This window comes from Phocoena sinus, chromosome 15 (genome assembly GCF_008692025.1).
Source record: "Phocoena sinus isolate mPhoSin1 chromosome 15, mPhoSin1.pri, whole genome shotgun sequence".
Taxonomy (NCBI): Eukaryota; Metazoa; Chordata; class Mammalia; order Artiodactyla; family Phocoenidae; genus Phocoena; species Phocoena sinus.
The window spans coordinates 38,544,845-38,616,933 of NC_045777.1; the positions used below are offsets into that span (position 1 = coordinate 38,544,845).

The following is a 72,089-nucleotide window of genomic DNA, read 5'->3' on the forward strand; positions in this document are numbered from 1 at the left end:
TCTGAGGGAAATGGTAGGAGGTATGGGAATAGCATAGGAAATGGGGCACTTCAATTCTAATAGAAACGTTCTGTTCCATCTATCAAATTGCATTACTGGTACTAGGGTGTTCATTGCATGATTATTCTTTATCTGCTCATATGCTTTATACCAGATTTATTGTATCTACTCAATTTTTGATAAAACAATAGCAATCCATGCTAAAGTTATCACTAGTAGTGGAGAATTATGATGTAACTTTCAAGTGACCACAGAAGGAAAAAAGGAACAAACAGATTTTGATCATGTAGCAAAGGGCAGGAGAAAGAAAATAAAGAAATCCCCCAAAACCTGGGAGTTCTAAAGTCAAAACAGAAGGTGGCACAAATAAAATTGGCCAAAACAGTTATAACAACTAATGTTCATTAAACTTGCTTATCATAAGGCAATGGTTCTCAGATTGTTTCAAAAAACAAAATTCAGCTATATGAAGAAGTGTATTCCAGGAAAATACAAATGAACAGAACAAAACAAAGAACAGCAATATAAGCACTAGCCAAAATAAAGCTTTTGAGACAGAAAGTTTTAATTTGGGCAAAGGGGTTCATTTAATTTTCCCAAATTATAAAAACTTCATTGAAAAGAGTATAGTTATGAATCAGCCAATTAACAATCTCACAATATACAGCCGTTCCTTATTATTCACAGAGCCCATATTTGTGAATTTGCCTACTTGCAAAACTTTATTTATAACCCCCAAATCAATACTTGTGGCACTTTTTCAGTCATTCACAGACGTGTGCAGAGTGGCATAAAAACTGGGTCTCCCGATGTGCAGTTAACCGCTGAGGTCAAACAGGGTTTCACCTGTTTCAGCTCTCAGGCTGTAAACCAATGTCCTTTTCATGGTCTATTTAGTGCCATGTTTTTCACATTTTTTTTATGCTTTTGTTGGTGATCTCCCTGTTTAAAATTACTCTAAACAAAGAGCTGAAGTGTGAGTAACATCCCTAAGTGCAAGAAGGCTGAATGTGCCTTATGGAGGAAACAGGGGTTAGACATGCTTCATTCAGATGTAAGTTATGATACTGTGGGCCATGGGCTCAATGCTAATGAATCAAAAATGCATATTCAATAAGGTGTCTTTAAACAGAAACACACATAAAACAAGCTTATATATTGACTGATGGACAAAAATGTTGTGATCAGAGGCTTGCGGGAACCTAACTTAACATTTCCCCTCGGAGCAATGACTTAGTATTTGCTAATTCAGTCTCCCGGGTACTTTTAGAATGTAACTACTGCAAATAATGAGAATCAACCATATAAAGCAAAAAATCATAATCCCAGCAGGAGGATTTAACATGAATCTGAGACGTCAACAAATCAATTAGATTAAATTTATTTAAAATATAGAGAACCTAACAATAAAGTACAATAAACTGATTTTGGCCTCTAGCTTTCTTCTCTGCCCAAAGTCATACAACAACGTCCATAGAGATGAACTTTCCAACGCTCCAGACCCTTGGATCCTTACCCCTTCAACAACTATGTCCAACTCAGTCACCCCCTCCCCTGGTTACATTTTAGATAGTCATAACCAAAAACTGCACTGTCTCTAAAATCTTGAGTTTAAACACCCCACTCTCTGTCTGCCACCCTTGTTCTACCTACATCACTAAATCACAAACCCCCACGGCCCCCAATTCTTCAGCTCTTTGGAGGCTGCCAAAATACTGGCCCTGTAACTTTCTGATTGCTTATTTCTTCCTCCCTTCCCTGTCTAGCCCAAAGTCCATGACCTCTCATTGTAATCATTCCCTTGCAAGTACCGCCAGCTCCCTGGTTCTCTCCCATTCTCTCTCCAGGGAAAGATCTCCTTCCAAGGCTTTATTTGGCCAGTAGCTTATGATCCTCTAGGACTTTGCCTGAGTGTAAGTTCTTCTGGTGGCCTTTCCTGACCACCCCATGCAGAGTGCAGTCTGCTATCTCTAGCTCAATTCCTTTTCCTTGCTTCTTTCATAGCACTCATAGCAACTTACATTCTATTTGAGGTATACTCTTTCCTCCTTGTCTCTTGCACTTAAACATAAGTTCTATCAGGACAGGGACCCTGACTATCTTGTTCTCCCTACATTCCCAGTACCTACCGTGATTCCTTGCACATATTAGAAACTCAATAAGGAACGGTTGTGCAAAGGAATGATTAGCAAATTTTCTAAGCCTATTAACAATGTACATTATTTCCAAGTGTCTGTCTGTGGAATGATTACAAAATTTGATAACATATAAGGACATAAATATACCTTAATTCAGTAATAGTATAAATTATACCACCCAATTCTTTCACCACAATGTAATAAAATCAAATATATAATAATTGACTCTAACCCACTGGAAATCTAAAAAACTCTATTTTCAGTAACTCTTGGGGAAGAAAAAGAGAAAATGAAAGATTACAACTAAATGACAAACATTTTAGAAATTAAAGAACACTATATATCAAAATCAACTGCATGGATCCAAAACTATCTTCAGAAAAATGTATAGTCTTACATGCTCTTGTTATTAAGCAAGAAAAATAATAAATTAACTATGTATTCATGGGAAAAAAGCTGAGAAAAAAAGCATTGAAATGAACAAAGATAAATGAGAGTTAAATTAATCAAGGTAAAAACAATATATTGGAGATAAAAGGGGAAAAAAGAAAATTATTTGAACATGTTAATAAAATAGATTAACTTTTGTCAAGTGCACTCAAGGTAAAGGAGATAAAGCATAAACAAGGAGAGATAAAATTGGGCACAAATGCACAGGGAGAAAATTAATTTAAGAGTCTTCTTTTAGCTAAACCTTCTTTTTTTTGCTTTCTCTAGATCTTTGCCTAGGAGCCAAGCTCGACTGGAGAGAGCTGCGCAACAGTCCACACAATGTTTTTTCATAAAGGCAAAGGTTCAGCTTCAAAAGGATCTCCCCAGTGTCCCCCCAAATGGAGTAAGTTTCTCTGTCCAGCCCTCAATGACAAGGTTTTTACACTTTCCGTTTGGGCTTCCCCAACTCCCTGCCAGCTTCCTTACAGCAATAGCCTGACCTTTACCTTCTCAGAAAAGTTACAGCCATATTACCCTTTAACATGAAATAAAACCAAAAAGTATAATAAGGAAAAAGTAACCAAAATTGACTCTAACTCCACAAGCTCTCTGTCTGTGTCATTCACTCACGCATCTCAAGCACCTAAGACGGTGCTTGGCTCAAAGCTATTGCTCAAAATTCATTTGAGGGGCAAGTGGATACCAGGTATGCACGTCCCCACCCATTCAAACTCATTCTCTCACCACCCTCTTCTGATTCAGTGAAAGCAGTGGCCCTCTTCACAACCAAGACCAAGCCTTCTCCCCATGCTTGAACTCCTGCCCCTCCCAGCTTCTCAGGGGTCTTACATTATCAGTTATCCTGTTTCTCTTATTCATAGTCTAAACCACACTCTTTCCAACAGCTTTTAAACATGCTTGAGAGTCTGTTCCACTGAAAACATAACTCTCCTTCAACCAACATCTCCCCTCCAGCTTGCATCTCTCTCCCTCCTGTGTGCTTCCTAGAATTCTTAAAGAACAGTTTCCATTTGCCACCATATGCTCTGGACTGTCTCCTTCTATTTGTTGTTCACATCAAAGCCTAATTGGGTTTTATAAGAGTGAAAAATAAGCACTACTTTTTTTCATAATAATGTTTATTTTTGTATTATACAAATAATATGTATTAATTGTAGAAAAATTTAGAATACACATAAGGATGTATTTTTTTGAATAATATAAAACCATATACAAATGCAATAACCAGAGACAGCCACTCCTCCTTAATATCTTGCTGCAAGCTCTTACTGGCTCTTTCTTTGTTTACGGTCCTTGATCTGCATGGCATTGACATGCAAAACTTCCAGCTACCGTGGTTTAGTTATAACCAACAACATGGTTCAAATTTCAGTTTTCTTGTTGTATTAACTGTAATTGCATAAAGGGCAAACTTTGCTTCTCGCTCTTGGGCCCAGCAACCACTTCACAAATAATAGATATGCATCATGATCAGTGGCCAAAGATATTATTTGCTTCAAAGTCTGTCAGTGATGGGTCTCTGTGCATTTGTTATTCCATTCACACAGACAGCAAACTGTGTACCTGTGTTGCCTATCTCCCAGGGATAAAACCTCTGTTACATTTTTCAAAAACGAATAACTGAAAGAGGAAATTGGCCAAAAACATGAAACTTCAGCAAAAAAAAAAAAAAAAAAAAAAACTTTTTGAGGGATGATGTTGGAAGTGAAATAAGGATAGAATGAATGTAACTGGATTATGGAAGAAATAGCGGACCGCTGGAATGTTGACACTGCTGCCATTGAAGAGGAACTAAGTGAAGGTACATTTATAGACACAAATGTGGAATGCAGTTCTAATGAAAGGATGAAGGTGTCCCAAAGGACGTGATGCCACCAAGTCTCTCCATTAAGGAAACTCTCAGACACATGTCATGACTTTGACAGTGCAAAGAATAAAATGCTGGAAGATGACCCAGACTTTAAAAGGAGGATAACAATTCACCAAGACATAGAAAAGATGCTTGTTCCATATCATACGTTATATGACAAGAAGGCAAGTGATATTCAAACTACTACTGATATTTTTTTAAAGAAATGAAACACTTTCATTCCCAGTGCTTCTAATGTTTTAAATTAGAGTATACTAAATAGAGATTAATTTTACTATTTTTTCATTTCTTTATACAATTAAAACGGGTTGTAGGGAACAGCTTGCATAATCCATTTTACAGGCTGCACTACCATGCAAAGCAAGGGCTGCCTGTTCTCTCATCCATTCTCTCTCTTCTCTTCTCTCTGTTTCTCTCTCATATCAGTACATGCATTGTAATAAAAATGGTACCATAATAGAAATGTTGTGAATCCTACTTTTTTGCTTCACATATATTATTTCCATGTCAACACCATTTGGCATTCAGTGAATGCAAAACGTACCACTGGCTCTGGCATCGTTCATACAGTGATTTATTAAGACAACGTTTGAATTATTGCTTTTGCTTTATGATTATGAAAAGTGCTACAACACGCTGCCTAAAAGTAGAATTGCTAAATCAAAGGGTAGGTGTGTGTATTTTTTAATTAGATAACACAATACTGAACTGAGTTTCTGAGAGTTACACCAATGTACACTTCCTCCTGGAGTGAAAGAGAACCACGTCAAAAGTTGGTATTTGTAATCTTTCTAGTATTTGCTGACCCAATCAGCGAAATATTTCTTTTCATTTTTTCAAATTGTTGGACTAAATTAAATTTGTGTTGGAGCAAAACACGACACCATGGCAAATTTCTACTTCACATTAGAAAGTATAAATGTTTAGGTCAGATAGTTTAGAGATACTTATACTCGAAGAGGCCTTTTTGTAGTTCTCCAAAGACCTTAACTGTTATATAGCAATCAGTGATACCTCTGTCTTCATGGACTAGAAAATAGAGGTTACACGGGAACAGAATACCAGTTTTGGATTCTGTTTATTGTTCTTTTCACTGGCCTGTTGGCTACAGATGTTTAGAAGTTCACAGTGGTCCATATGGGTATCTATGTATACTAAAGATGCTTCTAACATTGGAATCCTCAGAAAAGAGAGTAGGGATAAATAGATATTGGTTAAGGGACTGGTTTTACATTAAGACTCTAAACATAACACTGAGAACAAAGGGGTGAGAACAAAAGTAGGTGTAAGTTAAAACTAAGCAATAAATCAAATTTATTTCAATATCAAAAGGTTAATTATAAACTTTAAAATATAATAATAACTTCAAAGGTAAGCAATAACTTCATAGTTTATTCTCTTGTGAAATAATGTCCTTGCAATTTATGACATTTGGCTAGCAGAGTCATTTTTTAATAATTGAAAAAATTTTAATATTAGAAGTGTTTAAATTTCCAATTATTCTTGAATCCTCAGAAGGTCTGATAACATGAGACCTCTCATTCCCACATGGCAACTATAGACAGGGGCTGGAAATGTAGGTGCTTCCTTTACAAAGGGACAAGGTCCATAGTTTTTAGCTCACTTTCTTTATCCATTTATATTCCCTGCCTACCTTTTGCTCAAGAGAGTAAACCAATCTTGAATTTCCTTATGATTTATAATACTAGGGGAAAGAAATGAAAACTTATGATGAACTCTGATTAGTGTAGCCATTATACTTGAAAGGGGCAGCAAATAAGTTTATCACTCTCTTTAGACATTTTATTTCATGGAAATGATTTTTTTTCTTTAATATTTTTCCATTGAGTTCTTTCTGACTAGCTGCCCAATCAGATGACCTAACGCTTAAACACTGTGAGTTAACACAATATCTAGGGGTTACATAGATTTCTACCAAATCTTCCATGGTCCTGATGCAAGCACTTATCAGACTTGATGCCAGTGTGATCTGCACCGTGGCTGAGAAACCTAGTCCTTTCATGTAGTATCCCCACTAATACTAGTCCACTTTTCCCTAAGAAAAGTGTATAATCTGCTTGAAGTCACTCTCAATACTTTGTGAGTGAAGGGTTAGGCTCTTCTACTCTAACTGTAAATGATTTGCTTCCAAATTGACTGGGCTATGACAAAATTCTCAAAATACATGTTTCAGATAAGTAAGTCAATTTACTTAGTTACTTACTGTATGTTCTTCAAAACAACCATCACCAAGCAAGACGGGCACTGTGCTGGCTCTGCCATTTCTATAAAAAGATTCTAGAAGAACTTTACATTCGAGTCTTATTCATTTTTCACACGTTAGAAAGAGAGAAAAGCGTTTAGCTGGTTTTCCACGTGAGGAATAGAATCCATTAGGACAATTAATAGAGATAAGAACAATGCAAGCTCAGAATGAGACTTCCCAGCCCCCTAAAATAAAAGCTAATTAATCAAGGTCATTCACCCCTTTCTTGATGATCTCATGGCACAAGGACTGTTCCTCAGTAAAAGCTCTTTTTCTATTCTGTGACTTACTACAGCCACTCGTGTACTAATTGTCAGAGGCCTGTATCTTCAGCATCTTTATTTATTTATTTTTTTTAAATTATGCTTTATTATTTGACCTACATGCTATTTATGATTGTATTGATTAATTTTAAATTCTTTTCCTTTTTTTTTTTTTTTTTTTTTTTTTGCGGTACGCGGGCCCCCCACTGCTGTGGCCTCTCCCGTTGCGGCTCCGGACGCGCAGGCTCAGCAGCCACGGCCCACAGGCCCAGCCGCTCCGCAGCACGTGGGATCCCCCCCGGACTGGGGCACGAACCCGCGTCCCCTGCATCGGCAGGCGGACCCCCAACCACTGCGCCACCAGGGAAGCCCCCTTTTTTTTTTTTAAACCCCACATTTATTTTTTTATTTTTTGCCTGTGTTGGGTCTTCGTTTCTGTGCGAGGGCTTTCTCTAGTTGTGGCAAGCGGGGGCCACTCTTCATCGCGGTGCGCAGGCCTCTCACTACCGCGGCCTCTCTTGTTGCGGAGCACAGGCTCCAGACGCACAGGCTCAGGAGTTGTGGCTCACGGGCCTAGTTGCTTCACGGCACGTGGGATCTTCCCAGACCAGGGCTCGAACCCATGTCCCCTGCATTAGCAGGCAGAGTCTCAACCACTGCGCCACCAGGGAAGCCCTCTTCAGCATCTTTAGATGCACCACAGTAACTAGCTCCTTGGTCTGCCCAAAGCAAGCCTTCAGTAAATGCCAGCAATCCGCTGACTGACTCACACAGTGCCTAACTGAATACTCTTTATGCTCCTGCTCTGGGCAGGTACATCTCTTTCCTCCATCAAGTTGATTCCTGTGTCCCATAAGCTCTAGTGACTTTCTGTCCGATCTACCCTTCTCTCTTCATCCCTCCCTCCTTGGCCCAGGATCAGGGATGGGCCACCTCTCACTTGGACTCTTGCAATCTCATTCCTATTGTCCTCCCTGACACTGTCATCCTTCTAATACTAAATTCTGAACATGACACTCCCTTTCAAACTCTTCAGTGCCCTCCCCTCCCTGCAAAATGAAAATTCTCGGGATAATATAAAAGGCCAGCCCACCTGTCCATCTAACTTACATTTCCCGTTAAACCCAGGATCCTATTGTAAATTCCGGTATAACCAAACAATGTTCCAACATGCCACCTCTCTGAGATCCTTTCTTTAGGTAGGCTGTTTCCTTGGCCTGGAATGTGCACCCCTACCTGTGGGCCTGGGCAACTGCCACTCATTCCTCTCTGCTCCAAACAGCCTCCTCTGAAACCTTCCCCTTACTTCCCTAACAAGACACAGTTGATCTCACTTCACCTGGCGCACACCTCCAATAGAGTACTCCTCACATTGTAATTGAATTTGTTTGGAAGTGTTTCTCACTCATAGACTGTGAATTCCTCCAGGGAAGCAGCTGTCTCTCTTCTTATTTGAATCCTTGGTACTTGTTACTAACAGGTTGAGGGAGCTCTAACCAGAGAAGGCACTCAATTCCAATTCATCTTGATTGAATGCAAGAAAGGACAAGGGCTGACTAGTCATTTCCTTGAAAACTTCATTCATCTATTCATTCATCTATTCATATTCTGTATCCATCCATTTATTGACTGCTTCCTAAAAATGGGTAGATTATTGTAATGGACACCCCTGAGAGGCTTAGTAAAAATGAGGCCACTTCACTTGTCAGGCCAGAGGCACTGAAAGCCAAGCTAACACACTTCAGAGTTTTGCTCAGGGACAATGTAGGCCAATTATTAGGGACAACACGTAAATATAATAAAGAGAATAGTGCACATCACCATCATCATCATCATAATGGTATCTCACGTGTGTACATCACTTCACAGTTTATAAAGAACTTAGATGTTTGCAACCTAGTTATCACAATTTAAATCACTAGAAATACTTGGGAGGGGGGTTCTGGGTTACGATCATCTCTAATTTATTAACATAAATGAGGCTTAGAAAGATTACATGGCTTGTCTAAGTTTACTTCGCGTGATAGCCCAGTTCTTTACCCTTTCCTGTACACATACCTTTAGCCATCAAACTTTGCAGTTCTTCCACTTAGACTCTGGCTCTACCTACATAACTTACTTTGACTAATGGGATGTCAGCAAGCATAATACCAGCAGAGGTTTGAAAAGCTAATGCACACCTGGGCTTCCTTGCTCTTGCCCTCTGCCATCACCACGGGAAGCATCTGCCCAGGCTAGTCTGTTGCTCCCACAGGAAGGAGGGAAAATACCCAGAGCAGAGACTAGTCACCTCAGCCATCCAAACCATGACTATATAGACAGCTAAGAATCTAGACACGTGAGTGAACTGGGTCAAGGCTAGAAGAACTGCTCAGTTTGGCCCAGACTAAGTCATTACCCTCAGATTCATGAACTAACTATATGCTTATTATTTTAAGCCACTTAATTTGAAGGTGGTTATATATAAGGGATTATTATGACAATCTACCCAGTTAATAAAATTAAAACCAGGACTAGAGAAGATTCTTATTGCAGTCATTCTTTACAGATATTGGCAAATCTGTAGACATTAGGTGCCTGGGTATTGAAGGTTGAACATATCCAATTTCAAGAGTCCAGGTGCCACTCCATTTCCTGGGGACTATCGACCTTGTGTAGTCCTGTGACTCAGTGAGAGAATGCAGATATACTTCTTTATATCATGGACAGCTCATAATTTTCTAACTTCCAAAGTATCCCTCCTCTCAGAAAAACAATGTTTTTATAGCGTAATATCCCAGGCTATGCTAAATTGTGATTTGGAGACCAGTTGGAGTTAGATGAAGGCACCCACTCATGGGAGGCAGTTCCTGGGTCAGAAATGGGAGGAAGGAAGTGACGGATGAAGAGGTCAGTAGGAGATGTTTTTTCCAAGCCCCTCTAGCAATCAAGTATAATTAACCCAGGGAGAGAGGAAGGTCATGACACAGGATCCGGAACATGGGATTTGGCCAGCTGGGTCAGGACAAGAGGATGCACGTGGAGGCAGAGATAATGCTTTGGGGCCCAGGTAACAAAGAATCTCTTATAGTGGAACTCAGAATATGACTCTCGTGAAGGGAGAACAGAACGCTCTTCAGTAGCCCTGGACCTTGGCAGCATTTGTTGTGCTGGGCAGAACCGCTCTTGGTGGAGACATGGTACACTTAGGGGCTCGGCATCCGTGGTTCTGAGTGAACCACGCCTCATGCCTCACCACATGTCTCGTGGGTACCAAACACTACCGAGTGGTCAGGGACAAAATCCAGAAGCAGTGTCCTCTGGGCTAAATGGAAAATCAGAAATAACCAGGTGGCTCTGAAGCAGGCGTTAAGGCCCTGTGTTTATGTAGGTGGGAACTAGGGACAACAAAGCCAATTTTAGTGTGAAAATCAGCGTTTAATCTAGAGGCTAGTGATGCCAAGAGGCTCAGCTTCCAACTACTAAAATTAAAATTGAGAGTGCTGAGAGGTAGCACACAGAGTCAGAAGGCGCTGGCGGCGGGGTCAGCTTCCAGACCGTAGCAAGTATTTACGGAGCACCTGCCTAGTGCTTGGCAGTGAGGTTGATGCTGTGAGAAAGACAGGACGAACTGATCCTGAGCTTAGTCCTCAAGGAGTTGGACTGGCCCAGAGGAGAGAGAAATTCAACGGAAGTAACTCTACACCAGACTTGACCTTGCCAATGGACCTGGTTGGTTTTCGTTATGCAGCCCTGGTGGCATCCGTAAGCATTTGGGGATATAAGCAGAGAGGTGGTGTTCCATCTTTGATTGCTGGTCTTTTTGTTGGATTTTCGGCTGGTTATGGAGCTTACTGTGTCTCCAATGACAAGCGAGGTGTAAAACGATCACTGTTTACAGCTTTCTTCCTGGACACCACAATGGGGGTGAGGTTTAAGAGATCCAAGAAAATCATGCCAGCTGGGCTGGCTGCAGGTTTAAGCCTCAAGATGCTTCTGAGACTTGTCTTATCGCTGCTCTTGTCTCACTCTGAGAATTCGGAGGAACTGAAACCTAAATTCGTGTCATTCTGATGTAACGGGCAGAGCCTATTCTTTGTATTGAAAAGATAAATTTCAATATGGAAAGTTCAACATGGTCTTATTTTATGTTACAAACTATAAAAGACATACCATCACCTCTAATATGGACAATAGTTTAAGGGTTTTTTTTAAACAAATGGTTTAACTGTTTTCTAATTATCACATACTGGTTTCATTAAAGATATTTAATAAATTGTGATACACTCTTTGATTTGCTGTCATGTTTTATAGATGTGGTATTTTTTTTGATAGTTCCAAATACTCATGTCTGAAATAAGTTTAAATTAAACTACAACTTAGCAGATGATGGAATGCCCCTTAAGTGGGCTTCACAGAATGCTAATGTTATCTATTTGTCATTTGTGTTATATTTGAAATCATTTTTTTTCCATTTTAATTGTATTACTGCCTTTTTTTTTCCTTAAAAAACTTCAGCCTCAGCACACTGTACCAACAGAACGTATTCAGTATTCAAATAAAACACATTCTGTTTTAAAAAATTAAGTTAAATTAAAATCGAAATGTAGTATCTCCATGATGTAATACCACATCTAACGGAAGGAATCAGATGAAAAAAGACATAATATGAAGTGTTGGCAAGGATAAGAAACATGCACTGTCGCACAACGCTGGTGGGAGTGTAAATCTGTACAACCACTACTGTTGAGCAATGTCTACCAAGGCTGACTTATTCAAATCCTCTGACTCAGCAATCCACCTTCTAGGTATAAGTCCAACAGAAATATGTCCCTCTGTCCACCAAAGACATGTATAAGAAAGTTCACAGCACCACTGTCTGAACAGGGAAAAACTGGAAAACAGCCACAATGCCCATCGATAATCACACTGCATGACTAAATTTTGAAACAGTCACACATGGGATACTATACAGCAATCAGAATGACCTACAACCACCCCCAATAATCTGAATGGAGCTCACAAACTTAATACTGAGCAAAGGATGACACAAAAGAGACATAGTGTATGATTCCATTTATAGAAAATTTGAAAACAGGCAAAATGAGTCAACGCTGTCAGAAATGAGGATGCTGTTATCCTGGGGAATTGGGTAAGGGGCATGAGGTGGGCTTTTGGATGATGGTCATGTCCTGTTTCTTGGTGAGAGTGCTGGTTACATGGATGCTTTTAGGTTGTGAAAATTAATTGAGTTGCACACTTATGCATAGTTTTCCATGTGTATGTTATACTTCGATAAAAATTTTAAAACTTCGAATTAAACATCAAGTCGAAGTAATATGATGTGATAAAAATTTGGTTGTCTTACAAACAGCTGACACTGTGTAGTGTTGATAGTGTCGGCTATTTGTAAGACAACCAAATTTTCTTTTTTTGGCCACGCCTCATGGCTTGCAGGGTGCAGGATTGAAACTGTACACTCAGCAGTGAAAGTGTGGAGTCCTAACCACTGGACCACCAGGGAATTCCGACAACCACATTTTTATTTCAGCAAATAATGCTCTCTGAATTTTAGCTTTCTCATTTTAAAAGTGGGGGAAATGATATCTGTTCTATTCATATGGTTGATTTGAAAATCAAGTGAGTTAATGGGTATAAAAAAACTTCATAAACTGTGAAAATGTATACACATGGAAGATATTCCTGTTGGAAAAAGATAGAGGAGGTTTTGATTTTAATTTTTAAATGACTTTTCACTGTTAAGGAATAGCTCCCTTTGGCAAATGATAGTAATTGTAAATGTTTTGGATCAAATTTTAAAAAGCAGGTTTGTCGATTATATAATGGTCTTTAATGTATCCAGATTGCTGCTTTTGTTTCAGAAAACAGAAAATTACATGATAGCTTGTAAATGGCACATTCAATTTCACACACTGAGAATGCTTGAAAAGTAAAAGGTCCACATATAATGCAGGAACTCAAATTTAATGGCATCAAATGATACATAATTTGATTCGTTCAGTCACATTTCCAGAAATTAATCACTGAGTGTTAGTGTCTTTCTGTCCTTTGTGACTTGGTTTGTCAAGAGAAAACTGCCCTTTTGCCATATCACCACTAATCAGCATTAGACGGTTCTTTGGATTTAGCATTTCAATCCAGAGCTCAGCATCTGGAAACATTTTAAAAGGTCAGACTGCTACTCCCTTATTCAATTTACTAAAGTTTCACAAATATAATGAGCTTCCCAAGATGCTTAGAAACACCTTTAGAAATCAATGGAAACTTTGTTAGAGCAAATATTGGGAGAAAAGATTAGGAGAGGAAATTGGAATGAATGGTATGTAGCTTCTTCCTTTCCCACTGATGTTTTTTCTCTAGATCAGAGTGCCTGAACAGTACCACAATTGACCTTTTAGGATGGCTAATTCTTTGTGGGGTGGGAGCTGCTATCCTGTACATTATGTTTAGCAACAGCCCTGACCTCTAACCACCTGATGCCAATAGTCCCCTCCCCCCCACATTGTGACAACCAAAAAGGTCTCCAGCCATTGCCAAATATCTCCAGGAAGTGAGAGGGGGTTAAAATTTCCTCCAGGTGAGAACAACTGCTCTGGATGGAAATCTGCTAATGTCTTTGTCTTCAGATCTTCTCCAAGACGTTGACACCTTTGTACAATTTTCCCAAACTTTCTGGAAACAGTCTGGATGTAAGGTGCCCTGCTAAGGTGTGCAAGTAACCGGGTGGTTTGGCAAACCCATGTTGTTCTCTGGCACAGTGGGTCACTGCCTGCCGTGAACATCTTTAGAGCATACCTCCATTGACAGCATCACATTTTGAGAAGATCAGAGAGGACTAGAAATCAGAGGACAAGAGGCAATCACTGAGGGGAATGAAGATGATACTCAGGTCTGCCTGGGAAGCGACTTGATGACGCCTCTCCGTGTCTGTGTTTACCTGGTGCGTGTGGAGCTGCCCTGCTCACATCCCCTCACACTTACTGGTGCAAAACGCCTGTCTTCCAGATGCCAGCAATTGAGATTCTTTGCCTTTTTTCTGGCCACTGAACCACCTTCAGCTCATAAGCAAAGGTTGAATGGAAGTGCAGGGAAATCAGTTTCCCTGGGAGCAGAACCTCAGTCTTTGGTGGACTGGATGAGAATTGATGGATAACAATCCCAGCTCCCTCCAGCCTCGACTGGGACATCCCTGGTGTGTGTTCCCCACTCGGTCCCCCCAGTCCCCTACAGGACTGAGCTCCAGCTGGTAACCTGGCTGCGTCCCACTCATTGTTTCACTTCCCCGCTTCACCCTCAGTGTTTCCTTGGATCACCTCCAAACGTACTACTTGCACTTGAATCCTGTTTGGAGGTTTGGTTCTGAGGAAAATCAAAGCTAAATGGTCTGGTGGGATATGACTTTTTGCTGTCACATTCTGGAATATTCCAAACCCACAAAGCTAACCTTGGGAGAATTAGACTCCACAGGGCTTCTCGGGGTCCAACTTATTTGATCAGAAAGAATACCTTCTCCAGCTTTATGGGGAGTTGCACAGTAATAACCCTTTCTAGAAGGGCAAACAGCACAATACAAGTAGGTGGTGTTTTATTCGTCTGTTTTTTGTCATTCACTCATGTAGGCACAGAATGTTGCATGGTAACTCACAGCTCTGTGAACTGTAATTTACTCTTATAAGGTTATAATCTAGTAACAAACAATTTACAATGCCTGTTTAAAGGGAAAAAGAAAAAAGGTTTCTATAGGACTCTGAACCTCCACAGATGCCAAGTAAGCAAACCCAGAGAAGAAAATGTACTTGCTTATTTCTTGAAAACATAGCTCAGTCATATAATCAAGTGATAAAACACAACGCCTCTTACTTTAATGTCTGGGTTTAAGAAAATCTCTCCATATAACTCTTTAGGATGTTTTCCTCAAAATTCAACCGGGAATGGTTTTACATGATGAATTGAGCCATCAATTACGAGTTGTAAAACACACGTGTGAACTACAAACCTTAAATGGATAACAGACAAGTAGGAAGTGTTTATCAACAACTGTATGCATATGAGAACTTGTTACTTAATCTTTTTGAAATCAGGTTTAGAATTCTGATGAAATACACAGCATTTAAAACCTTTTTAGAATTCAAGACTGCATAGTGTTTTAAACATATCTGTTTACTGATTGTTGGGTTAATCAAAGACTGTATTCATTTTTGTTATTTACCCATATAATCAATTTAAAAAAGGTTTTAAAAGTGTAAAAATGACTAAACCTCAAAGAAAAGTTCTACAAGACAGAAGGATACTAACAAAACTTGAGAGAGATCCCATTTACAATAGGGAGAGATAGTCAACACTGCAATTACTGAAGAGATTAAAAAAAAACCTTGCAGAGTAAGAACAACTGGAAATGTATGGAATCAAATGTGATAGGACTAACCAAATAAGACCTAGGCATGGCAGATTAAATTAATTAATGCCTGTAGCCATTCTGGGCTTGCCAATGTGGCTTACTTTGGCTAATGAAACAGTGTCAACTTGATGTAATCAGAGGCTTTAAAATGTGCTTGGGTATTTTCACAGTTTCTGGAGGGCCACCACTGCTCTGAGAACACACCTGGGCTAGCCTACTGGAGATGAACAGACCACGAGGAGCAGTGCTGAGCTACTCCAGTTGACCATCCTAGACCAACTAGCTTCCAGGCACCCCACCTGGCCTAGAAGCAGAGTTGCACAGCAGACCCAGAGATTCAATGGAAGCAATAAAGGTTGTCTTAAAGCCACTAATTCCTAGAGTGGTTTATTACTGAGAGGTATTAGATATACCTGATATGTTAGGTACAGATAATCAACAATGACTGGAGTAGAAAACAAGGTGGGAAATTTTTGTCATGAATGTGAGTTAGCTCTTATACTGGCAGTAGGATGTTGAGTGCAAGAGTTAAACATATTAAATAAATGTAGGCATCATAGAAAAGTTTTGTGATCCCATTGTCAGAGGTGTTTCTCTATTAGGAGATTTTCTAAACAATCATAAAGTAAAAATTCCACAGAACAAATACAGAAGTGCCAACACACAACAGTTCTCACCAAGCACTGAAGTAAATCTTTACCTGGAATTGTCCATGTTACATCAGAACTCATGGCCTGAATAATCAAAGCTTGGAATTTTATCAGAAATTGTTAATTTTATTAAGAAATACTAGTAATGCACATGTGCCACGTATGCTATATATGCTACACCGCTAGTATGTTTCAGCATGATTTTTAAACGCTATTGGTTTCAAGTAAAGAACAACTGACACTGGTCTCATAATATTTAAGTTTTGATAATGCCTTAAATAAAACTAGTGATTCTCAAACTTAGTTGCATATTAGAATCACCCGAATTTCTTTTTTCATCCCAATGCCCAGGTGATGCCCTAGAGCAAATACACTAGAATCATGGCACCATGACACAGGCATCAACATCTTTTCATCTTTTCTCAGGTGATTCCAATGCGCAGCCACTTTTGAGAACCAACAACCTAGTCCTAGATCTGTGCTGTCCAGCTCGATAGCAACTAGTCACAGGTGGCTACTAATTATTTGAAATTGCAGTCTGAATTAGGATGAGCTGTAAGAGGAAAATACAAACCAGATTTTGAAGATGTAGTATGAAAGCAAATGTAAAATATTTCATTAATAATTTTTTATATTTATTACATGATGAAATGATAATATTTTGAATATCTGGATTAATGCATTATTGAAGTTAATTTCACCTGGTTTTACTTTTTAAAATGTTACTAGAAAATTTTAAATTTCATATCTAGCTCAAATTTGTGGCTAACATTGCTTTCTTAGCACTGACCTAGACTGTCCCATTAAACTAGAATATAAGGGATATAAATAATTTTAATATTCATGTGACTTTACAAAACCTTGCTTAATGTAGCATGTGTTTACATTCTGGAAAACTGGATATAATTTTCTGTAGTGTAGGAGGTTCATTTTTAAAGAAACAACCTTCTATAACCCAGTACTGGGTTTGTCGCACTGTTTTTGTCGTTGCTTATGCAAAATAATTTACATGCATTCAATTTTTATGATTATACTCAATTTAATATTTTAAATGTCATATTGATGGAATGTTTACTTAGGATTTAAAACTACAGGTCTAATTAAAATGTACAAAAGTCATCTTATTGAAAAGTTGTGTGTCAATGACATTTTGTCAGTGGGATAAAATATTAAAGGGAGGTATAACTGGAAAAAATAATAGATATTGTGCCTGCTAGCCATTTTATATTATATTTTGATTTTTCATGATCAAATATCCTTATAATAAGAAATACTTACATTGCCATTCTCTTTACTGAGTAGGCAACATTCTACTTGTGATACTCACCAGGTTGAATTCTTTTGAATAGTATTAATTTTAAAAAATCATGGAGAAAAAAAAATCATGGAGAGAGGATGCTGTGTATAAATCTGTAGTGCAGAGCTGTGTATTAGTTCTAATTTTAAACCATTTAATGTGAGCACATTGGTTAATTCTGCAAGGCACCATTCCAGAGTTGGTAATTTTTAAAAAAATTTGGCCCAGGATTTATTTTAACTTATTTCACATCTCCTATTATCATCATTATTATTCATCAGATGATAATTAACATCCATGGCTGGAGGCTATTCCTTTCAATTTTATTAAAACTCTTCCTTTTCTAGTATAGAGTTTCCTTTAATCCCAGATTAATTTATTTCCCACTCACTGTGGCAAAGCTCCTGAAATGAATATATTCACAAATTCTTATAATAAAATAACATCCTGATTATTTAAAAATTACTAAAATGCTGTGTATTTCCCCTAAATCACTTGCTTTTGTCAGTCCTGCAGTTGGCTTACTCTCATCCACAGTGGAATATCTCATTCTCAGCCAAAAGGAAAACGGGGGTCACATCATGACAGCCCTGGCTACAGAACAAACATGATGGCCATCTCTGTCCACCTGGCTCATGGTTTCCAACTCAATTATTCCTTGTCCTTTTATGAACTCCAATCCCCACTGTTTGTTATTGTCATGTTAGATTTTTATGTATTCTCCTCATAAATCTTCATGAGGTCAGGGGAATTTACCTAAGTAAATTTTTTTTTTAACTCTAAAGTTAAATTCTCCTTTAAACAAAACAACAACCATGACGGAAAAAGAAAGAGGAAACTAGGAAAAGAGGAGCTTTTACCTCTGAATGGCTTGTAAAGGCCCCTGCTGCCTCACCCTCTCTTATTATACCCTGTAAACTCTGAACTGAAGCAAGTGAGTCAGGGGAATGAGAATGTTATTTTATTTAACACTTACCAGCTTTGTTCAAACTTTTTTTAAAAGATGCTACTCTACCCCATTGGCTTGTGCCAAACCAAACTGTGCAAAGTACAACTGGCTCAATCATTTATGCCCCTCCTAAGGTGCTTGCCACGTTCTGCCTTACATTATAGCTATGGACTCATAGGCTCTTTGATCAATTCCCCGAGGGCAAGGAGGTTGCCTAGTACATAACAAATGGCAATATCTATAGATTAAATGGAATATCTTATCCATTTTTGCATGCTCCCAATAGCTACAGGATTGCCCCAAAAGGGATTCAATAAACACACTGATTGAATGCTACATCATGCATCTACTCTGAGACTAAAAATTATTTCCAGTGTAAACTCTCCTTAGGTTGCTCCATCCTAGCAGCAAGTAGTTAATTGTACTGGCACTTAAATTGAAATAAAATGTTCAGATGTGAAATCATGTCACTGCTTTGCATGTCTGGTGTTTTAAGAGTACAACTAGAGTCTATCTTTAGGCTCATTAGGCATTTATTTGAAAATAATTAAAATATTCATACGTATCACCTTTTTGGTATATCATAGCTAGGGAGACCAAAATTGTGTTACCTCCTATATCAATTTTTTAAATTTAATAGTATTACCCAGTGAATTGAGAAAATCTCACAGTGCCAATATCCACACTCTCTCCTCTTTTGGTTTCTGCCTCTGGTATTCATTTACAAGTAATAGCAGTTGCCATTTATTCAGACCCTAGCATGTGCTGGGTGCTTTACCCATTTTTATTTAATTTGTCATAACCTTATAAGTTAAAGATTATAATCCCCATTTTTCAGATTCAGATAATAATTAACTCATGTAATCTTCATAACCTCGCAAGGTATATTAGTCAGGGTTCTTCAACTAGAGAGAGAAAGAGAGAGAGAAAGACTTATTTTAAGGAATTAACTCACATAATTGTGGAGGCTGGCAAATCCATAATCTGCAGGGTGAACCAGTAGGCTGGAGGCCCAGGGAAGAGTTGCAGTTCAAGTCCAGAGGCAGTATGTTGGCAGAATTCCTTTTTTTTTTCAGGGGAGGTCAGTCTTTTTCTATCTGGGCCTTCAACTGATTGGATAAGGCCCACGCACATTATGGAAAGCAATCTGCTTCACTCAAAGTCCACTGACTTAAATGTTAATCTCACCTGAAAAAAAATACCTTCGCATAAACATCTAGACTATGTTTGACCAAATATCTGAGTACTGTGGCCTGGCCAAACTGACACATAAAATTAACCATCATACAAGGTAAATATTATGATTCCATGCTACTGTAGGGGAACAAAACTTGCCACCCCAAAATGTCTCTTTGGTATGCAGATTTTTTTAGAACTGAAAACAATCAAGGCCCAAAAGACTCAGGAAGAAATTCTGACCTTCCCCCCCAATTGCCTACAAATTTTAGATATAGGGCCTATTCCAGGAGATACCTGCAAAAAATATGGGCTAGGGATGGTAGGGGAATAGGGCTTAGAGATCAAAGTCCACTCTGTATCCCATTGTCTCTGCCTGACCCAGCAAACAGTTATTTACCAAACATTTATATGAATTGCCTTCTCCCCCTTTCAAGTCCCAAACCACGACCCACAGCATCTTCTTTTGCCTTTAAACTGAAGATAATATTTAAGATAAGGGTGTCAGTCATTTTGGTGTGTTACTCCGTTTTCCTGGCTCTCTGCCATGCACATATGTTATTAAACTGTTGTTTGATTTTCTTCTGTTAATCTGTCTCAATTGAATTCTTACACCAGCCAGAAGAACCTAAAAGGGAAGAGGAAAATTTCTTCCTCCCTGACATTACAGACGAACACAGTAAAGCTCACAGATATTGAGTAATTTGCATGACATCAGACAGTTTGTTTCAGAGCATCTGGACTTTATAAAAGGGGTTTTTGTTTTCCGAAGTCCATATATTTTTCACTACATATACTGTCTTTCAAATTAATGTTCTTTTAATTAAGTAGAAATGTATTCTCCCAGGACCAAACTCACGTTAAAAGAAGCATTTAGTGATTGTAGTTGTACATTTTAAAGGTCTAATTTATCCACTAATAAATATCTACCAAGGATGATGATCTAATCTAATGAAGTAGGTGTCTGTCATGAGAAACAATTCTTTACACCCAAACAGGCAGTGACAAAAACTAGGGAATCCTGTCCTTCACAATCTCACAATCTCTGAAAACGTTTCCATGTATTCTATTTCTGATGCCAACACTTGAATTCAGGACCCTTCTACTTCTACAGAATTTCACTGCTAGTCTTCACCTTATATTCCAAAATTCTGCATCTAATCAGACCGCCAGAAACACCAGACCCTTCTCCCTCACACCTTTAGTATTTATCAGTTATCCACTAAAAAAAGCTGAAAATTTGAAGTGAAGCATCAAAAATCTTTTCCAGACGAGCTTCAAGTACCCTTCCTGCCACCGTTTTTGCCCTTCACTATGAAAAACACATTCAGATTAAACTTGTCCCCAAGAAGGTTCATGAGCTCGTATATTACTTGATTTTTTTTTTTCTCTCAGTTTCTGCCTTTGCGTTGACCTTCCTCCCAGGTGAGCTTATCTTCTGACTCCATCTCTTACCCTTCCAGGCTTCTCAAAGTTTTCTCATTACCCCAGCCAGAGGCAACTCTCCTTCCCCAAACTGCTTAAGTGTAGTTAAGGTTTGCAGTTTCAGGTACTGGATGATCTCTATTTATGCACTTTTCTCATCTGTTCAAAGAGAGGGCTGGATTCAGTGCCCGAAAAGGAATCCCAAAGCCAAATGCAATCGGTTCACCATTACCTGAGGATGCCCTGTGTTCTGCACAAAGGCTCTGCCGAAGTAGGTGCTCAATAAATACTTAACACCTTAATTGACGAATGATAACAGAGAAGAAGACTGCAACTTGTGGGACAAGAGCGAACTTGCTTCTCAGCGAAGGGTGACTTTTGGCCCTCTTCCACTTCCCTACGTTTCACAGATCCAGGGTCACAGCCCACTACGCCACCAGACCCTAGGAAGGGAAAGGCACTACGCATGCCCGGTATCCGGGGCGCCTCCGGGCGCGCAGCTCGCTCAGCCCCGCCCCTCCCGTCGCTCGGGTGCGCGCGTGCGCGGCCCCGCGGAGCGTGCCCTGCGTGCGGGTGCCCGCCGAGCCCGCCGGGCGCTGGTTCCCCGAGTGCCCGGGCCGGGGCCTGAGGAGCGGGCACCGAGCCGGGGCAGCGAGCAGTAAGCAAAGCAGACGGCGGGCGCTGCCTGAGGCGACAAGGACAGCGAGCGGTGAGTGAGGGGACCGTGAGCGTGCGGGCGGGCGCCTCCGCGCGTGCGCAGCGTCGGACCGCCGGGCCAGGGGCGCGCTCCCGGCCGCGGGCCGGAGGGGCAGAGCTTGGCTGGGCAGGGACGGGGCTGCCGGCCGGCGTCGGGACAGGGGTTGTGGGGGCGCCCGGATCCCCCGTCCCGGCTCGAGAGGCGCTGGCCGCGCGGGTGGGGTTCCGGAAGAGCTCCAGGCGGGACGGTGCTGGCCCCGCGCGGAGGTCCTGGCGTCCGGGCCCGAGGGCAGGGCTAGCTGCAGCTGAGGACGCCGGGGAGGGGCGAGGCGAACCCCCCGAGGCTCCTGCCGGCAGTACTGGCGCTCATTGAGTGCGCGACCCCCGAAGGTGGCCGAGGTCCAAGGAGGGGGCGCGGCCGAGCAGCCTAGGCGTCGAGCAGGTGGCGGGGCCGCGCCCCTCTCCCGGGGAGGCGCGGGTTGGAAACGGGAGCAAAGTTCCCTGGAACAACTTTACTGGGGCGCAGCCTGCGGGGCCCGACCGATACCCCGGCCTTCGCCCAGCCCCGGTGGCCGCAGGACCCCCGCGAATGCTGGTGGGCTTCTGCGGGTTCAGTTTCCTTCTGGTCCTGGAGCTCGTGCTCCAAGTTCTGAGCTGTATTCGCTGCCAATTCGCTCTTAAAATAGATGGTGTAAGTTTGGTGTTTCGGTAAGAAGGATATTTGCTCTCTTGGGAAGAAAGGGCTTATGTTGCCAGTTTTTTTTTTTTTTTCTTTAATCTCAAAGAAAGTATTGTTAGGGCATACCGGGGACTCCTATTTATCAAGAAACCTATTGTCCTGTGTGTGCTTGGAGAAAGCCAGCTAATTTCTATTATTAGCAGTAAAAAGACAAAGGGAGATAACTGTGCTTTCTTTTTTCCTTTCTTAGAGTACTGTAGTTCCTAAAACTGGCTGCACAAAAGGATCATTGGAGACTTTTAAAACTGCTCAAAATTGCACCCCAGACCAATTAAAATACGGTGTGTAGTTTATAAAGTTCCCTCGGTGATTCCAATAGTGCAGCAGAGTTTGGGAAGCATAGGTTTAATTTAAGAAAGTCAAGATTTTAGTTTTGCGAAGTAGCATTCAGTTTGTAACTGATGAGACGAAACTCTGGCTTCGTTTTCCATAGACAGGAACTCACAAAGACTGGTTTGTTCCCGCCGGGGAGGGAGGGAGGGAAGCGCCTCTAATGGTTCAAACTTTAGCTGAACTGTATAATACGACTCCAGCGTCCAGACATTGTTCTAACTGGTGTTTTGAATTTCTTTTGGGCGTGTTGAATTTCCTAGTAGTAAGCCCACCTTCCTGACCCCTGCCGCACCCAAGGGGTTTCATCTTCTTTTAACCCTCTTTCCTCCTCCCTCCCCCGTTTCCCCTCTTAACCATCCCCCCAGCCTCTGGGAAGATCCCCTCCCCCAGCATGTACCGAGTCTGAGGGGTGACTGCAGGTTACCACAGCAACGGGTCTTCCAGGGGAAGTGGACGGGTCTACCTTCGGTTTTCTGAATGGGACTCTAACTTTTCTAAAGATTTTGAATGACCCTTTTAAGTTCTTGGCCTCAGCTCAGGTAAGGGTGAGTTCACACAATTCCACTTTTTCTCACTAAGTAATTTCAGAATTATTTATTAATGCTGTTGTATGGAATGATAATGCTAGCAGCTCTGCTGTTCTACCTTTACCAGTCTTTGCACTAAGAACTTGTGTAACAAAGTTCCAAAAGAGGTGGAAGCAACTTTTTAAAATTTTTTTTTCCTTTGGGGCACAGAAATCTACGAAATATATGCATCATTTTTCTAAACTCCGAAGACATATTTAAGAAATTTTAAAAGTGAAATATAATCCTATATCCATGCAAAAACCTTTGCTAATTTGTGGCCCAAAAATGGCATTGTCAGTTTGTAAATTGTTTTGTTCCTAGAAAGTGCTTTGCCATGATTCTTTGCAAAAAGTTAAACCACTTGTAACGTTATACTTTAAAATAACAAAGGAAAGGCACAGTTTGTCTACAGAGTAACCCACTCCTTCCCTTCCCCAACACACACACATCCAAACAAAGATAATTTTTTAAAATGTTCATTCTTTTATGTTCAAAACAGATATTCCACAGCCAACTAATTCCAGTTTACCTTGCAAGGAACTTTTAAAACTGTTCCACACAAAATAGTACAGACATATTTACCTGTCTTTAGGCTTTTTGTTTTTATGAAACCTTTCCAACTTTACTGTGTAAATAATAATCAGAATTCGACCAGTCAGTTCAAAATGCTTATGGTAGTATAGTGACTCCCAGCATCTATTGGGGATTGCAGAGGTTTTCTTTACTCTTGTGTTATGTGCTAGTTAACTTTCTGGTTATCAAGCAGATTCCGTAAGGCTAATTTTCCCCATTTCACTCTCAGAAGAAAATAATAGTGGAAAATCCTCTCTCGTTTGATGGACCTTGTAGTTCAGCAGTAATGCTGTGCAGCTAAGGCAGTAACTGCTCACCTAATCTTTTCATTCCATGTTTAAAAATTGAGGCCTTCTAAGCATCTACAGTTGAGAATTTCTATTCTTTCTATGGTTTTTAAACATTTTAAAATGAAAAGCCATTGTCCTTGTTGTAGACATTTTGGGAATTACCAAAAAAAGCTAAAAAAATAAAAATCACAGGTACATCCAGAAATAATCAACTGTTAATGGGATGATATGCTTCCATTTGTCCCGTTTTATTTGTCTGCGTATATATACTTTTAAGCAAAATTGGCACTTTAATTTCATTTGTATTTTTAAATGCTGCCTTTTCGCTTAATATATCACAGACATTTCCTATGCCCTTAAATCTTCTTTGAAAATAAGATTTTTAATGATGGGTATGCCAAAGTTTATTTAGCTAGTTTTCTCTTTTTTGACATATTTCCATTTTCAGTGTTTGGAGGTATGATATTAAATTCTGGTTGCAAATCCTAGCTTGGCCACTTCCGATCTAAGTGACCTTAATTACCTAATTATTTGATTGTGCTTCCTTTATCCATAGAATGGGGGTAGTAATTGTGCCGGCAACATAGAGTTTTGGAGCGATGGAATGAACCAGATAGAGGAAGGTCTTCAACAGAGTCTGGCAAAGGATGTAGGCTCAGAAAGTAGTAGCAGACACACAGGCAGAGCTGGGGTAAATGCCCTTGTCTGAAAGTCTTACTGTCTCTGACTTGCTCAGGCTAGATGTATAGCAGAATTCCTGGGGCAGAGGTGAACTCTTTTATGACTCTTGAGGCCTGTTGCCAAATTGCTTATGCCAGAACACATCGATGCCCTTACACACTGAACGGTCTTTCCATAAGTATCAGCACTCCAGTGTTTAATCTTTCCTAATCTTCTATAAAAATGTGGTCTTATTTTAATTCATATTTTTTTGGTAACTAGTGAAATTAGTAATTTGCTTTTTATTTGTTCATTTTGCCTTCTGAGAGTTGTCCAGGTACTTTGTCCATTTTATTGTTAAATGATGATTTTTAAAAATGCGTTAAAGTATCTTTTAATATAAAGAGGTAATATATGTATAATTAAATATTCTATATATATTATATAACATATGCTCGTAATATAAGGAGCATATAATATAAATATGCTCTTAATGTAAAGAGCATTGTGCCTTTATCATATTTGTAATTTTTTTTTTCCTCCACAGCTCGTTATTTGTCTTTTAATTTACTTTATGGTGTTTTCCAAACAACAGGATATTTTTACTTTTATGTAGTCAGCTCTCTCCATCTTGTCCATTATGACTTTTCCTTGTAAATATTTACGTTTGAAAATATAAACAGATGTGAGGTAAATGAAACGAAAATTTTGGAAATATGTTAGACTTATACATTTAGTTCTATATTAGTACATGGATGTGAATTGTTTTACAGCACCTTCTCCTCCTGAGCCAGCCCATCTAGTCTACTAGCACCATCTGTTAAACAGTCCATCCTTTCCTCAATGGGTTGTGGTCTTCCCTTTATTATATTTTAAGATCTTGACTAGCTTTTGGGTCTGATTCTGTTTTAGGTCTTACTTATCTATCATTGACCTCTTATCTTAATCAATGTTAAATCTTTTTAAATGTACATTTAGAATATATAGAAGTATCTGCTAGAGGAAGTCACACTGTTCTTTTAAAAATCAGAATTATAGTCATCTGTCCTTTCAAATAAAAATTGTATTACTATCTTTATACTAATACATGCACATAATTTAAATCTAAGAATACTAAAATACTTATTGTAAAATAAGTGGTCCCCTATCTCTCATTGCCCTCCACCCATCCCCTTAGGCTCCTCAGTGTCAGTCTTTTGACTGTTACTGGTTTCTTTTTCACTGGGACCACATACGAGGTCTTTTCCTGTTGGGTTGATCAGAGGGTGGTCATCAGGCGCTGAGGAAAGGGTCCAGCTGCCAGTGTTGGGGAGACATCTGGCTGGAGTCTTAGCATCTTCTTCACTTTGGGGAAGGTTCTGGTGCTCTCACAGTCCAAATACTTACCTGTTTTATCTACTCTCCCAAGAATCAGTCTCCGGTCTTGCTGGGTTCAGGCAGGGACTGTGGGCCATAGCTCCACAGCCAGGAGGTGGGAAGGGCATCCGGGAAGTAAGGCTGCTAACCTTATTTTAGCCCGCTACCCTTTCTCCAGTTTTGAAGCAAACTGGAGTGCTTCTCAGCTTTTCTCACTGGTGGTGGAGCATTTCACTCTTAGGGCTGCTGAGTTGCTACTTGTCCATCTGCTTTCCACTTTCATGATTTTGTTGTAATTTCCACTACAGTTCTTCAAGTCCTTGCATCTTTGTCTTCTGGAAATAACTCTTTTTTATTATTATTACTTTTTGCGGTACGTGGGCCTCTCACTGTTGTGGCCTCTCCCATTGCGGAGCACAGGCTCCGGACGCGCAGGCTCAGCGGCCATGGCTCACGGGCGCAGCTGCTCCGCGGCATGTGGGGTCTTCCCGGACCGGGGCACGAACCCGTGTCCCCTGAATCGGCAGGCGGACTCTCAACCACTGCGCCACCAGGGAAGACCTGGAAAGAACTCTTTACTGCCATTTTTGTGGAGTTTAGAGAGAGGATGTGCTTGAATGTTTTGTTAAACGTGCTATCTTAACCTGGAGTGCTCTGTAGATGAATCCTTAGAACTGAGAAATATCCAGTTATTTTGGTTCGTTGGCAAGGACTGTCATGTACATGTAAAGTAGTCAGTGTTTCTCTGAAGGGATGTGAAAAGTTATACAGACCTTCTGTCTCTTAACAGAGGTGTTTTGTTTGTTTACTCTTTATATAAGTCCTAATATTTATTGTTAGGGTTCTTCTTAGGTATTTATGTTTTTGTTGCTGTTGTGATGGGTTCTTCAAATTGCCTATTGCTGACATAGACGGTTGTTGATTTTTGTAATTTTATTTTATAGCTGGTTCTTAGTCTAAGAGCTTTGCAGGTTTTTCTCTTGGGTTTCCTAGTTACGTAATGACACTTGTGTCTACTTCTTTCTAATAATTATACCTTTTATTTTGGTTTTATGGCAGGTTGCACTAGTGTTAGCATTCTGGAACATTATAAAATACATCTGGAACATTATCAAATAGTAATGGCAGTAATGTGCAAACTTTTGTTCTTTGATAGAAAAAAACAGTAGTACAATATTGGCTTTTGTTTTATCATAATTCCTCATCAGGACAGAGGAAATCTATCCTTTTATTTCCAATTTACCTAGAGGTATTTTTATTATTATTTTTTAAGGCATAGGAATTGAACGGGATTCAATTAGCAGTAATCTGCTAATAGGAATTAGCAGATTACTGTTAGCAGCTACAGTTTATCACTGGTATTTCTTAACAGATCTACTGACTTGAGTCCCAAATATTAAACTGGAGTAAATCCTTCCTTCTGAATAATTCTTTAGAAAAATGAATTCAGTTTGTGACAAAATTAAAAGATAACATCACATTCAGTGGATATTCATGTCTTCTGTGGTGGGGGCTGTGTGGGATAGAGTCACCAGGGCTTTTTCAAAAGAAAATATTGTAAATTGCAGAATCCAACAATCAATTCTCCTCTTTACTCTTGGCAGCACTTGATATAATTGGTCATTCTCTCTTTTGATTTGATTTTTCTTCATTTGATTTTGAGGACACCACAGTCTCCTGCTTTTCCTTCTGTACCACTGGCTTTTCAGTCATTTTTTAAAAAACGTGTGTGGTTTTTTGTTTGTTTGTTTTCACACCAGCCTGTTAATTTGGAATACTTCAGGGCTCAGTTCTTGTGGGACTCTTGTCACAAACAATTGTAAGATTTTAATAAAGTACCATGTAGCTCCTTTAGACTCCCAATGTGTATTTCCGGTTGAAGTAGGTCTCTTAAACTCCTGATGCATATGTCCCAACTACTTTTTTGACTTCTTCACTTGAATACGTAAAATATACTTCAATTTTAAGGACTAAAACAGAATTTCTGATGCTCCTCTGCAAACCTGCTCTCCCTGTAGCCTGCCCTATTTTGGTGTCGGGGTAGCTCCATTTTTGGGGTTGTTCAAGCCGAAACCTTGGAATCATCCTGACTCTTCTCTTTCTCTCCCACTTTACATCCAGGCTGTTAGCAGATCCTGCTGCTCTATCTTCCAGATGTATCCAGAATCCTGTCTTCCATATAAATCCAGGAGTTCAACCCCTTTTCTCACGTCTACTGCAAGCACCTTCCTCCAAGTCTCCAGCACCTGTTGCCTGGATGGTATGCAGTGGCCTCTCCTTTCTTCTTCCCTGCCTTCCTTTAATATGTTATTGACATAACAACCATAGGTTGCATATGCTTAAAACCCTTCTCTGGCTCTCCATGTCACTCAGAGTACAAGTCGAGATTCCTCATAATGATTCACAAAGCCTGACACTTTCTGGTTACCAAGACCTCTGACCTCCTCCCCACTCCTCTCCCTGCAATGGAATGCTCTCCATTCCAGCCATCCTTACCTCCTTGCTGATCCTGGAACCCTCCAGGCACATTCCCACTTTTAGGTCTTTGTGCTGGGTTTTCCCTCTGCCTGTAGTATTTTCTCCCCAGCTGCATTCATGGCCAGCTCCCTCACTGCCTTCAGGTCTTCACTAAGCTACCAGCCACCTCGTCAGTGATGTTTGAGATGTTTGTTAATTCTTGAGGTAGGATTATATTGCTATAAACTTCCCTCTTAGAACTGCTTTTGCTGCATCCCATAGGTTTTGAGTCGTCGTGTTCTCATTGTCATTTGTCTCTAGGTATTTTTGGATTTCCTCTTTGATTTCTTCAGTGATCTCTTGGTTTTTTAGTAACATATTGTTTAGCCTCCATGTGTTTTTTTTTACATTTTTTTTCCCTGTAATTCATTTCTAATCTCATAGCGTTGTGGTCAGAAAAGATGGTTGATATGATTTCAATTTTCTTAAATTTACTGAGGCTTGATTTGTGAACCAAGATGTGATCTATACTGGAGAATATTCTGTGCATGCTTGAGAAGGAAGTGTAATCTGCTCTTTTTGGATGGAATGTTCTATAAATATCAATTAAATCTATCTGATCTGTTGTGTCATATAAAACTGCTGTTTCCTTATTAATTTTCTGTTTGGATGATCTGTCCATTGGTGTAAGTGAGGTGTTAAAGTCCCCCACTATTATTGTGTTACTGTCGATTTCCTCTTTTCTAGCTGTTAGCAGTTGCCTTATGTATTGAGGTGCTCTTATGTTGGGTGTGTATATATTTATAATTGTTATATCTTCTTCTTGGGTTGATCCCTTGATCATTATGTAGTGTCTTTCCTTGTCTCTTGTAGCATTTTGTATTTTAAAGTCAATTTTATCTGATATGAGTATTGCTACTCCAGTTTTCTTTTGATTTCCATTTGCATGGAATATCTTTTTCTATCCCCTAACTTTCAGTCTGTATGTATTCCTAGGTCTGAAGTGGGTCTCTTGTAGACAGCATATATATGAGTCTTGTTTTTGTATCCATTCAGCAAGCCGGTGTCTTTTGGTTGGAGCGTTTAATCCATTCACGTTTTTTTTTTTTTTTTTTGGCGATACACGGGCCTCTCACTGCTGTGGCCTCTCCCATTGTGGAGCACAGGCTCCGGACGCGCAGGCTCAGCGGCCATGGCTCACGGGCCCAGCCGCTGCCACGGCATGTGGGATCTTCCCGGACCGGGGCATGAACCCATGTCCCCTGCATCGGCAGGCGGACTCTCAACCACTGCGCCACCAGGGAAGCCCAATCCATTCACGTTTAAGGTACTTATTGATGTGTATGTTCCTTTACCATTTTCTTAATTGTTTTGGGTTTGTTTTTGTAGGTCCTTTCCTTCTCTTGTGTTTCCCACTTAGAGAAGTTCCTTTAGCATTTGTTGTACAGCTGGTTTGGTGGTGCTGAATTCTCTTAGCTTTTGCTTGTCTGTAAAGCTTTTGATTTCTCCATCGAATCTCAATGAGATCCTTGCCGGGTAGAGTAATTTTGGTTGTAGGTTCTTCCCTTTCATCACTTTAAATATGTCATGCCACTCCCTTCTGGCTTGTAGAGTTTCTGCTGAGAAATCAGCTGTTAACCTTATGGGAGTTCCCTTGTATGTTATTTGTCGTTTTTCCCTTGCTTTCAATAATTTTTCTTTGTCTTTAATTTTTGCCATTTTGATTACTATGTGCCTCAGCATGTTTCTCCTTGGGTTTATCCTGTATGGGACTCTGCGCTTCCTGGACTTGGGTGGCTATTTCCTTTCCCATGTTAGGGAAGTTTTTGACTATAATCTCTTCAGATATTTTCCCGGGTCCTTGCTCTCTCTCTTCTCCTTCTGGGACCAATATAATGTGAATGTTGTTGCGTTTCATGTTGTCCCAGAGGTCTCTTAGGCTGTCTTCATTTCTTTTCATTTTTCTTTATTTTGTTTCACAGCAGTGAATTCTACCATTTTGTCTTCCAGGTCACTTATCCGTTCTTCTGCCTCAGTTATTCTGCTATTGATTCCTTCTAGTGTAGTTTCCATTTCAGTTATTGTATTGTTCATCTCTGTTTGTTTGCTCTTTAATTCTTCTAGGTCTTTGTTAAACATTTCTTGCATCTTCTCAGTCTTTGCCTCCATTCTTTTTCTGAGGTCCTGGATCATCTTCACTCTCATTATTCTGAATTCTTTTTCTGGAAGGTTGCCTATCTCTACTTCATTTAGTTGTTTTTCTGGGGTTTTATCTTGTTCCTTCATCTGGTACATAGCCCTCTGCCTTTTCATCTTGTCTGTCTTTCTGTGAATGTGGTTTGTGTTCCATAGGCTGCGGGATTGTAGTTCTTCTTGTTTCTACTTTCTGCCCTTTCTGTATTTCTGCTTTGTTAGTGTGACAATTCATTCTTTAAGACTTACCACTGCTACAGTTTATTTTATTTTGAACTGGAAACAGTCAGTACTGTTGGCCGAGACTGAATGGAAAGCATTGCCCTGCCTCTCTGCTGCTGAATTGCACAATATCCCTTAGTTGAGGTTGTTAATGGATAGCCCAGTTGGAAAACACACCTTGTTTTTTATAGTTCTACAGCTGGGCTGAGGACCTGTATAAGTATTTGTTTTCATTGTGAAGATTTTTTTTTTTTTTTAATTGCCACCTTTTCTTGTATTATCCAGTTTTTCGGAAGTGGTGATCTTGCCTACTCAGCACCAGCAAACACACGTACTCTGTAGTAAGGGACTGAGTTTGGCCTTCAGGCATTACACTGTAGGTCTCTGGAAAGACAGGGCTCACATCTAGACCGCCACCTATTTTCATACCTTTGTTCGTGGGACGTGTAGTGGCAAGTCAAGTGTAATAGTCAAACTGCATTTAGATGTGTTTTGGGGGGCTTACTGGGGAATCACTTACATTCCTAGGAAGTCTAGAAAATGATAAAATTCTTAACTAGAGTTCAGCAGGCCTCTCTTCTTAAAATAATCTTACTGTCCACATTAAAAATATGAGAAGGGGCCCAGAAGCACCTCCCGCTCCAGATGCAGGTTCAGATGCCAAACCCACTGTTCTAGCTGGTGCTTCCTCTTTTGCATAGCCCTTCCCCCCACCCCCATGTAAGACACCCACCCAGGCAGGGGTGCATCCCAGAGTGCTCCCTCCCTGTTCCTGGTTTCTTCCCTCATCCCTCCTGTAGCCTCAGGAGATGAGGTGAGTAGGAGCTAGAAGCTGGCCCGGCTGCTGGAATGGGAAGGGCAGTCACTCCCACTCCCTATCAGTCTCTCTGCAGACTCCCCACCCCTCCCCCGAAGCATTTCAGCACATATTTCAGTAAATGCTGTAGAATATCTTTACAGGAATTAATAGATTTTCTAGTTAATTTAACACTATTCAACAAGTATTTCTTTGGGACTTACAGGATCAGCCCATGCTTACCTGACGTTCTGGGTTACTTTATTATCTCCTTTCTCCTGTCACTGCCATGAAAGACTCCTCAAAATGCCAAAATCAATCCTGAACTCTGGGCTAGTATACAGCTCCCGACACATTCTCAAAATTGTCACCAGCCAGTGTTGTGCTCAACCAGGTGGGTGTTTGTTAGGGATGTTGATACCTAATGGTGTTTGGGTTGGGTTATAGGAAAATCAGATGCTTGAGGTCAGATCAACCAGTATTTTGATTTTACAGTCTTTCTATAATAATATATAATTACTGAATGTAAGGTAACTAGGAGGATCACAATCCTACTAACATGCACAACCTCTAAAATCGTTTCAAGAATGAAGCTGAGGAAGTGTTTGAACACCAGCTTTTTAAGAAAAGGCAATTTTTAGGGCTTCCCTGGTGGTGCAGTGGTTAAGAATCCACCTGCCAATGCAGGGGACACAGATTTGAGCCCTGGTCCGGGAAGATCCCACATGCCGCGGAGCAGCTAAGCCCTTGTGCCACAACTGCTGAGCCTGTGCTCTAGAACCTGCAAGCCACAAGTGCTGAGCCCATGTGCCACAACTACTGAAGCCCACGTGCCTAGAGCCCATGCTCCACAACAAGAGAATCTACCAAAATGAGAAGCCTGCACACTGCAACGAAGAGGAGGCCCCACTCGCCGCAACTAGGGAAAGCCTGCAGGCAACAACAGAGACCCAACACAGCCAAAAATAAATAAATATATATGTATACGTATATATATGTATTTTTTTTTAAGCAGTTTTTAAATGAAAAGTCACTGCTGTATTTCCTTTGTCTGGACTTCTTCAAAGTCCTAACCTAAACTTTATTTCCAACACACTGTTTTCAATTATTATAGAGGAATATTTTGATATTACGTAATATCAAATACTGTACTATATAGAAATAGTATATAGGAAGATATTAAAATGGTGTGTTGGAGGGGGAGGCAGTTTCTGTCTAATGTGTGTCTCCAAATGAAGGAAAAAAGTGAACAGCAAATTCTCTTAAATGTTGGCAGCTGTGCTTACCTTGTAGAAGTTGCTACTTCTCATTTTCCTATAGTAGAGAGCAAACTATCAGAGAGAGAAACTTGCTTCTTTCTTGCTGGTTTATATGAAGCTAGAGACAGTTGTCTACTCAAAGTTCATTAAAATTTTTCTCTTTAGATCTTCAAAGAAGGTGTCAATTGATATACCTTGTACCTTGTATTTGAATTTTCTGAGGTTAGGGTGAAGCTAAGGTGCCAAACAATGTAATAGAACAAATAGAATATTAGCTCCTTGACTGCTGTTAATTTTTTTAAAGTATTTTTTAAAATTAATTAATTAATTTGTTTATTTTTGGTTGCGTTGGGTCTTTGTTGCTGTGCGCGGGCTTTCTCTGGTTGCAGCGAGCGGGGGCTACTCTTCACTGCAGTGCACGGGCTTCTTATTGCAATGGCTTCTCCTGTTGCAGAGCATGGGCTCTAGGCATACGGGCTTCAGTAGTTGTGGCACGTGGGCTCAGTAGTTGTGGCACACGGGCTTAGTTGCTCCACGGCATGTGGGATCTTCCTGGACCAGGGCTTGAACCTGCGTGGCCCTGCATTGGCCAGTGGATTCGTAACCACTTGTGCCACCAGGGAAGCCCCAACTGCTGTTAATTTTTTTTGTGTGAGAGATTGTCATTTTCTCATGTCCTCCATTCTGTCTACCTAATGTGCAAAAAAATGGTTGAGAATTATGCTCAGAGAATTAATTATTATTTTCTGATAGAGTAGAACCAAAAAGCAGGTATGTGTAAAAACCTGGCCTTGATCACTTACAGTTTTTTTTTTCTTTAAAGGATCTTCTTTGAAAACGTTTAGTAGCTTACCACAATCACACTTAAAATAAAATCCAAACTCCTTATGATGCCAGGTGAGGCATCAGTGGTTCCTATACTTTTTGACCTTAGGACTCTTATACTCTTGAATATTTTGAGAAACCCAAAGAGCTTTTGTTTATAGGGGTTATCTCTATTAATATTTACTGGAATAGAAGTGAAAACAGAAAAAAATTTAATGTTCACTTGTTTAAAAAATAAATATTTTGATTGAAGCTTATGAAGAAAATCTGGCCTCACACATATAGCTGGAAAAGGAAGGAGTATTTTAATAGTCTTTTCAGATAATGGTGGATATTCTATGATAACTTCAGCAAAACTTGAATGGTAATTTCTTAAAGGTTGATTGCTATGTGGAATCTAAAACCATCAGTGAACTTTTTGTATTCCTTTTATACTAAAATCCATTGATCTGTCTTGTACTTTGAATGGACCTTTTACCAACATGCATGATTCTGTAATGTAATAGCATTGTTATTAGAAAACATTGGTTCACTGAGTTATGCAGATCTTTAAAATGTTGACATGTTTTATTATACAATATAAAAAATTACATTTACCTGATGTCACCTGTGTTAATCAGAAACAGTCTTTAAGAAGTCTTGATAGCTTGGGAAGCTATCAAGCTCATGGTAGCAGTAATCAAGATTTCTAGAATTCTAACTTTTGCTTTTTCATTGGCAATAAATAGTCACTTTTCCTTGAAGTGACAGGCTCATTTCATTCATTTTTGAGAAAATGTCTGCTAAATACCTAAGTGTGAATAAGCATACTTTGCATATTTTCTCAAGTGCAGTGGTGTTCCATGAAAAAAATGGCTGGTTCAGCTCTCACACAAACATTTGCACACGTATTTTTTTTCTCAGGGCAACCGTTCTATTTCAGTTTCACCAGAAATGCTTTAAGCATACTTCCCATTTCATCACATAGAATATTAAGAAAATGTATACTCAAGGGCTGAGATTTAATAAAATCAACAGTTTTTACTACTGCATCTCATAGAGATTCCCCAATGAAATAATATATGGATTATGGCAAAGGAATGCACGGTAGCTAATCTATTCACACAAGCTGTTTCATCACTGTTCCTAAATCCCCCAGCCCCCACCCCAGGTGTGGGTGGGGAGGCATAGGGAAGGCAAGGCCACTTGACAGGTCCTTCGGTGCTGTTCACTTTGGCTGCTTAGGGTCCACTGGAGTGACTGTCCAGGCTTAGGAACCAGCAGCTTCAGTTGTGAAAAGGCAAGAGTCACAGAGCCTGACTGTGGACCAGTCCTTATCTGTTTAAGGCTCCCTTTTCTGTTGGGAGCAGATGGCTCCTCCTGTGATGGCTTTTGGTGATGTATCACCACTGCCACATGTCACAGAGAGGTTTCAGAGGGCCTCAGCCACTGCATCTACTTCAAGTACCTTCTGAACCAGTGCAGTTCAGAATTGCTTAAAATACTTAACAGAGTAAGACACACACTTTAACCAACAGGCGCAAAACAGTGTGTTTACTTCATCCCACCTTCCAAAAAATGTGCTTTTATAACCAGTTGAATTCGTTATTTAGAAATTCAAGCTATATTTTTTGCCAACACACAATTCAAGCCATTACATTTTAACAATTTGTTTACATTATCAACCCTACTAATGATTTTAAAAATCATTGCTGCTGGTAAGTTTCCTTTCATAAACACACCCACCCAGCAAGAGACTTTGCAGCCATGGCTAGGCTATTCAGCTCCTCCACTATTGATATGACCATTTCCATTTATGCTTACTCCAATAATGTAAGATGATATATAGACCGAAGTTGAGAATCCTTTATTTTGGGGGAAGAAAAATAAAACATGTGATTATTTAACACTCCAGTTTTTCTTAGTAAAGTGTTTCACCGAGACAGACACGTGTTAAGAAGTGCATTTTCCTGCTTGTGCTTGTGCCCTACAGTAATCTGAAATGTGACATTGCCCATCTCTTGCAGTGTGGTTTGTTTGCAGGGTAGGGGTGAGTTTCTAGACTATTCATATACTCAGTCCTGAACACACAGGCCTGTTTTATTACTTTGTTTGAAGATTGGGTGTGTCTAATGTAGTAGAAATTCTTGCATTCAGCGTTCAGCACAGACGAAACACGTTTCAAAGCCACATATAAAAGTCTTCTTAATTATCCATTTTTTAAGATTATTCATATGACTGCTTTCCTCCTTTCAAGTGAATTGCTGAGAATTTATTATCCTTTCTAGTTCATTAAATCACTAAAATTCTCTACTGGTGCTATAAATAAATACGCCAGGCCATGAATTGAGACCAGTTGATAAAGGCAGCTTTGTCCTGGGTAACTGAGTCTTGCTCCTCATTAGCCCATACTTCTCTCTGACTATGCGTATATCTATTAAATGTTAGACTCTAATGAAGCGAAGCCTTGCTCTGAACACCTATGGGGACTTGCTTTAAGTCGTGCTTTAGTATTTTCAGTTGGACTAGATGCTAGATGGATGCAATGTTATAAAACCACGTTTGTGCTTAGACATGTTCGGGAAGCCTCAGGACACAGTTCACAGATGTCTCAGTTCTTTACCACTGTACCTCGTGTAAACCTGCATCTCAGACAGCTGGAAACTTGACAGCCCTCGGTTTCAGACCATGTTAGCCCAGGACCAGTTGCACTCCACAATGCAATCTAAGGTTCTAGATGGACTTATAAGTGCTGGACTTGATCGTTCCTGTTACAGAATGATTGTAAGCCAGGTGTGAGTGTGGTGCTTTTATCTCGTGTTGGGAGGCATGGAGATGAGGCCCTTGGAGAACTTACCTAGTCAGACCACCTAAGGCAGGATGAAATGTGGGAAAGTGCAGCGTGGAGAGGCTGGAAAACCTTCCTTGTAGAGGTGTCTGTGGACTGCATTGTGAAGGATGGGTAGGCTTCTGACAGGTGGGCTGTAAGGAAGAGAGGGCAGGGAGGATGGCGGGAGGCAGTGGGCTCATTTCAGTTCAGGAATAGTTTTGTTTGCAAAGTGAGTGAATGAGGAGTACAAGTCACAGGGCTTGGAGTCAGGTCATGGAGATCCAGAATGCACTGCAAACTGTGGCTTCCTCTCGCTGAGAAAGATGAGACAGAATTTCTTCTTTTTTTTCCTAGATAGATGCTTGGTCTGCACTCCTAGCATGCTGAAGCAACAGGTGAGACCATCCTCCTTTCACATGGTAACCTCTTTAGGAAGAGCAGCACAGAGTAGTTGGTTAAGACTTGGCCACATGCTGGGACTCGCCTGGTGGCACAGTGGTTAAGAATCTGCCTGCCAATGCAGGAGACACGAGTACGAGCCCTGGCCTGGGAAGATCCCACATGCCTTGGAGCAACTAAGCCCGTGTGCCACAACTACTGAGCCTGCGCTTTAGAGCGCGAGCCACAACTACTGAAACCCGCACTCCTAAAGCCCGTGTTCCACAACAAGAGAAGCCACCAAAATGAGAAGCCCATGCACTGCAACGAAGAGTAGCCCCCACCCGCCACAACTAGAGAAAGCCCGCGTGCAGCAATGAAGACCTGACGCAGCCAAAAATAAATGAATTAATTAATTATTTTTAAAAACTTGGCCACATGCCACTTAATAAATACCCCTTTTCATTTCCTTTTTATGCCATATTTTAAATTTTATGAGAGAGTATTACATTAAACAAATACTAACATCAACCAGGTCTCCTGTACTGAACTCTCAGTGGATCATGGCATCCCTACAGCTGGCTAGTAAAATGCTTATGTAGAGACCTGACTCCTTTAATTTTGATCACCCTTTTCAGAGACTGTCAACTCTTCCTTGGTTTGGTTCCAGTCATCATCAATACCATGGATCTTGTATGAGTCTAGGCAGTTCTTGACTGTGGTAAAACCGTTGCTTCTCTGAGTGTTACTTAAAAAATTTGGAGCACTAATAGTTGAGTGGCCACTTTTTGAAGATGTATTTTTGACTCGAATGCTTTTAATCTACTCATTTTACTTAGGTACACATGTAAATACTGTCTACCTATTGTTGTGTGATGCAGAGATTGGGGAAACCCAAATTTGAGAGCATATTTTCACGAATAGTCTTGACTTTCTAAATGAAACTTACTTGAGCATTATTTTATGAGCAACTAAATTTTATACTATACCTCCGGGCAGTTGTACTGACCTACTTCTATAGTAGCTCTTAATTAAAAAAACAAACAAAAAGAAAACTTCCTAATATATTATTAGAATTGAATTTTTGTTTAAAGTACCTCAATTTCTTAGTTCTGACACATGCAATGAAACTCTATATAGAAACCCCTCAACTTTTATTCTGGTTAGAACAGCATGAGAGATAGAAGCAACAAGGGGTACTTTATTGGTGCCAAATAATTATTTCCTGCAGCAAATGGTGGTCATCTCTGAATGTTGCTTGGTGTTGATATAGTTAAGGTTATGCCAACATTTACAGTACAGTGTGCCTTTATATTGTGTCCTTCACAACAATCATGGGGAATTGTAGACTTTAAAGCTAATTAAAAGTAGCGTAAAACATATTTTTTTATTTGGACTTAAAACAGATTTTACTTTGAGTTTTTGCCAGAAGCTGGTTTCTATAATAACCCTCCATCACAGGCTTCTAATTCTACTTGGATTTTTTGTTAGAACATGTTTTTGTGACTCAGTTTAGAAATGTATGTGCTTTTTTCATTTTCATTTGGTGGTCTCTACTCTAGAAAGGGTATATTAAAAATTGGGTTTGAAGTTGCCTAGTAATTTCAGATGTGTTTGTGTTTTCCTGTAGCACAATTTCTCTCAGTATAGCAGATCTCTTATTTTTAGATCTTGTTTGCTTAAAATAACTATATTTAATTCTAGTCACATACATTGTAAAAATGAAGGAAGGCGTTTCATTAAATAGTAATTAACTAAGGCTCTTGTGGATACGTGTATGGCGATAGTCAAACACAAAATTGGTAACTTGTCTTTTCTATGTGACTTTGCTAAAATAGGAAATTAAAGCTTTTTGGTTTTTGTTTTTCTCTCGCCTTGCCTTTAACAAAACTATCCTACTGATTTTACAGTGATAAAAATTTTTAGTGTAAGATAATGTATATCATTCCCTCAAGTGTTTTGGGGGGCTGTACTATGTTGAGGGAGAGGAGAGCAGTGCTCATTTCTAAGTGCCCCTGAGTGACTGAGGGCAAACGCACAGTGAAGTGACTTATGTTTGGGAATCTCGTTTTATCTTGCAGAGCTTTTCCACTAAGTTGTAGGTGTTGGGGAAATTGGTTTGTTACATCTACCCTGTTAATAAACAGGACTGATATAGAATGGTTTGAAGGTTGGTTTGAAGGTTGTCAGGATTTTTTCTTCCTGTTCCATGTGCTCATTGGAAAAGTGTGGCTTTATCAAATAAAGCCAGACATTCTTTGGTTAAGTACGTAAGTGAAGAGGGCCTTTGGATTTTAATGATCTGAGTGTAGAGATGAGTTTGGTTATTATCTTCCTAATATCAGAAAAAAATATACTAGGCAAAGTAAAAAATACCTATGAAAAATATTTTTAATTTGACTAAAACATATTTTCCTCCTCTGTCAACTAAAGCCAACAGCCGACCTGGAAAAAGCCGCAGCTGTGGTCAGGCAGAGTCCTTCTTTCCAGAATTTCCAATAGGTTTAATGTCCCCTGGTGGGTCAGAACAGCCCCCCTTCGGGCCTTCTCAGAAGAGACCTCCTGAGGCCTGGTTTTACTTTTCTTTGGATAAATTGTTTTCAAGTACCTAGGAGAAAGTCATACATATAATGGGATCATTGTAATATAATAATATTTCTCCCTCTTAAAACTAATGTTTTAATATTGATTCTATTTGTTTGAAAATTATTAATAATTTCAAAGGAGTCATTTAGCTCCAGGTTTAACCTATATATCACATTGTTGTAGGTTAATAAATCTTTGATTGATTGATTGATAAAATATCTTTAGCAAATATTACCCAGCTAATAGGCTTCTATTAAGGAGTTTTAAGTACATGTATAGTTGTGTGACATGAGAATTTAGTAGAAATGCATTGTATTAATGCTGAAACTCTTACCAGTCCTGGCAATGGAAATTCTCATTTTGGAATTTCCATGTAGACTTTTTACCATATCATCGGTTGTCATAGTAGCAGTCTCAATTGAGAATTGTGATTATATACTTTATCAAATGACTGGTTGATGAAAGCTCAATTATTCTAATGTAGTTCAGCCAGAATTCTGAGCCAGCATCTTGCCTGGTTAGGGGAATAATTAACCAACCTAAAGAAGAGAGCCCTTTTTTTCTGTTGAATTATATATATTTTACCTTATTTCACTGATTGTAAGGTGCCATCAGTTGTAAGGTATGCCTTTATTTTATGTACCAATAAGAAAGGGGAGGAGCCTGAAGTTATACTCATAAAATGCCATCAATTATAAGATTCAGCCCAATTTCAGAGATGTTAAAATGTTGCAGTGGGGGAGAAAAAGGAATCTTATAACCAATTAAATGTGGCACATGTCTGTATATACATACATAGAGTTTTAATTGGGTTTTGGTTATAATCATAATATTAAGATATAAAGAAAATTAAATGAAATAAATCATTATTTCTAACAAACATTATACAGATTCTTTAATTCTAGAAATCTAGAATTGGAAACGATAAGAAATATTATGTAGTCAACAACTTTCACACACAAGGAAACTTAACATGAGATCACTCAGAGTATATAAAAATTAGCTATTGATTATCTTGTTTACTAAAGGATCTTAAACTTTACGAAAGAATTTATAGTATTTTTTTAAATACCTATCATTATAGTATCTCATATGATATATTTTATATGTTCCTCTCAAGATCACCTCATTTAACATATGATAGAGAATGATATGGCATTTAGCTGAGTTGTTTAATAGTCCAAACAAGGTACCCATAGACATAGCTATAATCATCAAATATCATGTTAACTGCTACATGAAATTTTAAAAGAATCGTTGTTCCTGCCTTCAAAGAATTGTCACATTCTACCTTTGGGCATTTTTTCCAAATTTAATGTACAATTTTAAGGTTAACTGGAACTTTGTGTGGTGAATAGGAAATGACTTAGTGAAACAGCCCATGAGCCTCATCCCTCCAGCCCACACAGAGGCATGCCTTGCCCAAGTGTTTGTCTTAGTTATCATCACCCTTGGTGCTAGAATTCAAATTGGGTCATTGTTGAGAGGCCAAATTGAGTTGCTAATGTAGACATTGCTGGGTGGCTCTGGACTAATTGCCACTTTGGGCTCTCTCAGGAGGTGGGTACAGCTGGGTATCCACCAACAGGTGGTCTCGAAGTCCAGTGGACACCCAGCCTGGAATGTGGGTTCCAGGTGCACACCTGGGCATTGTGTGGGACCTGATCACAATGCACAACAGAGATCTTGATTATTGAACCTCACTTGTAAAATCTGAACAAGAGCCCCAGCAAACCGGAGCCTGCTTGGTGGGGCTGGAGCAAGCCTGCAGATGGATGAAATGTCAGTAGCTGTAAGCCAGGAAGATTAGGAGGGCAGGGAGCCAGATGAATCTTTGGGTTTTTGTGTTTTGGAAAATTGTATTACAAATATTTCCTGCTTTGGGTACAATTGTTACTAATAGTGGAAGTTTACCTTTGCAGAGTGTTTTCAACTTCTATCAAAGTGCTTTCACAAGCATGTAATCTTGCCTTCAGGAGAAACCTGAAAGGGATGAGCTAGGTAGAATCACCCCATTTGGCAGATGAGTAGAATGAGGTTTACAGATGCTAAGTAACCCTAGGTTCGCTAGTTATTGGCTCTTTTTTTTCCCACTATGCGGTGCTGCCAGCGCTTGACTGTATTTATTTCCAAATTTAACATGCATATAGTCTGTTTTCCAGCAACTGTTGCTATCTTTAGAGATTGCCACCATTTTGTCACTTATGTTTTATACCTCCCAAATCAAAACATAACTTTTGCTCAGTACTGAAGAGAAAGATAAGCAAAACCAAAACACTCTTCCGTCATAATTTATCAGGTTATATTACTCTCCCCTGTTAGGTTCTGGAGGTGTCCACCCTGTAGCTGTTTAGGTGTCTTGTAGTAAACCAAATACAAGTCCAGACAAGGAGTGCAAGGTTAGAGCAAGTTAAACAAGAGTTGCCAGCATTGTTGTTGACATCGCATTTGTTGGTGTTAAGCATGAATGGCTGGCTTTCTAATTTTCATTTTACTGGAGAGCCTCTTCTGTTTTTCAGTGGCTTCCTCATGGCTGCTGTGCTCCTGTGTTCCTTCCTGTTACAGTTCCTCTCCATTTCTTCCCAGAAAGTGTCCTCCCATTCTTCTAGCAGTTGCTTCCTGTAGGGTACAGAGTATATATATGTTCATGGTTTTCATATCTGTAAATTCGGACGTGTGTTTTTCTTTTGAAGTAGATTAGAAGTATGAAGATAAAGCATTACATAAGATTGTGGGGTAATTACTGTGGGTGAAAACTAGAGCGAGTGGAACAGACACAGTTAAGCAAGCAGTGAGGAAATCTGCGCTCTAGTCTGGACATTGCCCCACAACCTAACTGTGGACTTTTCACAAATCCTGTAATCTTCTGGACCCCTAGTTACCTTATCTGTGGGACAGAGTTGCATTAAATGATTTCTATAGTCCCTTTTAGTTCCAAACCTTACTCAAGTCCCCAAACTGAGTAAACAAGATTCTGTAATACCAAATAAAGACCGGATGTCTGGCAGACCTTCCAGTGGTGAAGAGGATGATTTGATCTAAGTGAGCTTAATTCTGTTCATAATTTTATTATTATGGGGAATTGAATGGGAAGAGATAAAGGTGATTGAACTTTCCGGCAGTTATAAAATTATCTGAAATCCACTGCTATTCGCTAACCTTTTAAGCTTGGTTCCCAATCTTGCTCACCATTGCATGCCCGACACCTAATACACTGCATGATCAGCATGTTTGTATTTTGAGAATACTTTCATAAAAGATTGATGGGCTTCTTGACTTCACCTATTTATTTACTTTAATAGGGCAAATTAACCATGTCTCATAACAGCTTTAAAATTCAGGACGTGTAGGAACAAGTGGTATGCTAGCCAGAAAGAAATTTTAGATGTGAAATTTGACAGTAGATACCAGGCTGGTATTCTTTATTCTTCAACCCAGTGGGTGATGTTTATGGGTTACAGATTCAATAGATGGGATTTTAACTATTTATATTTAATTTCAAGGGGGGGGAAAGAAGCCATAATTTGTGTTTAATGAGATAGACTATAGAAATGAAAGCAGAAAATAAAATGATACAATGAATATTTTGACTATTCAAATTAATCTGCGATTTCCATAACATTTTATTATGTTCTGCATCATGAATTACTCTGAAAGACAGATACGGCTTCTCTTTCCAGAAAAATAAATGCAGACTCCCAATTTTGCATGTGATTTGAGGGGTTTGTTTCATGGGCTCCATTAAGTTGATGCAGCCTTGCCTTCTTCCTTGTCTAGTGGCCCCTAGTCCAAATTCCTGATAGGAAAGAACCCTGGGATGTTAAGCCTTAAAAGTCCTTGGAAATAATCTAGACCAGTGTTCCTTAAACTGTGGTCATGAAATCAATGGACTGTATCAAAACCAACATTAAAAAGAAAAGAATAAAACAGAAAATACCAGAGTGTTTCATAACATGCTAAGCATAAGTTTTGTTTTGTGACCTTCTTTCCATCTGTATATAGATATATGTGTTTGTGGGTGTTAGTACCGGGTCTGAATACAAAATGGATTTCTTACTGTGGATTGAGGGTAAAGTTTGAGAAACACTCATCAATTCTGGATGAACCTCTTCATTGTGTAGGCGCTTTAAAGGCTAAATGATGTGTTCCGACACTTTCCCTCCCTCCCCCTCCCAACACACACACACAGCTCTTTAATTTTTAGTGGCTGAGCCAGGACTGAACTAGACTATTTGATTGCTAATTGTGCTGTACCACAGTGCTAATTTTTTGAAATAGAATTTGAAGTAGATTATTTAAAAATATTAGGTGGTTCATCTGTTTCACACTTGGCATTTTTTAATCCTTTATTTTTCCCACTAATTGTCTCTGTCACTGCCCTTTAAAATAATTTGGGCTTGAGCTTCTTTTCCTGAAATTTGAAAAATATTTGGGGACCTCTCAGTTGGCTGTCTACACATCTGAATCATAGAATTTGACACTTAGGGGCTGATCAGAATTTCAGAACAAGACATGAATGTTCAAAATTAAATTATTTTTAATTATTTGTCCATTCACTTGAATGTGAAACGCGGCTCCAGATGTTGATACCGGAACATTGGGAAGACCTTGTAACATTCCCTTAGTCACGTGTATGAGGTTTTCTCAAACTTGAATGTAATATAGATTACTTGGAGAGTTTTGTTAAAATACAGATCCTGATGCAGAGTCTGGCTGAGGCCATGGGTTCTAACAGGCTCCCAGGAGGTGCTGCTGCTGCTGCTCCTTCAACCACACGTGCAGTAGCAGGGACCTTATATTAACTGTCTTATTATCGTGGGAAGAAACGGTGGCTCTCAGTAAGCTTTTCATTGTCTTGATTTTATTCACATTTTCATGCCTTTCCAAATTGGCAACAAAAATTAAAATATCTTTCTTGTTCTTTAAAAAACTGGATTATTTTTTGTAGTTAAAAACATGTCCTTAGGGCTTCCCTGGTGGTGCAGTGGTTGAGAGTCCGCCTGCCGATGCGGGGGACACGGGTTCGTGCCCCGGTCCGGGCGGATCCCACGTGCGGTGGAGCGGCTGGGCCCGTGAGCCATGGCCGCTGAGCCTGCGCGTTCGGAGCCTGTGCTCCGCAACGGGAGAGGCCACAACAGTGAGAGGCCCGAATACCGCAAAAAAAAAAAAAAAATGTCTTTAAAACAGCCGTGCTCATCGGTCCTCACATCCATGAATAAGGACAAGGCCCCTCTTTGCAGCACTGTACTAGGTGATTCCAGTTTAATAAATATTTCCAAGCTTCTCCACAAAACTTAATTTTCTAAATAACTGAAACTTAATTTTATAAAGAACATTTTCTAAAATATTATATAATTTTCTTTCTTAAACTATTACGTGCACTTTTTCCTTTATTCTAGCGGTATAAGAACAGTGTTTTTTGGAGGCTTCTGGTGAAGGGTGTTGAACTATGTGCAAAATGAATAAAAACCACAAAACTTCTAAGTTATTGTGTTTGTCTTTAATGCTTTTTGTCTGTTTTGGCTTTCCAGCTGCTGGTAAGTCTGTCTCAAAACCCTTCATTTCCCTTCCATTCTAATTGATTACTTCTGACCTGAAGGAGCCAGCTACTAGGTTTGTTAGAAGTACACAGGGAATTAATCCCAGTCAAAAGGAGCTCCCTGTCCTGGGGACTTCCCTAGGATGGTGATGGTCAGGAAGTTCAGTAGCACTTGAGCAGGAGAGAAATCCTTTGGTTTTAATCATATTGTGAAAAGTTAGCTCTAATAGGAACTCACTTGTTTCTTCTTTGTGCCTTTCTCCATGTGTTTCTTTCTCTCTGTTTCTCTTCTCTCACACACACACACACACACACACACACACACACACACTGTGTGGTGAAGTGTATTTGCAGGCAATTGGAAGTGTGTGTGTGTGTGTTAGCCCTATGACTGGGAATGCGGTACTTGTAGTAAATACGTGGCACTTCAGGGTTTGTACGAAATGGGGGTGAACAACCTGTGCTAAAGACCATGGTTCTCTTTGCACACAGTCCGTCCTGCAGTGGCTTTGTAAACAGGTTTAAGAATAATAATGATGACAATAAAGAGGATATTCCTTGGTTCAGTTTAGTGATTCCAGGTCCCAGGGATTTAAAGTCTGATTTTAGTTGTGTTATCTTTAGTAGATTGTCGGTTATAACAGCAACCAAAGCTCCCATTTTTGGGCCCTTGCTCTCAGGATCTCGTTATTCAGATGGATGTGGTGCAGCCAGCAGGGCTGTGGTCATGAAGGTGCATCAGGTGGGGGCAGCACGTGGCTGCCGCCCTTCAAGCCAGTGGGAGTGATAGTGCTTCGTTCTCCTCATTAGGCCCCCCTAGAAACGTATGTGCATGTGTGGAACCTGCAGCAGGTGTGGTTTTTCCTTACTCAGCAAAGCTAGAAATGTTGGAGGATTCACATCTATAAAAACCATGTAGTAGTACGTACTGTTCTGATTCAAAGCCGAGAGAACCTGTTTGCATCTTAACTGTGCAGCATGTATCATTTTGGGTAGCCTTATTATTGGTTTTGTGTTAGAATTTGTGAATTACATTCTTTAAAACGGTGATGAGGCTAAATGTAACCATAACATTTAGGTTGAATTTTCTTGAAGTCCTGAACAGGGCCCATTTCACATACTTTTAGTGAATTACAACCTTTAAACACTGATTACCAGATTTGTCTCATTTGAATCTTATTTTTACATCCAGAATGTGTCTTATGTTTCAGTGCAGCTAAACCTACTGGTATCATTTTAGTCTAATTAACAGTATTTTGTGATCTGGGACTCCTGTCAAAGATCATTATAGGAGCTAGAAAACACTGGGGGGTAAAATGAACACATGACCTCATCTCTTATTTGTACTAGACTATAACTTGCATTCAAAGAGACTAAAAAAGGAAAAAGAAAAATTTCATTCCTTCCCATTAAGCTGTAATAAATGTGTTTAATACGGTTTTGCTATTAATAATCCCTTTTAGCTGGTAGAATGGAAGATTTTGTTTGAAGTACTAGAATGCTGCCGGGATAAAGATTTTACTAGAAACAGAGTAGATATCAGTCCCTGCTTGTTTAACTGGGGGAATAAAAATGCACATCTACTGAAGAAAAATCTGTGGACATAAACTCTTCTCTTGCTGTTTTCAAATATATCTCATAGGTTGTTTATCTTATTTAAATGTACAATAATATAGTAGCCAAGAGAATGCAACTGCTGTTCCTTTAATATCAGAACTATGCACACTACAATAGGTGTCACTGTTTTGCTTGGTCCAATCATGACTGGTGACTTCAGCTATTGGCTCCGAGCACTGGCTGTCTGACTCCATCTGCAGGGCTGTAATACCTACTCTCCTCCGATCCATTCACCACACAACTTCAGCCGGCCGAACAGACTCACGCGGCTCCAGCACATCTTGCTAACCTAATTCAGAAAACAAGTGCTACGGCTCTCTGCCTGTCACCTTCGCGCAGTGTAGCATTTTCAGGTGATCTAGGAAACTGGGTTATTTTTATGAGCAAATAAGAGAAACAGGAATCATGATGGGGATGTATTTAACAGACCCAGTACTGGATAAAACTTAAAGCCAGTTTCTAATTCAACATAGTAAAAAGGTCACCTTGCCCGGCTGAGAAAAGAAGCAAAATATCAGCTTGCTGGTCTCTGCTCTCATCTTAGCTCGTGCTAGCCTCTTTTCCTTGATGCTCACACCGATTTGGAATATCTGGCTATAAAGAGAGACCTACTGTACTCATGGTAGATGACAAGGAAAAGAACATGAAATGTCTCACCTTCTTCTTGATGCTTCCAGAGACGGTAAAGAACAGGTCCAAGAAAAGCTCGAAGAAAACAAATCCCAGCAGTAGCAGCAGCAGCAGCAGCAGCAGCAGCAGCAGCAAGTTGCCTCCAGTTTGTTATGAAATAATTACCTTGAAGACTAAAAAGAAGAAGAAGATGGCTGCTGATATATTCCCCCGAAAAAAACCAGCCAACTCCAGCAGCACCACTGTCCAGCAGTACCACCAGCAGAATCTCAGTAACAACAACCTTATTCCGGCCCCGAATTGGCAGGGTCTTTATCCCACCATTAGAGAGAGGTAAGTGCCGGGCCAGCATATTTACTTTAAAAGTTTTCCTGTGTTAAAGTTTCTGCTTTTGCACAACGTGTAATGTATTTTAACATAAATCTGTGTTTCCTCTTTTCCCAGAAGCTTTATTGGTAATGGAAAACTGCCTTGTATCTTTTCCAGAATAGTACAGCTGTTTTCCTCTTAGATAAAAATGTTTTTGTAAGCTGTAACATTTAGGTGACAGGGTTGTGTCTGTGGGTTATAGAAGATAGAAACCTTTTATTTGTCCTTAAGTCTAAAGAAAAGTTTGGATAACTTTTTTTTTTTTAAACTTCAGTTACTTCCATGTGTTTGCAGTGATTACAGACGCAGTTGTATAGTTGGAACCTTTATTTGTAGCTTTACCCTGAAGTTATTAAACTGTTGTTTAGCTTGTGAATCTTTTGTGGGTTTTGTATGTTGGGGAGGGGGTGTTAAAACGCTGTGAATTAATGAATTGCCTCTGTTTACAGAAATGCAGTGATGTTCAATAATGATTTGATGGCAGATGTACATTTTGTGGTTGGGCCACCAGGTGGGACTCAGCGGTTGCCAGGACACAAAGTAAGCAACAGATGCATTACTCGTTTAGTACTGAGATTTACAAAGAGGGACCCTCTCCGTGAGCCTGGAACTTGGGGTGGGCAGCTTGCCAATGGCAGGCAGTGCGTGTTTCACCCGATCACAGAGAAAGCGCAGCGTCTCCAGAGGGCCTTGGCCACGCTTAATTTTTTTCTTTGTTTCCTTTTACCCTGCTTTATGTCTCACACAAAAACATGCCCTCTTAACTCTACAGTCATGGGAAGTTGTCGTGATAGGTTAGGAAAGTCATATGTTTACCCTTCTCCGAGAAATCTGTTAGATAAGCTTTTATTTTATTTATTTTATAATGAGGGAACTTGAGCATCAGTCTGTTAAAGCCTTGATAATTAGCAGCATAGAGACTGGTTTGCGTGAACTTCTGTCTTTTGCTTTCATGGCCAGATCCACTGTACCTTGGCTTTGTCAGTAGAGCAGGTGTTAGGTGCTCTGTGTCCATTAAAGCTGATTGCTCAGAGTTGTTTCTCTGGATTGGTTTGCTGAAAATGTTTTCAATTTAGTGCATGAAATAAGATTTCCCTTTCTCCACAGTATGTTTTAGCTGTTGGGAGCTCTGTTTTCCATGCAATGTTTTACGGAGAACTTGCCGAGGACAAAGATGAAATCCGTATACCAGATGTCGACCCTGCTGCTTTTCTCGCTATGCTGAAGTAAGCATCTTGCGTATGTTTGGAAAGAGTTTGTTTATGCTGTTTTTGTGGTCTTATGGCTTCACAGTTAAGTATAACTTCCAGGTAATAGAAAAGAGAGACTGATGAAGAAAGTGGATGCTGCTTACCTTGTAAGTGTTTTTGATGAAAACTCCTGTGCATCTTTCATGGGGAGCGTGTGGAATGAAGCAGGCGTTTACAATCACACCTTGACATGGAATTTGGGGGCAAGTGGCACGTATAGTGATTTCATTTTTAATGACTTATAATTAAAGAAAAAGAACTTTCTGGTGTGTTATCTAATAGAGCATGTTCTCTCTGAAAGTATTGTGTGTGAAGAAGTCTTTAAAAAGACATAAATTATATTTTTGCTTCACAATTCCAAAAATTATATATACATTATTTAACTACTACCAGTTAGGAGGTTTTTAAGTTTTCTAGGAGTTATTGCCTCCTATCAGCAATTACAAAACTTATTATCTGTTGAAATTGTCTGATCTTGATGCACACATACATACACGTGCTGTCACATGAAGTCAGATACTATTTCTCAAGGATAAGAGACATTTGTGTTTTGTAGTAGAGGAGAAATTTTTGGAAGATGAATAATTTTCTATAGATGTATATGGATTTGTTCACAAAAACTTTAATTGGTCATACAGAAGTGTAAAGTTATAAGATATAAATTTATTTTAAAAATAGTTTTCTCTCTCCTGGGTCTTTTTCAGAATCCAGTAAATGTTTACCAGATAAATAGAATCCACTTCTGTGACCTGTGTTGGTGCTGGACAGTGAGATAGTCTACTGTGTGGTTAGGGTCCAGTGATTATTCTAAGTAATGTTTAGGTGATTTTTCTTGATTCTTATTGTAGCACACCAAAGTGTACCAGAGTTCAAGGTTACCTGCTGCTGTGGGGATTTTGAGTCACTGGAATAAATTGCAATGTTTGTTGAAAAAAATTATTCATTGGCTCGACAAGTTGGACAGTAATCCCACAAACATTTAAAATGCTGATATATATTGTCTTCTGCCTACTGAAAAATATTATAGTTAGTTCCAGAACTTCAAAGTGTTTAATTCTTTATGTGTAGTATAGTTTTGAAATCCATTTGTTGCTCTCTAGAACTTTCATAGTGGGAGATAGGGAAATTAAAGGCAAGTGAGCACGTGAAGTACCAAAACATAAACTAATCCGCTACTTTTAACGAACAGACACTTTGTGACCTTGGTAATGTTTTAGAGATATACATACAGAACTCAGTTTTACCTGTAGCGATTTTTGTGTGTTGTTTTTTCCCCAGTGAAGTTAGCTTTGTATATTTGACATTATTTCTGTTGCAGAGGAGAATGCTGACACTAGTTCGGCATTTTGTCATCACGGTAGTCAGACGTAGACTGTTGTGTTGCCGCAGATATACGTACATAATTAGGAAACCCAAGTACGAGTCACAAAATTCCGTTTTACGTAAGCCATTTGATTCATCATTTGACAGGCATCTTTTCTTATAAATGTGTTGCCTAGAATATATCTTGATACAGCTTTTTAAAATTATATGAGCAGTCCACATAAAGTGGTAAGAATCAGAAATGTAGCAGGTGCCATTTACTGTCATGCTGGGCTTGATCATTACAGTGTAGTTGCCTGGGATAGCGGAGGCCAGGTTTTCCTCACCCCTGCATTGTGGGTGAGTAGCCAGTACTACTGGAAAGGGGGCTGTCAAGAAAAAGGGAAGACTGCTCACTTGCCAGTTCTAGGGTAAGAGCTACAAAGTGCTGGCCGTGCTGCAGAATCCTCCCCATGGTCCTGGTGCTGCAGGTATTTAGTCGAGCAGTCTTGCCATCTTGCCAGTGGCTGGCCTAGTCTATCAGAAAAGAGTAAGGGCTTCCTGGGAGAAAAAATTCAGGTTCCATTCATGATTGTGGCCATTTTTCTCATTGCTATCCTTATATTTTTGTACTTTGTTACAGAAGCTATTGCTTATTTCCTGTTATATGTGTTTCAGTAAGGAAAATGTCACAGCAAGTAGCTAGAAACATTTTTTAATTATATTATTAGTATGTATTTTTTACTCATGTGCAGTTCTTACTATCTCTTAATCAGCCACAGCATCTAAAAGAAGCAGATGATTTCTATCTTTACATAGCATCTTGGGAGACTGACACTGTCCCCCAAAACAATAAGAAGTGTCTTATCTCCTGAAATGGGGACACTTCACAGAAGCACACAAATAGTGCATACTTAGACTTTCTTAACTTTGTTTTTTAATTAAGTGTATCTGGAAATAATGTATTCTTTAATTCTGAAGGTGGAAGGAATGTGTGGGGGAGAAGAAAGAATTTAGAGTTAAAAAAAAAAAGCCAGATACAAAGCCTGCGTTGGATTCTATGTAAAGTTAACCAGAAGATAGCATTGGAGCCCATATTTAAAAATCTATTGAACTTGGAACTACTTGAAAAATATCTTAAGATCAGGTTTTGTTTTGTGTTTAAGGAAAATCCAAGTCATTCTTACATAAAAGCGTCAAGATGCAATCATTGCTAACATTACAGTATTGATATTAAAGATACTTGTTTCCATCTGAATTTGCAGAAGAATTTTTAAGTAAGTCTACATACATATATTTCTCCTAAAACATATAGGGGTTATTTTTAACTAAATATAGTATAGTATATATAATAGAATTTTGCTATATTTTTTCCTCATATTCACTATTTTTGATTTCAGCCCTTTCTTAAACGTTCTAGTATTTGCTATATTCTGTAGCTTTAAAATAGAGGCTAGAATGGTTACATGAAGTTAATGTCTTTAATTATACAAACTTTCTACTAAGTTGAAATATTAATAACTTATGAATGTATTTCAGATGTTGTTTTAATGTCTAATCGTGTTTGTAATAACTGTCACATAAGATTTTCTTGGAACTAACTTGAAAGTAGTTACATCTTTTCTCACTGGACACGCTCATTTTTGTGAAAATTCCGTTTACATGCAGCGCTTTTTCTTGCAGATATATCTATTGTGATGAAATTGACTTGGCTGCTGACACAGTCTTGGCCACTCTTTATGCTGCCAAAAAGTATATCGTCCCTCACCTCGCCCGGGCCTGTGTCAATTTCCTGGAGACCAGCCTGAGCGCCAAGAACGCCTGTGTCCTCCTGTCCCAGAGCTGCCTGTTTGAGGAACCGGACCTGACCCAGCGGTGCTGGGAGGTGATCGACGCCCAGGCCGAGCTCGCTCTCAAGTCTGAGGGGTTCTGTGATATTGACTTCCAGACACTAGAAAGTATCCTCCGCAGGGAAACTCTGAATGCCAAAGAAATTGTGGTTTTCGAGGCAGCTCTCAACTGGGCTGAAGTGGAATGCCAGCGACAAGATCTGGCTTTGAGCATTGAAAACAAGCGCAAGGTCCTCGGGAAGGCGCTTTACTTGATCCGCATCCCGACCATGGCCCTGGACGATTTTGCAAACGGTGCTGCACAGTCTGGAGTCTTAACTCTGAACGAGACGAACGACATCTTCCTTTGGTACACCGCGGCCAAGAAGCCCGAGCTGCAGTTCGTGAGCAAAGCCCGCAAGGGCCTCGTCCCGCAGCGCTGCCACCGTTTCCAGTCGTGCGCCTACCGGAGCAACCAGTGGCGCTACCGGGGCCGCTGCGACAGCATCCAGTTCGCCGTCGACAAGAGGGTGTTCATCGCGGGCTTCGGGCTGTACGGCTCCAGCTGCGGCTCAGCCGAGTACAGTGCCAAGATCGAACTCAAGCGGCAGGGTGTCGTCCTGGGGCAGAACTTGAGCAAGTACTTCTCAGACGGCTCCAGCAACACCTTCCCCGTGTGGTTTGAGTACCCGGTGCAGATTGAGCCAGACACCTTCTACACGGCCAGCGTGATCCTGGACGGCAATGAGCTCAGCTACTTTGGACAGGAAGGCATGACAGAAGTCCAGTGTGGCAAAGTCACTGTCCAGTTCCAGTGCTCGTCGGACAGCACCAACGGCACTGGGGTGCAGGGGGGTCAGATCCCCGAACTTATATTCTACGCTTGAGCACGCTTCCCGGAGCAGTGCAGGCTCTGAGGTGCACACCACACTCCTGCTTGCTTGATGCTTAGCTCAGCTGCAGATACGCAATCAGCACAGGTAATTTGTAATGAACGGAGCTGTAGGCAGGTTCTAATTTCTTTCAACCTTTTAATTATGTACAGACAAAAATGCAGCATTCAGCTTTTAACTCTATGCCTAAAAGAGCCAAGTTCTCATCAAGGCTTGTGGTTCTTAGAGTTGGATCTATACATCTGGGGAGATTTTGAGTTATTTTCCAACTGCCCCACTGACCTCCCAGTTTTGTCCCTCTTAGGACAATTTTCAGATCACCTCAAATTCCCTTTGGGGCTTTATTTTAAATAGGAATAAATAGTCTAAAATAACAATAACAAGGATTATTTTTAAACAGAACCCTTCACTTCCCAAAAAACAGATAAACCTCAGTGTACAATTTTGAAAGACGTTTTGCTTGGGAATTAATAATTTAGAAAGTAGACAGTAGTCACCTTTACCTTCTTATTTTATTTCCTTTTAAATATTTTACTTTTGGGGATTGCTTTTTCTTAAATCCTAAATTCATAAGATTGTTAAGTTTTAAACTGCAAAGTGTCAATATGAAGTAAGCAAGTAAGAAATTGGAAGTTTTAGGTCATGACTTTTGCTACAGACAGATTTATATTCTTTTAGTTTAGAAGACAGAATATTGCAGTACAGAGGCTTCTTTTAGAAGTAACTAAATTATAAAATTTTATTGTCATTAGGAAAATGTTGCAGGCCTATTAATTTAAACTAAAACGGTTTTAAAAGGAAGCCTAAAAAAGTCCCATACGACAGATAGTTTAATTGATGGCAAATTATAATGCAGAGTTTGAAAAAGTCAGACCCTTTTCCTTGCTTAGCTTCTGATCCCTGCCATTTGCTGGTTTTCAAAAGTTGTACTGTATAGAATTCCTATTCCCTTTTTCCCATGAAAAGAGGACCAAACAATTCTTTAGATGAATGGAATAACAATTAGTTTTGTAGCACCACATGTTAATGTAATAAGATATTTTATTCATTGATTTTTTTTCTTAATCTGTAATGTATTTCACCGGATCTACTTTGACCACATTGTATCTTCTTAGTTAATTATAATTCTGTCCTGTTCCTGGACTGCTAGAATCTGGCCTCTGGCCATCTTAAAGTGCCAATATATGCCTGCAGGGTTTTTAGAAAATGGTCTAGAGCGATACACTTGGTGATACCTAATATTCACTGCCTCAGCATCACATCCAGCTCTCTTATTTATCCACGGATAATGTAAACAAAGGAGGGAAAAGCTCATCAAAACATTCTCCTTCAGCGAAGGCTTGTGCTGGCTTAGTGCCTGTGACCCTGGTGGTGTCCACTGTGTTCACTCCCATTTGAAGTATCCATGTGTTTCTGGGCAGCTTTTCTGCCCAGCGTGATCCTGAGATGGCTTCCCCGCCACCCAGAGTGTGGTCACTGGCCGCCTCCTTCTTCTGCTCTGTGAGCCCGAAGCTGGCTCTGGAGCAGGGGTTAGTCCTGGGGTGGGTGTGTGCGTGGGTGCCCGTGCGCGTTCAGGTGCGTGCCAGCTCAGGAACTGTCTCCTCCCTGCCTGGTCAGTGAGGGCTGGGACAGAAATGGTCCCCCTGCTGGCCCCAACTGGGCCCCAGTGAGTGACTGCCTGTGCTTCTGGGCCACTTCTCCCCCTATAGACATGGGCTTGTTGCTTCGGCTGGCTTCCCTGATGGAGGAGAACACTGGATTATGGGAAATGTTTTAATCACCTTTACCATTACCTATGTCTGTTAGCATAGATGATCAAAAGCTATTACGGTGATTATAGATGAGTATTCCCAGGACAACTTTCCAAAATTATCTAACAATTATTTCTTATTAGCAAGATGACAGTAGTTTTGGCAAACTATGAAATAAAGGTACGTTTTCAATTTAAGAAATACTTCTACGAAGGGTTTTATTTATAAATTATGGTTAAACATTTCGGTAACTCATAGTTACCTTGCAAATTGGTAGACTATATACCTAATTGGAAGGCACTAATTTTGAAGCCAGAGGAGAAGAAACTTTATTTAGCACTAATTTCATCATATCAGATTGTTGGCGATGGGTGTGATAACCGTAGAGTGAAGTTTGTTCATTCAGTAACACCCGTGGTCAGTGCTCCTGTTCGTAGCTGCCCTCCAGAGGCTGGGGAACCGCTGGGTGAGAGCCACGTGAGATCCTGTACACTAGGTGTGGAAGAACTTAATTTTATATTAATTGCTATCACCTGAAAAAGAAAAAAAAACAAAACCCATCCATCATCTGATTGGCTGGTGCCAAGATCTGTGGGTTAAGTTTGAAAGTTGTATTTAAAACAAGAAAATTTTATCTTTTAAATCCTATTCTCCCTTCTGCATTTTCAGTGACATGGAATTAAGGCTAATGTGCTTGCTTTATTTTCTTTGGTAATCTCAAATTTTGTAGCTTTTAAAACTAGAAACCATTGTTCTGACAAGGCGGGCGACTGTAGTGTATAAACGCAACTTTATTGAACAATGCCCTATAGATGCTTTTCCCAATGTACCTGGCAGTCTTTGTCATTGTTTAGATCCTGGGGATAAGGGGAGCTAGGCTAGCAGTTCTAATGTAACATTCTTTAAGCATATCTTAATATAGTATTTAAGTAAATGGTCTAATTTCTACATAACTGTTGCACTGAACTGTCTTTTTTTTTAAGGTGTTTAAGCTCGCTAATTCAAGACACTAGCCACTTGTGCATCAGAGTGCTTGAATTCAGTAGCTTACAGCATTATTTATGAAGGAAAAATATATAAATATGAAGTACCTCATGTTGAATGTTATTGTACTGTATTTTTAATGTAACAGTGCAGATCTTGTTAGACACATGAATGTATATAATCATGTTAAGTGAAAATAAAATAAAACTGGTTCATAGATTTGTTTTCCTTAGCATTTTTGTAGGTCCCTTGAAATAGTTTAAAAAAAAAAAAAAACTCATTCTGGCACTTTTGGTTCCACTTATATTTTACAGAGATGGTTTTTTCAGGAGCATTTGTTTGCTAAGTTATTTACATATCCTTGATCCCTAAAGAAGTAAAAATCCGAGGCAAAAGCATAAAAGAACAATGAATATGTTAATCAGTTGCATTGTGGAAAGCCTGACTGTTAAGTTGATGAGAGGGAGTGAATGAAGTTGATGAGAGGGAGTGAATGGATACATTTATATTCCAGGAATGGAGTTTGTGGTTGGCTGGCATTCTGGGTAGAGTTGCTCAAATGTCTAGTAGATCTCCCTGTACTCTGGGCTATTGATACCAGATCACATCTAGCTTTAGATGTGACCAGTGCTGCTGCTTATTCCTGCTTTGTTATAATTGCTTACGTCTAGGAATAAAAAAGATAAATGTCATATGACAGTCGTGAATATAATTTTTAAGTCCTCAACTGTTTTCCATTATATTTCCCTATATCAAGTACATATACACACACACACACACTCATGTATAATTACACACACACGTACATATGTTTTTTGCTTTACTACAGCTTTCTGTTACTTTTATACTAGAGTTTATTATGAAACCCTCTGTATTTGCTTAACTACTTCATCTACTCATAGTTCAGTTTCTACAGCATACCTACTCAAAGGATTTTTGGAATTATTCCAAAGAGTAAGAGAACTGGAAATACCCATTCTCATCAGCGTAATTACAGATACAACCTGGATTGCAAAGATCCTTAATCCAGGAAAGTCTTAGCCATTATCTCTTCTGGTACTCTTTAAACTTAATCCACATGTGTTTGTTTTCAGTATCCCAAGACAATTGGAAATGATCCTCCTCTTCTGTCGGCACTCAGGATCAAAATGTCACTGAAATTAACACTTTCTTCCCAGTTGACTCTTTGGCTTGCCTACAAAAGCCATGGACTTAAACTTGGGAAAAAACAGGAAGGAGAAAAGCATTCCTGAGGAACTAAATAGCATGAAACTTAGAGGAGGAAACAAGCAAGTGGCCCTGAAAACCGGGGGTACCTTAAGTGTTTGTTAGAGAGGGCTGTGCGTGCCTTTGAGATGCTGCAGTAGATGACTACGCTTTTGATTTCTATCAATAATTAATAGATTTCAGCATTTTTTTTTCTGAGCCATTTACATTTATTGACCAACTACTTCCTTTGCTCAAAACTTCACGTTATCCTCCACTTTTTAGAATAGATCATCTAACAAAACTAAAACCAGGGGAACATTTCAACAACAGAACCTCTTCGTTTATTTCCATAAACAACCTAAGCACTGGTGAGAAAAGTTTCTCAACCAAGATATGGTCAGGTAGGTGAAACGAAAATACTTTTGAGGAAGAGAGGAAGACAGTGGTTCACCTTGTCACACACCAAGCAGTGTAAGACACTAGCATCTGTAGATCAGTCACTGAGGAATCGTTGGGTACCTTTTCCCAACTTGGGCATCTCCCCTCTGTTTCTTCTTCTGAGCCTTTTTTGAGTGAGGGCGGTGGGGAAGGTGCAATTCCTATTTATGCAGATCCTAAATGTCCTCATAATGGTAGTTTTCTATTTGCCTGTTTACTTAAATGTCCATTGGACAGCAGTTTTGCCAGCAGATGCTACTGTTTTATACATGAGCTTCTAACAAGTTCCTCACTTCAAGATACATAGTTAAACAAAACACCCACCCTTTACTTTGTCAAATATGTACTTTGTCTGTGTACAGGACATAATTAAAGTTGCCTATTAGACTACTACCACTGAAACGTTAGTTTGCTCCTACTGATTCCTCTTTAAGCTGTTCTTGGTAGTAACGAAGCTAAGTGCTGTGAAGAGAGGCTGTGCTTTAGAATTTAAGGATGAGTTTTTCACTTAATGCAACAGCAGTACAGAAAATTACTTCAAAATTAAGGTGTATTTTTTGTTTTTATGACTTAGGTGAACAGTTTAATAGACTGTCTCTTTTACATCAATTTGTTTTAGAGGAATGAAATTGTACCTGGAAAATTTTAAAAATAAGTCATCCTAGTGGCCTTGTTAATTTAATTTTTTAAAAATTTATTTTATTGAAGTATAGTCGATTTACAATGTGTTAATTTCTGCTGTACAGCCGCGTGACTCAGTTATACATATATATATTCTCTTTCATATTCTTTTCCATTATGGTTTATTATAAAATATTGAATATAGTTCCCTGTGCTCTACAGTAGGACCTTGTTGTTTATCCATATAGTAGTTTGCATCTGCTAATCTCAAACTCCCAATCCGTCACTCCCCCACCCCCTCCGCCTTGGCAACCACAAGTCTGTCTCTATGTCTGTGAGTCTGTTTCTGTTTCTTGGATAAGTTCATTTATGTCATATTTTAGATTCCACATATAAGTGATACCATATGGTGTTCTGTTTCAGACTTACATGATTTAGTATGGTAATCTCTACGTCCATCCATGTTGCTGCAAATGGCATTATTTCATCCTTTCTTATGGCTGAGTACTATTCCACTGTATATATACCACATCTTTATCCACTCATCTGTTGATGGACATTTAGGTTGCTTCCATGTCTTTGCTATTGTAAATAGTGCTGCTATGAACATAGGGGTGCGTGTATCTTTTCCAATTAAAGTTTTGTCCAGATATATTCCCAAGAGTGGGATCGCTGGATCATATGGCAACTCTATTTTTAGTATTTTGAGGAATCTCCATACTGTTTTCCATAGTGGCTGCATCAATTTACATTCCCACCAGAAGTGTAGGAGGGTCCCCTTTTCTCTACACTCTCCAGCATTTGTTACTTTTAGACTTTTTGATGATGGGGTTTCTGACTGGTGTGAGGTGTTACCTCATTGTAGGCCTTGTTACTTTTAATAAGAAGTGCTGCAATAAACCTTCATGACCAGCATACAGCATAAAGACTGTTTTGTGAGAAACTGGAAAAGTCTGTGAGATATGATACGTAGCAGTCTTTACTGTGGCTGTACAATTTGCATTTTCATTCCTAAACTGTTATGTTCAAAAAATAATCAAAGGGAAGATAATGACTATTTAAGGAAGCTTCAAACAATCTTTGAACGCTTGAAATGGAGGTTACTACCTTCTGCTCTATAGTAGAATACATAAAAATGTACTTTTTGGGAGACATTCTATGCATCTTATGGAATTTTCACTTTTGTGCATGCCTTAGCCAGCCCTAAACTTAAAAGTTATTTCAGCATCTCTTCAAATAGTGCTGAAACAAACCCTCAGAACTCCTGAGCCTTATCCAATTCAAAGTTCAAGAAAAATTTCAACTCTAAGAATATTTGGGGGCATAAGTGGACTAAAGAGTTTTTAGTATTTAGTGTTTCTTGGATAATGGAGCTCCCCAGGAAAGACATACCAGGTTTAATGAATCATTCAGAGGATTAACTCAACGTTCATTCATTCACTGATCATTCGTGGATTCTTGGCTTCATCCTAGGCAGTAAGAGGTGCTATGAGACAAGGCTTTGAGACAAGCTTTCAGAAGCTTCTGGTCCAGTGCAGTGTTGCTGTGCTGTTGGCACAGAGGATTGTGCATTGCTGGCCTCTGCCCTCTGATTTGGTTGGTCTTGGGTGGCGCCTGAGAAATTGCCTCTCCAAGGAACGTCCCCATGATGCTGACCGACACTGTTGTCTGCAGATCATACTTTGAGTAGCGCCCATCTAAGTGAGTGGTATGTCAGGGAGGGGCCAGTACAGAAATAAACCAGTAGGGTTAAGGGGCAGTAGAGAAATGCCTTGGCTACTATGCAACCAATGGAAAGGGTCATCTAGATCACCCTTGGGTGGAAGAAAAAGTGATGCTTGAGCTGGGTTTTTGAAGGATGCGTTAGAATTATCTAGTGCAGAATTATCTAGTGGAGACTGATGACGCAAGTTAGAGGGAAGGGATAGGGATGAAGGGAATTCCAGGAGAGAAACAGCAGGGGGATAGGATTGGGAACAGCTGGATATTGCTCAGGTAAAGGGTACCTGTGGGAGAACGAGGCCGTCTGCTGTGTGCCAGCCTTGGGGCAGGATGATAAACTGGGCAGGAACGTGGAGCACTTCACATATTGGGCTGAATTTGCTTTTATCCACAGAAAAAAGCAGTGACATTGAAGAGGTTTGAGATGAGACAGCAGTTTCGTGATTTAAAAACGTCTTTCTGAACTTAGGGAAGGGTAGACTGGATTAGACTGGAGGCAGGAGGAGAGGGTAGGGCTGTGAGTAATGCAAGCAAAGATCAAAGGGGGGCAGGAAATGGAGAGAAGGATGAAGATTCTAGAAACATTGAGGAGAGACAACCAGGGTGCAGTGGCTGTGACATCCAGTCAAAAGGGGGCTTGTGAAGTTGGAATGAAGCCTCTTGCTTTATATTTAGCCTTACGGAAGGGGAAAGAAAACAGTTTTTACTCTGCCATCCTCTGTAGATGGTTTATAGGTACCCACCCTTGATTCTAAGATTCTTTTAGGAAGAAGGAAAAACAAAGAGAGTCAACTTAGGGTGCTGGCTTATAACTCAGATGCAGGAAGACCACCTGGATTTGAAGCTGTAGCTGCATGTGAATTCAGGCAAGTTACTTAACCTCTCTGAGCCTCAGTTTCCTCAAGAAAGATGGCAGTAATAATAGTGCTTCCTAATAGGGTTATTATGATGATTAACTAAGATTTCTAAAGCACTTGTGACAGTACCTGGCAAACAGGAAGTATCGTAAAGGTGTTGTTAAGTGAAACAAAATATAAAAGGCCACAAATTAAACCCATGCATTTCCCTCATATGTGCCTTTATGAGAACCAGTTTTAGTTTATACACACTTTTTAAAAGTTGTCAACGCAGACAATTAAAAAGGGTCATTTTGTTGCTGTTCTTTTAAATAAACTATGGCCAATAGGTAGGGAGTATATAAAGTTACACAGAGCTATCTATATTGTTGAAGAATTCTCATATTTTAGCCGTATTTCTAGTCAGCATTTAAATTCTGTCGTGTTAATGAGAGACCACTGAGGTAGGTGGATTCTAGCATGTCAGATGCCTTCAAAGCTAGGAAGTTATCTAGGATTCAGAAAATTACTCTGTAAAAGAGTTACACAGCGGGTTTTCGAAAGACCTTTTGAAGACATATTCCAGGAGGAGTCTATTTTGCAGGTGAAAGGATGTCCCCTTTGCGAGTTCTGCTAGAGTCAAAATAAGCTCTTTTTTCTTGGCTTACAGACTCAGACAGTTTTGGATATAACCCCTACTCCAAGTTATTTGGGGATTAAAATCAGTTTTAACTTTGACATTATTTGCTGTGTGTTGAAAGCAGGTTTGACCTTCATTATGAGCGATGTGAATATTACAGGGAATATTTGAAGGGCTAATTGTTTTTATTCAGGTAAACACAGGTGTGTCAGAAGCCCCGGCAGCTCCGAGTCCGTGTCCCCCAACTGTGGGTGGCTCTCCACCTGCCCTCCCCACTATGTCCTCCATCTGTAGGCTTACCTAGTCCTGAGCCAGTGCTGGGCCCTGGTTTCCTGGAAGTTAGTTCCTGGTCCCTTGTTCTGGGTTCTCTGTTTTGCAAAATAAGCCCTCAGGAGCCTTACCCCCCAGAGATTCTCATTCAGGGGCCAGTCGCGTTTATGTGAAGCTGAGAGCAGATATGAGGGACTCTGATGCCCATGAAAGGTTGAGAACTGGTGTAGAAAATGTGCTGAAAAAAATACACCCACATGGACATTTAACTTCAGCACCCTGTTCCCTGCTGGGGGCTCTGGCACCACACACACACCCTGAAATCAGTCTGAAGCTTATGTTCCGAACCCATGGACCCTGAAGCTCACCCCAAACGACCCCAGTCTGCGTTAGTGGATGAAATAAACCAGGGGTTTCAGAAGGCCCAGCCTCTGACTCCCTGACTGCTTGACCCTGAACTCTGGTTGTTGAGCTCACTCTTGTCAATCTCTCTGTACCCCCCAGCCCTCCACCTGCACCCCCGAGTTCATAGCCCCAGCCCTTTCATCAGTGTCTGGTCCCAACTCTGGCCCACTGGACCATGACATACTTAAAATACATTTGTTAAAGTACAAATACATATAATGCAAATAATGCAAATACAAATAATGTGTAGCAGACACACACAAGCTCAGTGTAGCGCTGCAATGCATTTATGCTTCCATGTTCGGAACAGCTGCGGGCTGTCTTGGCAGCTCTGCTGACTTGGCCTCACGTGTGAGGGTTAGCTGGGGTGGCTTTTCTCCGATTGCCTCTCATCCTCCAGAAAGCTAGCCCAGGCGTGGTCCCGTGGTGACAGCCGAGGCACATGAAGGTCACCTGCATCTGGAGGAAACGTGCAAGGCCTCTTGAGGCTTGGGCTCCGAACTTGCATGTCATCACTTATGCTGTGTTCTGTCGGCCAGAACAAGTCAGAAGGCCTCCCAGATGTACGGGGTGGGAAATTAGACTCTACCTCTTTATTGAAAAGGGCAGCAAAGTCATGTGGTGAAGGCTGTGGATAAGGACGGGGTGTGGCTGATTGAGTCATTTATGCCATCAGGCGGCCACAGCATTTCACCTGAATGTTGGAGGGGCCCACGTGAACACACTGTGCTCCTTCGAACTTGGACCCCAGACTCAGTTCCTGCTGAAGTTGCCCACGGAGAATCCACTTGAGCAAAAAGCATTAGTGAACATGACTGTTTTATAGGGGAGAGGAGAAGGAATCCCTTTCTCGTACTCACAGCATGAACTGCCCAAACATTGACTTAGCAGGTCTCCTCCCCAGGCGACTAGTTGGTTCTGCTAACAAGAGGTGTTTCTTGTCCCGAATCCTCCAGACACAGCTGTAGCTTCTCCTCAGACCACATCTTGCCCCCCTATCATCTCTCCCTCCTCAAACTGGAGCCTTTACCTGGAGTTAGTACACACCTCAGTGCAAGGTTGTCTTGTCACTTACAGCATCATTTCCACTCTTGTTTACATCCCCCTTAGCACTGCTGTACAGTTGTGCTCAGAAGCCAGGCCCTAGTAAAACAAGTAAAGGTTGTGGAGGTGGATGGTAAGGGGCCTTTCCCCCTGTGTGTCTTCATCATCATTAGCAACAACACCCCAGGAGACCTAAGATGGCCCAAGGGCTTCTTCCAGGTACAGGAGGATGGGGAGTGTTGGCCTCAGAGGGTCAGGAAGGGGAGAGGGAGTTGGACTTTGATATAACAGCTCAGCCAACACTTGGGGGATAGACATAGACGGTTGGCTGGAGCAGGGAGAAAGGATGGGGTCTCTCAGGTGAGCAGGAAATCTCACACAGCTTCTCTACTGGGAGCTTCTCATTTTCTCATTTCCTCAGGAATCCCTGACCTGGAACCCACTCAGGAGATGCTTAGCAGGTGGAAAAGTTTAGGGAGAGCCCACCCGCTGGTGGCCTGGGCACATCACCTCAACTCCTACGGTTTGTTTGGCGAGCACTTGCTTAATCGGCTCTGTCTTTGACCATATCACCGAACAAGTGTTGCACCTGGCCTTTGTCACCTCACATGTGCATTTGTCAGTCAGCTCTTTACTCTCCGGTCTTTGGGGAAATGTGGCAATGTCCTTGATTCTGCTTCCGTCCCTTTCTTCTCTGAGGAACCCCTCCCTTGTCAGAGCCCCTGCTTTCTCTCTGTTGCTCTCCCGCAGTACAGAAAGTTTTAACTGGTGGAGTATCCCAGATCCTGCATTCCCCACGGAGGAACTGTACTTGGTTACTATTAGTAACCAGCCAGAGCCTCGATTGCTGAAAGAGTTGCTAAATTTGGGGAAGAATTGCATTCCTTCCTCGAATTTCAAATTTATCTGCCACATGGGTTTATCAGAAATCAAGAGGGAAGCAGCTCATGCCTTAGAAAAATCAGGCTTCCCCTTAGAAAAATCCCATGACTGTAGGTACAGTTGGGTTGGAGATAATATCCAGTGTGAATGGGAGCCTTGGGACGCGGTGGCTTCCCAGACTGGCTGTCATCCACCCAATCAAAAACCCGGGCTGAATTTGAGCATCTCCCAGGCCAAACCTCTTCCCAGCTGGACAATGTTTAAGGTTCTCCTCCCTCTTCCCTACCCCCTTCCACTCCACTCAGGAGAAAGGTGCGTCCCTCTTCAGACAGCTCCCGAGAAAGCTTAATCAAGCAGAGCGAAGACTGCAGCCATTTCCAGTAAGATTCCCGTGTCCTGACCGACCAAATGTGCAAGAAAACTCCTGTTTGGGGTGGATTTTGGATGTTTGTGGTGGGTTTTACTGCCGTTCTTTAGTGTTTCATTTATTCAGACCGAGTTCAGAAGTCAGGAAAGAAATGAACTAAGCTCTTCCCTGTAACTGCAGAGAAACTTCCACCTTTCCAGGTAAACAGTTATTAGATTGAGAAAACCAAACCTTCCACATACACAGATCACCTTGACCTCCAACTCATGACAGCTTCAGAAATGAGCACGGATGTGACGAGAAGCAGGATGGTGCCGGCAAAATAAGTCGGGGAAGGAAAAGGGCCGTGGGGCGAGGAGAGAGTGACTGACCGTTTCCTCTGAGAGGCGAAGTCTTTGTTTGGAAGGAGGGTAGAGGAAAGCAGTGGACTTCCTTCGGTGGAGGGAGTGACACTGACTAGTGGACAAGCCGGGGGGTTGGGGACATGGCTGTCTTAGACCTCCCTGGCCCACCTCCTACTCTCTGTAAGGAGCCTTTGTCGGCTTGCCAAGCCTTTAGCTCGAGTCCCATGAATGGCCTTCTCAGGGCTGTTTCTCAAGGGCTCTTCAGTTTCTGGACCTCCAAACAGGGCCCAGAGTACAGGCCAGACCGAGCAGCCATTCAGGGGTTGAGGCGGGAAACCAGGCCATCCTTGACTCCTTTTTGTGAAGTATTGCCCTCAGGCTTTGGAGCAGCTGAAAAGATGTGTGGACTCTGTCCTTCACCAGAAAGAATCAAGTCCGGCTCGTGGCAGCCTCAGAGGATGGTGTCGAGTTTTCCTTCACACATCCCTCCCTTTGCTGTCCTTCTTTCCTCAGTGGTGTTGTCTGTCATCCCACTGCTGCTCACTGGCTTCCAGCTCTCACCCTTGAACCTGGGCAATCCAGCCCGTTCCTGCCCCACCCCCATCAGCAAAGGTGTGGAGGTGAGGGAGTTTTCTCTTGCAGAACAGCGTTGGCCTCTCACAACACAAGAGCACTTCACGGTGGGTGGGAGAACAGGGAGGGGCAGAGCCGTGGAAGAGGCCGCAGACTCCCTGTCATAGTGATGAGGACAGGTGGGAACAGAGGCCACTGTAGTCAGACCCCCGATCCCCGACCGGCCCGTGGACAAGGAAAGGCAGGACACATGGCTTCTTACAGCCTAAATAAATAAAAGGAGCTAGTTCTCGGCTTTGCCACGTACCTGCCATTTACACAGTAGCTATGCAGTCTTCCCAAACTCCGGATAAGATGCCCTGGTTAGAAAAACGAATTACCAAGTGCAACCCTAGTCAGTACCACGCCTGATTGGTAGCAGCTCTCAGAATCATTTAGTTTCTCTTGTGGGGGAAGCTTTTTCTACTGCTTCCTGCTGCCCTGTCATTTTGAGCTAACCCCCAAAGGGAGTGTTAAATTGATGTCATCTTTCCAATTTCTTCCCAGAGGCATCTTCCTTTCTGGTTAACAATGGAGACATTTGCACAATAATGGGGGTGGGGAGAAGAGTGTCCAAACAAGAGTTCTGTGAAAACCCCTAACTGGGATGAAGTCATTTATTTATGTGCTGGCCTCAGTCCTCAACCTGATGGCACAAAAAAGATGAATCACACAGGTGACATGATAAATAAAGAAAAATAAAGTCAAAGCAGTCCCAAACCAAGAAGAAACCCATTGCCTTCAGTCAACAAGAAAATTCAGTTTGAAAATTGTGGAGCTGTAGAATTACCGCCAAACAAAAAATTGAAGAGAATTTTGATAATCTTTGAACTGGGACACATGCATTTCATTGTACAATCTGTATTTGTGTATGTTTGAAAATGTCCATAATAAAAATTACTTTAAATTGTGGTAGGAATTGGATCAAAGAGCTCATACATGACATGGTAATACCTAAGCACAGACCATTTTACCCCTAAATTTAATTAGCAAGTCTGGCAAGACCCACTCCAATAACTTACAGCTGAAAGCATGTTTGAAAGTCAACCTGGCTTTTTTAGTCACACGTGGACAAAGGGTTCTCTGTGATCAGCCCACCTCTGGCATCATATAACTCAGACAAAGTTTTTCCTAAATGCGGGGACTTTTGAATTTTAAAACAAATTATGCATCCACTTAAATGCAGGGATTGACATTTACGCTTAGTTGCTTAAGTGAAGACTCCTACTTCATAAAATACTTAATTAAATGGGAAAAGCATTCTACATTCTTGATCTTTGTTAATCATATCTGGGAGAAGCCTGGACGTTTAGATCACGATTTCATTAGGGCATTCTTACAGTTCCCCTGGTGGCAACATAATCTAATTTTAACAAAATTTAATTACAAGCGCAGTGAGGGTTTATGTGGACTGGAGTTGAGTCTGAGATATTCTGGCTGCTGGAGGTAGCACCACCAGCCCCTCCACCTCAGACCCTCCATTTAGCCATGCCCAACCCAAAGAGTTATACGGCCCAGGGCAATTGTACAAATGGCTACCTGCATATTGTGTGTCTAAATATTAACAGTTATAAATCTAGTAACGGCTAAATAAAATATGTTCTAGCATTCTACCTTGACACATACGACTTTGTAGCAATCTGTAAGGCCAGGTTCAAATTTTGAATCCTTAACCCCTCAGAGTTCTGCACCAGGGAATATGGTGGTGGAGGAGAGGCGGTCCCCGGCTCCTGGGCTCCCGCCCACAGCCCACACCTTTTCTCCTAGAACCCTGTCTTTATCTTGTAGCACAAGGAGTCTCCTTGTTCATGTGTCGTCTCCTTAGCCCACACACTCAACTCTGTCCATCCCAGTCCAACACCAGAAAGCTACCCTTTGGCCAACCCTGGGGCCTAGAGGTGCACAGCTCCTGGCCTGGGCTGTCCTCATGAGGAAGTGAACTTGAGGCCATGAAGACAGAGAATTCCAGAAAACCAGATACTACATGATACAAAGATTGAAGCAAGCGTTCTAAGTAGGCATGTCCCCTTGATTGATTTGCAAGGGTTAAGGGGCATGGGGAAGAGCTTTGCCTTGCTTTGTCCTGCTGGCAAGTGTAGGAATGGGGAGGTGGATGGCACAGACACAGCTTTGAGACCAGGAGCTGAGCCCACATTGACTCTGCATCACCATCTCATATCTAGTTCTGAATTGTGGGAGTAGAGGTCCAGGTGGAGGCAACTGTAAAAGCATCAGACAGGGAGGGATACACATGAAAGGAAGGTGTGTGTCTTGGGGGAGGAGCTCTCATTTAAAATAAGTCTATAAACTAAAACTTCCATACACATGAAATAATCTAATGCTAGGAAAGACAATAAAATAAAAAATCAGAATGTAAATTCACTCTGTGAAGATCTGTGTATCAGTTAGCTATTGCTGTGTAATAAATCATCCCCAAATTCAGTTGCTTTAAACAATTTTATAAGATATTCCAACAAAGGCTTTCGATATTATTAAGATCTATCTATCAAATAGATATACCTATTTGCACTAGAAAGGGAATAAGAATTTATGAATTACAATCAAGTTTCAGACATGTAGAGATACAGCAGATAGACTTGAAGGATGAAACAGTTGAAGCCAGATTGCAGGAAGTGGCACTGGGATCAAGAGGGGAAAAGAAAATTTCCATTATTAAGGAAAGTTATTGGTCATTCTCAGTGTTTGGGCTGGGAGAGGGGAGCAGAAATGTTAGGTTTAGTTTGAAAACTACAACTGGTGGGGTTCCTCTGCATCATAGTAAGGAGGGAGGTGTAGACTAAAATGGGGAAATACATTTCACTAAGGGACCATGTACTTCTGCACACAAGCACATACAGACATGCACACGCACGCACGCATGCACTCACATGAAACGAAAGAGGGTTCCTTCCATTCAGCCAGAGAGGTGAGCCCCAGAGCTCAGGGAGTGGCTGGTGGCTCTGAGAACATGACCTACTGAAAGCCTCTTCAATATCAGGGCATCTGGGGATGGAGATTCAGGTAGCAGGGGCAGCAGCAGCATCAGAGAGAACAGGTGCCCAAGACACATCCATGCAGAAACAGCCACATGGACCAGTGGGGTATGAGAGGCAACTGCAATTGCAGAAGCAGAGGTTAGAAAGAATTAAACATGAAACAAATAAGACTACCCACTGCCAATGCCGGTGACCACTAGAGAAATACAAGAAAAGGTATGGACTGAGATCTTGCCATTTGGCTGTGGTAGCCAATGAGTCTACAGACTTTAGGACAAACTGTTGAAGCCTCATTCCCTGGGGCCTGCAGCTGGTAAGGTGAGAGAACATTCAAGTAATACAAGAGACTGATCTGGAAGGACACACACAGTTCTTTGAGCACTGACTTGTAGATCTAAATCTGCAAAATCACGTGTCAATCAGCCTTCCAGATGTCCTGGTATTCAAATCACTGTGAGATTCCACACACATTGAATGGGCTGATCTGTGAAACCAATAGAATATTGCACAAATAATGGCATGTGATTTTAACAGCTAGGTCATACAAGACACCATAACTTCTGAGCTGCTTTTTTGGATCATTCACTCTTGGGAGGCCAGTGGCCATGTTGTGAGGACACTCAAGCTGTTCTATGGAGAGATGCAAGTGGTGCAGAAATGAGGTGTCCTGATACCTGTCTTGCCAGTCAGCCATCTCGGAAGCAGGTTCTCCAGCCCTAGTCAAGCCTCCAGCTGCCTGCACCCATCTTGACTTCAACCTAATTAGAGACCTCAAACCATACCCACCCCTTTAAGCTGCACCCAGATTTCTGACCCACAGCAACTGCATGGGATAATAAATGTTTATTGTTTTTTAATTACCTACACTATAGGGTCATTTGTTATGTCCCAAGCAATAGCCAATACGGGTTTTAGTAGCAGAGGCAAGGTCACACAGAAGATCCTTTAAAGATTTTAAGACTGTATCTTCTCACAGATTCTCTGGATGCAATATTCTCACGGGTTCAAATCTGAGATGACTTTGTGGGCTTCATGTGACTCCAGCAGGCGAGCCTGGGCTTGTAAACATGAGGGTGACAGGGATCCGAGAGAGAGAGAAAACACACAAACACTTTTCAAAGCCTCCGTGTGTGTCAGGTTTGCTACTGCCCCACTGGCCAAAGGGCATCACATGTCTAGGCACAGAGTCTCAGGAAGGTAATACTTAAGGGCCTGGATATAGGCAACTGTGATGAATTGGGGCTCTCGATATGGTTAATGTACCGCAACGATCTACTGAGGTCGCTTTAAATATGTCAGGTTAGAGGAAGATTTTCAAGATGACAGACCCCTTATTCACACGTCCCTGTTTTCCACAGCTGTTTAATCTAATCGAATTTTCCTTAAGTTTTAATGAGTCCTTAAGTGTCCACAGGATTTTAATGTTAAATCCACTCCAATCTGTTTGGCCAGTTTTCACACCAAAATTCCTCGGAATTACCTTCTTTCATTGGTTGCCAGAGGCTTTCCCTAAGCTATGGTATGCTGTCTAGTAATAAAAGCCTAACTGCTTACAAATACTCTTTTTAAAATGCCTTTAAATTGTTTTCTTAGGACTGCAGCTCACTTCTCCCGGTACACACATGCCTTAGCTCGTTTTCTTCCAAAAGCAGAAGGGAGATTCAAAAGAGAAATTGCAGTGCATGGGATGTGGATGCGCAGAGACCCCATGACTATCTCTTCCCCCAGCTGGAAAGAAATAGTATTCCTCTTCCCTTAATGGTAGCTCTTTGCCCTTTGAAGTCCGACTGCCATTGCTGATTTTGTCCTGGGTGATTCTTTTGCAACATTTATACCTGTCAGGTTAGCATGCTTATATTCCATATGCTTTCTTTTCCTTTTTTTTTTTTAATGTTAAGCATGATTTTAACCTTTTTCCAGTTGCATTTCAAAAAAGCCTAGAACAGAAAATTTAAAAAGCAAATTTCAGCAAAATCTGATGGTGTTTTAACTTAACTCCAAAATGAGTTGTTACAAGGCGGTTTCATGACACTGATACGTATTGCGAGAGGAATCCCTGACTGCACAAAGCTCCTGAAGAAAATGATGCGTGAGTTCTGGGCCTTGAAAGTCTGCATTGGACACTCGTGGGAAAATGTGCCCTCCTCAGTGCGGACAGCTCTCTTTTTTTTTTTTTTTTGGCGGTACGCGGGCCTCTCACTGCTGTGGCCCCTCCCGTTGCGGAGCACAGGCTCCGGACGCGCAGGCTCAGCGGCCGTGGCCCACGGGCCCAGCTGCTCTGCGGCACGTGGGATCCTCCCAGACCGGGACACGAACCTGTGTCCCCTGCATCGGCAGGCGGACTCCCAACCACTGCACCACCAGGGGAGCCCAGCTCTCTTTTTTGAAGGCTTTCTGAGCTTAAAAGACATGGAGTTTGTTCTCTTAATATTTTTTTATATGGCATGTGAGAAACCGTTAGTACTTAAAACGCTGACATTGGTGGATTTGACATGTTCGTTTCAAGAATTTTCAAGCAACCGGCAATTTCAGGGCTGTTAGTAAATTGTAATTTTGTTGAGGCAGGACATTTAATCTGCATATGTTGCGAGGCTGGCTTTTGGGTAAGAGTCACTCAACCCGGGGTGGGGGGTCACCTCATCATCCTCATCTCATTCCATCCTCACCCACCTGGGAGCTCTTTTGAAGCCATGGTGGTAGCTAGGTTGTTGCCACAGCCTAGCCATCCCCACTCCGCAGCTGTCTCCTATCCCCTTCCTAATAATCTGTGATGTTCTTTCTGGTTTCCACTTCTACTTCCCCATCGCAGCTCAAGGACGGCCTTGATTGGATTAGATTCAACCACAGTGATTGGTGTTGGGGCCACCAAGTGACTTAAAACAATGCAATCAAGGCAACCTTAGAGGATCTGTGTATCATTTAGCTACTGCTATGTAATGAACTGCCCCCAAACTCAGTTGCTTTAAACGATAAGCGTTTGTTATAACTCTGCAAGTCAGCCGTGTGGTTCTCTTGACCTCGGCCGGGCTTACCTATGTGTCTGTGGTCAGCTGTGGATCAGGAAGTGGTTCTGCTGCTCCTGCCCGGACTCTCATATGTGTGGGAGTTGGTTGGTTGTAGCTTGGTTGAGGTTGGTCTCCACGGAGACGGCTTATCTCTGCTCCATGTGGTCTCTCATTGCCCATCAGGGTAACCACAGCTTGTTCTTATGGTAGAGACAGGATTCCAAGTGAGAGTGAAAATGTTTGATTCTCATGACGCTCATGCTCTGAACTAGCCCCTTGTTACTTCTACCGTATTGTGTTTTCTAAAGCAAGTCATGAGGGCGGCCCAAATTCTAGGGGTGGAGAAACAGACTCCACTTCATCGTGGGAGGAGCTACAAGCTCCCATTGCAAAGGGCATGGTTTCAGGGAGAGATGGAGAATCGGGGCCCTTTTTACAATCAGTCTACTGGAGTCGGAGTGAAATGTCAAGATCAGGATTGACTGTCTATCTCTCTCTGTGTCACTTCTGGTTGTCCACAAGGAAGTGGATGGAAGCCCTCAGAGCTGCTTGAAGGCTTCTTGCTGTCGAGAGAGAAGCCAGCCTGAAGACAAGGACAGAACCACTAGAATTGCAGAAGGAAAGTGCCATAGCCCTCATGATGGTGTGGACATCTGAATCAAGCCAACTCTCCCCCTGGACTTTACAGATACTTACGCCAGTAAATTCTGATATCATTCCAGCCTGTGTGATTGGAGTTTTCTCTTTGGAACAAAAAGACACCTAAATGATACTGCAATTCAACCAAATAATAGCTTTTCTTCTCCCTTAAAATTTCCCTTCTCCCAAGAAATTCAACTGCTGGTGCATGTATGGGAATGAAGAGAATGCAAAGAAAGATATGTGGGAGACTGTTCTTAGTTGGAAAG

General features: G+C 40.8%; 2 protein-coding genes across 8 annotated transcripts; both read left to right on the plus strand.

Annotated features, from left to right (window-relative positions):
* Positions 1-10,692: 10,692 nt before the first annotated feature.
* Positions 10,693-11,043, plus strand: LOC116740441 (transmembrane protein 14A-like). Its single transcript, XM_032606087.1, has one exon. It carries the CDS (start codon positions 10,693-10,695, stop codon positions 11,041-11,043), a length of 351 nt encoding a protein of 116 aa, XP_032461978.1.
* Positions 11,044-21,404: 10,361 nt separating this feature from the next.
* Positions 21,405-56,009, plus strand: BTBD3 (BTB domain containing 3). 7 transcript variants are annotated; one of them, XM_032606694.1, is made up of 6 exons: positions 21,429-21,594; positions 29,725-29,885; positions 47,460-47,745; positions 48,231-48,321; positions 48,889-49,007; positions 52,017-56,009. In XM_032606694.1, the coding sequence occupies exons 3-6, from the start codon at positions 47,603-47,605 to the stop codon at positions 53,047-53,049; spliced, it is 1,386 nt and encodes a 461-aa protein (XP_032462585.1). In that variant the 5' UTR covers positions 21,429-21,594; positions 29,725-29,885; positions 47,460-47,602; the 3' UTR covers positions 53,050-56,009. The 7 variants fall into 7 exon arrangements, with proteins under 7 accessions (XP_032462583.1, XP_032462585.1, XP_032462586.1 ...); XM_032606695.1 differs by lacking the exon at positions 29,725-29,885 and adding an exon at positions 37,021-37,057; XM_032606690.1 differs by lacking the exon at positions 29,725-29,885 and adding an exon at positions 28,223-28,361 and having other exon boundaries at positions 21,480-21,594.
* The last annotated feature ends 16,080 nt before the right edge of the window (positions 56,010-72,089 follow it).

Coding starts and splice junctions, on each gene's coding strand:
- BTBD3 (XM_032606690.1), top strand. CDS start 28,256: ATGTATCCAGAATCCTGTCTTCCATATAAATCCAGGAGTTCAACCCCT. Junction 28,362..47,459: donor CAGCACCTGTTGCCTGGATG/GTATGCAGTGGC, acceptor TGATGCTTCCAG/AGACGGTAAAGAACAGGTCC. Junction 49,008..52,016: donor GCTTTTCTCGCTATGCTGAA/GTAAGCATCTTG, acceptor TTTTTCTTGCAG/ATATATCTATTGTGATGAAA.
- LOC116740441 (XM_032606087.1), top strand. CDS start 10,693: ATGGACCTGGTTGGTTTTCGTTATGCAGCCCTGGTGGCATCCGTAAGC.